The sequence below is a fragment of the Quercus robur genome, chromosome 5 (assembly GCF_932294415.1).
Source record: "Quercus robur chromosome 5, dhQueRobu3.1, whole genome shotgun sequence".
Lineage (NCBI taxonomy): Eukaryota > Viridiplantae > Streptophyta > Magnoliopsida > Fagales > Fagaceae > Quercus > Quercus robur.
Window position 1 is genome coordinate 26450966 of NC_065538.1, and position 72089 is coordinate 26523054.

Consider the following 72089-nt stretch of genomic DNA (forward strand, 5'->3'; position numbering starts at 1 on the left):
TTTTCCTTTTTTTTACCTATAACTCGAGTTCATGGAGCTCGTATTACAAAACGCAACTATAGGCTCATTAAAACGTCACTATAGGCTTCTTAAAACGTCACTATAGGACTTAAACTCGATTTTGAAAAAGTCGAGTTTAAAAAAAGGGGCATTTCCCTAATTAATTTGGGAAAGGGGAAAAATGCTGGATTGTTTTTTTAAAAAGGGCAAAGGCCAATTTTTTTCCTAATGTAAGGTATTGAGAATCTGAGATATGAAATTTGGATGTAGGAGAGAATGTCTAATATATTCTCAATTGTCTATTTATCGTTTAGGAGTAGATCTATCATGCTCCAAACTCAGCTGTATGAGTCAATGACTTGAGAAAAGTTGCACATCAATTGTCTATTTATTGTATAGAAGTAGATGAGATCTATAATGCTCCAAACACAAACTGTTTGAGTCAATCACTTGACAAAAGCAGCGTGCAAGACCGTATTAAAGGATTGTGTTTGTTTTACACAATGTTTTTTTATAACTTGAATACGTGACTTTAAATGACATTTATAAGTCACAGTTACACACATTGTCTAGAACAAGTTTTTACCTTACTAAAAAGAGTCATAATTATCTCCAAAAATTACTGGAGTAAATAATAGCTAATAAAATACCATTAATATTTTTTTCAAAAAAAAAAAAAAAAATACCATTATCATTAGGGATGGCAATGGGGCGGGGTGGGGTCGAAGGATGGGGTCTTCGCCCCCGCCCCGCATGGATTTTTCTTGCCCCATCCCCGCCCCGCCCCACATGATGGGGAAAATTTCTTGCCCCATCCCCGCCCCTTAAGGCCCCGCGAAGCCCCGCCCCACCCCGTAAAACTTTATTTCTTGTTAATTTTCGCTACAACTATTATATTTTTTCAAATAAAATGACATGTTTCAATAATAAAAATATACTTGAACCCAATAAATGTTATAAATTACTAAGTAGTGTGCATTATTTTTTTTGACTTCAAAGATAGAATTATATTGAAAAAAGGGACTGAAGCCCAAAAACTTACAAATAGTGAGGATAGTAGTAGACAGCAGCCCTCCGAAAAATAAAATAAAATAAAGTAACAAATTGTGTCCAAACAAAGAAAAACTATAAGAAGTATTGGTTGTCTTTTTTTCCTACGCATGTTTAAAAATTAGCACACTCAGGTCCTCCCATTTTGTGACTATTTCATAGAGAATGGGACAAAGTCTCAAACCTGTACCTTATAAGTTATAACAGCCAAATGCCCACACACCCACACACACACAATGACACAGACACAAATATTTAGAGTCTCAGACTCAGGCCCAGACCTGTACCACATTAAAAAAAAAATTATGTTCATGATGAAAAGTAAGTTGAGAAAGACGAATGAATCATGAATGAAATCAGTAATTCAATTGTATATAAATTTGTTTTAAATAAAGACAAAAGAAAACGTTAAAATTGGTACCTTATTTCCAACTTTGCTAGAGAGAAAAAAGAGGTAGAGAGCCACGTTAAGTAGAATAAAATAAGCTAATGATATTTTTGTTTAAATAGTAGGGTTTTAGGGTATGAAAAAATTACAATTTAATCCTTATTAATGCGGGGCGGGGTGGGGATAAAAAAGTGTAAACCCATTCCCGCCCCGCCTCGGGGTGCGGGTCTAAAATCTCGCCCCATCCCCGCCCCACCACCTTTGTGGGGCGGGGAAAACTCACACGGGGCGAAGCGGGGAGGGGCGGGTCAAAGCGGGGCGGGGCAAAATTGCCATCCCTAATTATCATTTCTAAGAATAATTCTATAATAAAAAAGAAAAAAAAATATATATATATATACATTGACATAATCCATAGTATGTACCATACTAAAGAATAATAAAGAAAAGTCCTTGGATTCATAGTTGCATTGGATAATGTCAATAAGTTTTACATGAGATAGCAAATTAGAATAGAGTTTTTCAATCTGTAAACTTCAATTCTATTGTGCTGATTTGTTTTCCTTGGAATTGGTAGTTAAGCCGTCACAGTGGTTTTTTCTTTGGAATAATTTTTCCATCGGTTTTCTTAGCGTCACCATATTGCGCGTGCTTTTGGTTCTAGTGTTATTCCTATTAGCACAATATTGTGTTTGATTGCTTTAATCAAAGGCCTTACATAATTGGACTAATTAACTGGATATAATTGGCACAATCGGAGTCTTTGCCCCTCTTCTTGTTTAATAAATAAAAATTAATGGAGTAAATAATAGCTAATAAAATACCATTAACATTTCCAAGAATAATTCTATAATTAAAAAAGAAAATATATATATATATATATATATATATACACGTTGACATGATCTACAATATGTACCATAGTAAAGAATAATAAAGAAAAATCCGTGGATTCAGAGTTGCATTGGATAATGTCAATAAGTTTTAAATGAGATAGCAAATTAGAATAGATTTTTTCAATTTGTAAACTTCAATTCTACTGTGCTTATTTGTTTTCCTTGGAATTGGTAGTTAAGCTGTCGCAGTGGTTTTTCCTTTGGAATAATTTTTCCATTGGTTTTCTCAACGTCACCATATTGCGCATGCTTTTGGTTCTGGTGTTATTCCTATTAGCACAATATTGTGTTTGATTGCTTTAATCAAAGGCCTTACATAATTGGACTAAATAATTAACTAGACATAATTGGCACAATCGGAGTCTCTGCCTCTCTTCTTGTTTAATAAATAAAAATTAATGGAGTAAATAATAGCTAATAAAATACCATTAACATTTCCAAGAATAATTCTATAATAAAAAAAGAAATATATATATATATATATACATTGACATGATCCACAGTATGTACCATAGTAAAGAATAATAAAGAAAAGTCCGTCAGAGTTGCATTGGATAATGTCAATAAGTTTTACATGAGATAGCAAATTAGAACAGAGTTTTTCAATTTGTAAACTTCAATTCTACTGTGCTGATTTGTTTTCCTTGGAATTGGTAGTTAAGCCGTCGCAGTGGTTTTTCCTTTGGAATAATTTTTCCATCGGTTTTCTCAACGTCACCATATTTCGCATGCTTTTGGTTCTGGTGTTTCCTATTAGCACAATATTGTGTTTGATTGCTTTAATCAAAGGCCTTACATAATTGGACTAAATAATTAACTGGACATAATTGGCACAATTGGAGTCTCTACCTCTCTTCTTGTTTAATAAATAAGAATTTATTCAATAAAACGGTGATACAATTGGAACATTTTGCAAACAAGCATCATTAACTATAGATCTTTCGAAATTGACAAATATTATTAAGTGAGAACATATAAGATGGATCCTTAGATTCTATCTGTGATCATAGCTGACATAAACAAGTACTATGTGTATGAATTAAAATCCAAAATCAGACTTGACTTGAGGGAAGGACCAGGGCAAAACCATTGAAATTGATTGTAGTGGTAGAATTCAAAGAGAAGAAATTAACTTTACTGATGTCCAAAAAGCCTATTTCCGTCATTCTTGAGGACTTGAGAAGTAATGATCTTGTATGCTCTTTCTGTGGGATGAAAACTATCCCAAAAAACATAATCATTCACATCTGTACAGATTGCAGACAATGGGTTACATATTGGACCTACCTCTATTATTCCTGTACCACAGCATCCTTTCTCCGCTATCTTAAAGCCTGTATATGTAATATACAGAAAAATTATTATTATTATTATTATTATTATTTTATAAAGAAAATAGCAAAGATCAATTGGTGAAACAGGAGGTTATTTGCTATTTATTTGATTTTCAAAAACAATTACTTAAGTAGTATCATTTGGAACTCGAGTATATGAGAGTCGAGTTCCGAGGGGTAACTCAAGTCTCAATGACTCGAGTTCCATAGAGAAAAACACCTAAATTGAGATTTTTTTTAAAGTTTTTAGTGGAACTTGAATTTCAAAGAGTCAAGTTCTTCACATTGCTAAATAGCCTCATTTGGAACTGGCTTCCAAATACTAGAGTTCCAAATGAAGCTACTTAACAAAATAGTTTCATTTGAGGTTACTCAATGAAATTGTTTGAGAAATTCAAATAAATAGCAAAAGAGGCTAGTGAAATAGGATGCTAGTAATGGTTGATGACAAAGTCATTAAGATAACAACGTATGATTTAAAAAAAAAAAAAAAAAAAAAAAAAACTTCCGTAAAATATTCTTTGGGTTCCTAAAATATAGGTTAAGTTTTAGGAATTTAAAATGTTTACATTTTGTCATTTTGACCATTCATTTCAAATTTCAATGACAAAAATAGAACAAATATAGAGTAGGTTCCATTTTTGTCACTAAAATATGTATTCTATTAAATATATTATTACAAAAAAAATTAATGAGTGTGACAAAGTTTTCCTTTAAACCAATTTTGAATAAACCATTTTTGACACATAATTAGTTTTATAAATTGCCATGTCCAAAATAGTATACATACCATATTTCAAGGACCAAAAAAAAAAAAAAAAAAAAAAAATTGTGACAAAAATTTGTGAGTTACCATTCTTTTCAGGGTGTTCAATGAGATCAAGTAGAGGGTTGTAAATATCAAGATAGACCATTCTGCTATCAGGCATGTCCTTGTTAAGGGAATCCAACAAGGTAGTCAGTTTAGCATTGAACAACATTGCTAGCTGATTGTGGCCTTCTCCACACTGTCTGTGTAATCCTCCAGCAACAGTTCTTTGTGATGGCACACATCCGATTGGCGGAGCTCCGAATACTCCAATCCTTCGTGCTCCTAGTGAATAAAGTTCCTTGAAAACATAACGAGGGACGTCAAGTATTATTATTGTTCTTGTCAGTTTATTTTTAGAAACGTGGGTACTAAAAACTTATGGTTATTATGAGGTCTTGTTCTTCTTGTCAATGTCATTCATTTTTGGTTCTTTGGTAATAGGGATAGGAAAGCAACACTATTGCTACAGTAATGAGCTTGAGTGTGACCAAGAAAGTTGTGTCATTGAAATTTGAAATTTAATTGATAGGATGAAACCTTACCTTCAAGAATTGGGTAGCGTACTTAAGCATAAGGTCAGTGTAGGAAGCAAAATCGTACTTGTATCTTCGTGAAGTAGGTCCAAAATATACATTGGCAATGTCGCAGCTACTCAATGAAATGAGATATAGACTTCTGGTTAAGATGAAGTTTGTCCTGTTTACTCCAACAATTCCTTGAAGCCTCACAATGTATTCTTTCAACATTCCAAGTTGATCGGACATCGACCAGGTTAACTTTGATAAAAAAAAATATATTAAAAAAATGATAAAGAGGGGAAATACATATTACAAACAAACTGTGAGTGCACCCAAAAAAAACAGCAGGAACAAAAGTATTGTGCGTGTACCGCTATTTTGGGTGTCAAGGGATCATATCCTGAGCCACCAGAAGCGAAGCAAACACCTGTAATGAGGTCTTGAGTTTGCAGGTTTGGATCCAAATATGCAGGTAAAAGCTCTTTAATTTCCAATTCCGCTGCTAAAAGTTGAAATGGAATCAAAAAGTGAACTTTGGGCACGGATTAAGGAAATTTATAAAAAGAATGAAAAATTCTATTTTGACTCTTATGTATTCTAAAAGTTCAAGTGCGTTTGGAACAACTTATTTGTAGTAGCTTATTTGTATAATATTTATCAAAATATATAGCTTATTTGTATAAACTTTCAATTTTGTTTTTTAGTGTAAGTCAAAAATATAACTTATATAAAAAGTAGAAAGAAAAAAAAGGGGGGAAAATTACATTTTTTTTCCAGCTTAAACTATACCACATTTTACACTTACCTCCTTAAACTACAAAAATGCACAATCAGCACTCTAAAACCAAAACCTTGTAGTACTTAAACCCTATCACTTTCCCAAAAAAGTTCGACAAAAAACAGTCACATGAGTTGCGCATGACACCAACTGGCATGGAACCCACTAATCCCAGCTAAAATGATTGAAATGCACCCCTCCTCCTGACCATAAAACCCAAAACGAATCCCCACTTTTTTCCTAAAATCTTGTTTGGCTAGAGAGAAAAGAAAATTAATAGAAATATGAATTCAAAAAATAGTGCCACTAAGATGAACAATAATTGTGAGGGGCATTTTGGTCATTCTAGGTAAGCTTAGAGGGTTCTATTTTAGTGGTGTTACTTGAAACTCATATAACTCAAGTGACTCTGGGGTGTTTGGTAGCAGTGTTCAAGTATTGTTCAAAATGATGTGAAAATTGTGATTTAAAAAGTGTTGTGAAAATACATGTTTAAAGTACTCATAATGTAAAAAATGTGTCTGATATCATATTTCAAATAACATATTTTAAAATATGAAAAAAGATAATTGTATTTTGGTATTAGTGTGTATTTTTTTAAAAGTAAAAAATATCTGACATGAAAAGTATAGTTAGTACTATTTTATTTTATGAGCCTGTTCACTCGACCTTTCTTTTTTCCTTCTCTCAGTAGTCAGTGCTCTTTGTCCTTCCGAACCCCAGGTCCTAGCTTCTTTGCTTTTATTTTGTTGTTTCTTTCTTTTGTTTGATCTAAATGTTTGATTTGGTTTGTGTTTTGTGTACGAGGGTTAAACTCAAATGGGTTTTGATTTCGGGGTTTGAGGTTCTAGGGGTGTTTGGTAGTGTATTTTGAACAACAGTTTTTAGTGTTTAAACAATATTACATGTATTTCCAAACACTTTTTCACCTACACGTATTTCTAAAAAATACAAACAACGTTACTAGAACTATTACCCAATGGACCCTATTTCTATGGATTTTGTTTTGTTGGTGGGGTTAAATTCAACTGGGTTTTAGTTAATTTGAAAGAAAAAGACCACCAAAACAGCAAACCCAAATAAATAAATAAAATAAAATAAAAAAAGAATGAAGAAGAAGACCTTCGATCACCAGTGTGGGTCCGTGCAAGAGAGATAGGACAAAAAAGAAAAAAAAGAAAAAGAAAGAAGAAGACAAAAAGTGGGTTTCGTGCAAGAAAGGGAAAAAAAAAGTCATTTAAGAGAGAAGAAAAAGTTGTCTATGTTGTTCACATCAGTGAGTACCACAAATTTTAATATATTTACAATAATGTGGTGAGTAACATTGTTAAGTTTTACCCTATGTTTGGAAGTTCTGAGAGAGACGAGAGTTGAGGGAAGAAGAGTAGTGGAGAGGAGAGTAGAGAAAAATGGTTATCTTTTACGTTATTTGGATGTTTTTAAAATTAAGTAAAGGAGATGGGAGTAATTAGTCTTTTAATTTGTAATTTTGTTAATACGGCAAGGGTAAATTTGATAATTTATTTGGTAAAGCATTTTTATGCTCCACTCTCCCTCCAAATCTTTCTAGATTAGGGGAATTAAAAATAAAGGGTTAGAAGTAGTTCAAACCCCTTCAAATCCCTCTCCCTCACTCTTTAAAAAATATCCAAATATGGTATTTAAATTACTCTCCCTCTCTTTATTCTACTCCCCCTTCCCCCAACATCCAAACATAGCATTAGGGGACAGTTGTGCATTATTTTAGTATATATAAAATAAGATATGGTTTATGATGTGATTTTCCCAAAAATACAAACAAACAAAAAGAAAATAATACCACGAGAGAGAGAGATATCATGAATTAATACCTATCATGTCCGATGGGACCTTGCCGTTGCTGAATCTGCCTGTTGCAACTTTTCCTTTAAAGTCATTCCCATACGGACTGTAATTAGCCCTAGATGGAGTTATTCGATTGTTGTTGTTGCCTGTATCCACTGTCGAATCTCCAAAGACAAAAATTGCAGGATAGGTTTCATTTGGTGGTAGCTTTATGACAGCCGTGGTGTTGTAGAAGAGAACAAGCAAAATGAGATTGAACAATAATATAGAACAAGGATGGGAGTTCACAAAGAGAGAGTGCATTTTTCTTTCTACGCTTGCTTTCTCACAGACTCCACAGTGAAAGGCGTACGGGAGTTTTCCTTTGCATGTGATATAAGTAGTCGGTTGAACTATTGTTTTAATCCTCCACCTAACCTCTGTCTTTGTATTAATTATGTCCCCAGCTCCAACCTCCAAGAGTGAGGGGAAATTGAATGTGACGTGTCTTAATTCATAAAACTAAATAAATAAATAAATAATAATACTAGAGATACAAATTTTTTTACAAATTTTTTTACAAACGGTTGATGTGGTCAGTGGTTATTAGTAAATAAAAAAATGATGGTAATTGTGAGGTTAAATAAAAACCAATAAGAAGTTGGTTACATAAATAGTTTATAAAAATATTGTAAAATATTTTGTGATTGTAACATTACTCATAAATAAATGTGACATGTCTTATATACTTTAAGTATGGTGATTTTAATAATATGATATTAAATCAACAATTTAAATGTTGAATAGTTTTTGGAATTTTAGTTTTTGTTAGTATAAACTAGAAAGTATAGGAGATCGACATAAGTGCTTCTACAGGAAATTTTTTTTTGTATAAAATTTCAATTTATGGTTTCTGCTTCTAATAATTATGTTTTTTATTATCAAACCAAGACACTAATCAGTTTTTGATGCAGGTAAGGATTAAACCTTAAATCTCTTATTCAATTATCAGAGATTTTATCAGTTGAGCTAACTGGAATTCACTATAACAAATATTTTTTTAGTACACTCCGTTTGGATATTTTTCAAAAGGGAATAGTTATTCAACTTAGCATCCTTGAAAGTTTTGGACAAACATTCACTTTTTGAATGACCAAGTTTAATTTTTTTTTTCCTCAAAATTCCCTTTTTTTAGATAACAAAATCTTATATATCTAAATAAAAATACTTCTGGAAGATCTTAATTTTAGGGGAGACCATGAACCCCACCTCATCTATATGTATAGTTCTAACTCTATCCTCCATCTCAACAACCACATCCCATTAGCCAATTGCAAATTAACATATATTATATATGGATTAGGTTTCAAAATAGAGCCCAATGCCAGTCTAATCATAATTAGGTTTCGAAATAGTGTTACTAATCTGTGCGATGCACGGAAAAACTATTGATTCTGAAAAACAAAATCCAACAACGAGTAAATAGGCATTTTGCTAGTTAGTATTTTTTTTTTAAATGAAAAAATATTTAACTTTTATACTTTTTCATAGTTTAAGAGAGTTGTCTAACATTGAAGGTTATTGAGTTGCAAGTGCACAGTTACCGAAACCTACAAAGTAATTTACAATTCTTAAATCAATAAAGCAAAACTCCCAATAGTTATACACACACACACACACACAAAAACTAATATAAACTACAAATATATAAACAAAGATCATGATATGAGGAAAGCACACCAAGTTTCAAATTTGAGTAGCAATATGATTTTTTCGCAATAATAATAATATTGACAATTTAATACATGGAACAATATCAAAATTATAATACCTAATTCCATTATCTTTTATGTTGAATCCAAACAAATAATTAATCAACCAAAAATCATAGCTTTTAATAAGAAAACCAAAAATCACATGAACCTAAATAAAAAGTGTTTAAAGTGAAGAATTAAGATCAACCTCCTGAGATGCAAACACCAAAAACCCGAAGACTTAAAACTTCAAAATTTATAAAATCCCCAAATTCTACTTGAAAACCAAACCAAATTCAACAAATTTATATATATCATACCAAATAAAAATTTTCGTTTCCTAGGTTGGAAGATATATAGGTTGCAGCTTTTGATTTTTCTTTGAAAAAATAGAGATACTTTATCTGCCATGTACAAAAAAAAAAAAACAAAAAGTAGAAATTTCAACCCAAAAGCCAAACCCATGAAAACAATGTCAATATAAATATGGAAATTAACCCAAATACTCAAAAAAAAAAAAATCAATTCTAAACATAACAAAAGAATAAGATAGAAAGAAAATCTCAGACACATATGAAAGCAAATAAAAAATTCGACATAAAAGATAAATTTCATTAATAAGAATATAAACAAATATCCACAAATGTTGAATTAAAATTTTATTAACAATAACAATTGTGGGGCCCAATAATCTGTGGCCCTGGCCCATTTATTCATTAGGGCCCAAGGCCCGAGCCGAGGAAGGTTATAGCCAAGGATAGGTAATACAAGTACAAAATAGTCCTGGTACACATCCGAGGACGATTCAGTCCTCGGCATGTCCGAGATCCCCTTAGAAGGAAGGACAAAAACGGAATATGAACAGTTTGGAAAAAATCTAAAAATATATATCTCAATAGGGAAGGACACGCTGGATAGTTTAACGACCAAGGACAAAGGGAAAGCTGCCCTTACTGCCATTCAATACTCTGCACCTGACAGAGCCATACCCTTCAGCTTTTACAACCACCCCCCAACCACTCTGGGTATAGGTTGATGGGACAAGTATCAGTCTTGGAAAGGTCGATCCTACATGTGGACGTGGGATAAAGGATACAGGCCAGTATAAAAGAAAAAGTAAGGATCCAAAGGAAGGGGCTGGGAAAAATGGCCAAAAACCAGAGCCTCCCAGCCCGCCTCTTGGAGAAAGACTCCAAGGGCGCACACGCTTTAATTATGTATGAACACCATGAAAAACCCACTGTCTTGTGACCAAGGCCTAGCCTTTCAAACCCACGCTCTATAAATGATATTGTTTGGGCCTTTTTACGTGCGAACCCAACGTTATTACGGGTCGTTACAAATCGCGTTCATACAATTGGCGCCGTCTGTGGGAAAGGTTTGTGTGTTGGCACAGGTGGTAGGTCGAGACAATTCCCTTGTCATCTCTAACAGCCGGTCGTAGTGTTCTAGCGTAAAGTTCCACTAAGGGCTATGTTTCTTTACTAGGTGTTGCGCTTCGTAGCGTCAGCAGCACGGATAATTCTAGGGGCTTGGCTGAGTTGCTAATCCCCCTAAATCAAGGTCCCACGCCATAGTCGTACTTATCAGAATCAAGTTTTGGGCAGAACCAAGGTATTGCATGGTCCTCGGACTCAAACCTATGGGGAAACCAACTACTTATCAATATCTATCAAGTTTTGAACAGAACCAAGGTATTGCATGGTCCTCAGACTCAAACCTATGGGGAAACCAACTACTTATCAATATCTATCAAGTTTTGGACAGAACCAAGGTATTGCATGGTCCTCGGACTCAAACCTATGGGGAAACCAATTACTTATAAATATCTATCAAGTTTTGGACAGAACCAAGGTATTGCATGGTCCTCGGACCCAAACCTATGGGGAAACCAACTACTTATCAATATCTATCAAGTTTTGGACAGAACCAAGGTATTGCATGGTCCTCAGACTCAAACCTATGGGGAAACCAACTACTTATAAATATCAAGTTTTGGACAGAACCAATGTATTGCATGGTCCTCGGACTCAAACTTATGGGGAAGCCAACTACTTATCAGAATCAAGTTTTGGACAGAACCAAGGTATTACATGGTCCTCGGACTCAAACCTATGGGGAAACCGATTACTTATCAAAATCAAGTTTTGGACAGAACCAATGTATTGCATGGTCCTCGGACTCAAACCTATGGGGAAACCAACTACTTATAAATATCAAGTTTTGGACAGAATCAAGGTATTGCATGGTCCTCGGACTCAAACTTATGGGGAAACCAACTACTTATCAGAATCAAGTTTTGGACAGAACCAACGTATTGCATGGTCCTTGGACTCAAACTTATGGGGAAACTAACTACTTATTAGAATCAAGTTTTGGACAGAACCAAGGCATTGTATGGTCCTCGAACTCAAACTTATGAGAAAACCAACTACTTATCAAAATCAAGTTTTGGACAGATTCAAGGTATTGCATGGTCCTCGGACTCAAACCTATGGGGAAACCAATTACTTATCAAAATCAGGTTTTGGACAGAGCCAAGGTATTGCATGGTTCTCGGACTCAAACCTATGGAAAGGTCAGCTACTTAATAAGAATTCTAAGTTGCTCAATCCTTGGATCAAGTACCAGAAGAGGTTAAAGCTATGAAAGTTATTAGGAAGATGGTGAAACGCCTTATTACTCGGCAACCTGTAGGGGCTGTTCATGTTTGGGTTATATGTCCTCGGATGATTACTTCCTACACCGCACCAAGCATTCAGCTGTCATCTCGGCTATTTTGGGGTAAGTATTGTTTACTCAGGTCGGCATTATTGTGCCAAACAACTCTATTAAGTTCATAATAATATGTTTTCCTTAGCAAGGGTTTCGACCCTAAGTGTCGTTTGTTCAAGTTGGCATTATTGTGCCGAACAGCTCTCGTAAGTTCAGGATAACGTCTTTTTTCTTGGTAAGGGATTTCGGCCCTAAGTATTGTTTTCTCAGGTCGGCGTTATTATGCCAGACAGCCCTAATAAACTCATCATAATATCTTTTCCTTTCTTCTTAATAAGGATTTCAGCCCTAAGTATCATTTGTTCGATTCAGTATTATTAAGTCGGATAGTTTCAATAAGCACAGAGCAAGATCTTTTTATTAATTGGGATTTTGGCCCTAAGCATCGTTCAGAGTATAGAAATAAAAAAAAAAAGTCGCAAAGTAGTGCGTCCATTTACGACATAACCATTTCAAAAAGATGAGATAGAACATACGAAGTAAAGCAATGATGATTTTTATTAATATAAAGGGGTATTACAGTGTACAAAGAAGGGCTTAAACAAGCCTATATAGAAAACAAGTTACAAAAATAATAAAAAAAAAAAAAAAAAAAACAAAAACAACAAACGAACAGCCAGAAATCTCTTTAAGCTCTGCTCCCAAGTCTTTCCAAATTCTGCCCCATTAGCATCCATATTGAGAGGAGGACCTTCCTTGGTGGGAGAGGAGAAGAAGAGGAAGAAGGAAAAGCACCAGGATGGATCTAGTGGTGGAAAGAAGAAGAAAGAGAGGCAAAAGGAGGCACCAGTGAAGGAAGAGAGGAAGAAGCAGGGATACTTTGTCCCTGCGTCAGTCCTGACTCCTAACATGCTAGTGCCATGTTAGCTATGCTCATAAGAGAGCGGCTGGTACTGATAATGGGTGACCCCAGCTTAATCGCGCCAAAAGTTTGACGTGACGAGCCCCTGCTTCGGATTTTGGCTGAAAGGAGGATGAGAAGTATTTTGAGTCTCTGCCATCCTTGCCCTGACCGAGCCATTTTGAGCTTCATAAGAACATGGTATTTCTGGGAAGGGTATGGTTCCTTCATTACTCACTCCTATCTCGAACGTATCACAATTTAAGGCGTAACTAGCAGATAAAGCAAACTCTGGAGGTGGCTAAGGGTTTCAGATTTCAGAAGGATTAAAAGGGTCTCTGTATAAGAGAAATAACCTCTTGCCTTTCTTCTTATATGAAGGGCAAAACGGGAGGTATTTAATCTGTCCAGATTTCCAAGAAAATCTGTAAACGAGAATATACCCGTTCCACTTCCCCACACCATCAATAACCGTCGAATTTAAATGGTCTCGTAAAGGGAAATCATTAAAGGCGCGTTTTGGATAATCAAATGGCAGGAACGCATTGTGAATGAATTCAGAGGAATGTCTCGTAGCCCGGTATATTTCCTGGGTAGATGAAGGGACACCAACATTAATGAAGGACAGAGTTAAACGAGCCGTAATAAAGGCTTGGTATTACCAAAACCCTCCTCTTTGACCAAGAGGTCGGACAGTAGGATTTTGAGGGGTTATTGTGGGGCCCAATAATCTGTGGCCATGGCCCATTTATTCATTAGGGCCCAAGGCCCGAGCCGAGGAAGGTTATAACCAAGGATAGGTAATACAAGTACAAAATAGTCCTGGGACACATCCGAGGACGATTCAGTCCTCGGCATGTCCGAGATCCCCCTAGAAGGAAGGACAAAAACGGAATAGGAACAGTTTGGAAAAAATCTAAAAATATCTATGTCAATAGGGAAGGACACGCTGGATAGTTTAACGACCAAGGACAAAGAGAAAGCTGCCCTTACTGCCATTCAATACTCTGCACCTGACAGAGCCATACCCTTCAGCTTTTACAACCACCCCCCAACCACTCTGGGTATAGGTTGATGGGACAAGTATCAGTCTTGGAAAGGTCGATCCTACACGTGGACGTGGGATAAAGGATACAGGCCAGTATAAAAGGAAAAGTAAGGATCCAAAGGAAGGGGCTGGGAAAAATGGCAAAAAACCAGAGCCTCCCAGCCTGCCTCCTGGAGAAAGACTCCTAGGGCGCACACGCTTTAATTATGTATGAACACCATGAAAAACCCACTGTCTTGTGACCAAGGCCTAGCCTTTCAAACCCACGCTCTATAAATGATATTGTTTGGGCCTTTTTACGTGCGAACCCAACGTTATTACGGGTCGTTACAAATCGCGTCCGTAAATAATAACAATATAAACAAATCAAAGAAGAAAGTTGAATAAGATTGCTTGCAATTTTTTTTATTTTTTTTTTATTTTTTTATTTTTTTTATTTTTATTATTATTTACTTTTACGTTCCAAATGCTTAGAGAGATTAGAGTGTCCATCGATCTGATTTTTTATGATTTTACTCTAGAACTGAATAGAAAGCTTGCCCTGTCCTGACAAATTGTTGAACATCAATAGTCAAAATTTGAGTTTTGTCAGTTTTGAGGTGCACTTTGGATTTAGACATTCTTTACTACAAATAGTAGCTGACATAGTAGAACCAAATTTAGAAGGAGATACATATAATGTGCCGCAAAATGATTAATGAATGTGAGTCTTTTTTTTTATTTTTTATTTTTTAAGTCCTATCATAATATTTGTTTTTATATAGATTATTAGCGTTTGAGTTTGAGTTTAAATTGGACTCATTAGAGAGATAGAGTTTCGCTCTATGTTAAGTTTTGATTAAACAAATATAATTTTAAAAAAATGGTAATGATAAGTTTGAGTTTAAGTTGGACTTGTTAGAGAAATAGGGTCTCACTCTTTGTTAAGTTTGAACTAAAAAAAAAAATTTATTTAAATATTGCTGATGTGGAAAATTGTTAGAGCTTCAGAGGGAGATAAAGATAATGTGCCGCAAAATGATTAATGAACGTGAGTCTCTTTTTTTTTTTGAGTCCTATCATAATTTTTGTTTTTATGTAGATTATCAGCGTTTGAGTTTGAGTTTAAGTTGGACTTGTTAGAGAGATAAAGTTTCACTTCATGTTAAGTTTTGATTAAACAAAAATAATTTTGTTTAAAAAAATGATAATGATGAGTTTGTGTTTAAGTTGGATTTGTTAGAGAGATAGAGTTTCATTCCTTGTTAAGTTTGAACTAAAAAAAAAAAAAAATTTATTTAAATATTGTGCTAATGTGGAAAATTATGAGAGTTTCAGAGGTTTCGGTTATAATAATAATAATAATAATAATACTACGTAGATAAAAAAACTAACTCTTACCTTAAAAAAAATGGTGTTCTTTTGAGTTAAAAATTCATTCATTCACTCCTCTTGAGTTTGTTTCTCAATGAAAATGATAATTGTCTTATTGTTATAAAATAAGAGATAATATATAAAACTAGCCTCATCACACGCGCTTCACATGTGCAATGAGGCTTTTCATTTTTCATTTTTTATTTTTTTTATAGGATTTTTCTCTACGTGATTTTTTAAAAAGTTATTAGTACATGGGTTTTATACATGGATTAATTTAGGCGTTTTAGTGAGTTCAAAAATTTATGTAAGAATATATGAGTAGAAATCTTGTTATTAGTGTGTGAATGTATATATACACACCAAGCCAAGATTAATCCATGTATAAAACGCCTAGACTTTTGTGGTAGTGCCTACATTAAGAGAAAATTCCTTGATCCATAAACCTAGCCAATCTCTCAGTAGCCCTCCTACACCTGCCTTTCCTGAGTTACCTAGGCACTTCCATCTAGTTTAGGGCCCTGGATTTAAGCTCGTGGCTTTTGTACCTAGGCCGGTTTAAAAAAAAGGTTGGGCTGTGGTTAAGAAGGGCTCGGGTTGGGCCATTGGTAATGGGGAAAGCACCATAATTTGGATTGATAACTGGATTGGTAACTGCTCCCTTAGATCGTTCCTTGTGGGGCCAATTTGCCCTTTAGAATGAGAGGCTTTGTGTGAAAGACCACCTTCTTGGAAATGACTAGGTTAATGTTGACCTTTTCCTTTTCTACATGCCCTCTAATCTTCTCTCAAGGTTGAAAGCCATTTCCATTCACAAATTTGGCCCCCGGGAAGACAAAAAAAATTTGGCTAGACTCCTCGAATGGTGACTTCAATAACAAGTCTGCTTACTCTTTAGCTTTTGAGGACCATCTCCCTATGACTGAGGCCTCTCTCCCCTTCGACAAATAGGTTTGGAAGGCAAACACAGGCCCTAAGATTCAATTCTTCCTCTGGCTCTCTGCTCACAATAGCATTATGGTTAAGGATGTCTTAGCTAACCATGGTATTTGACCTGTCCCCTCTTTGCCCCAGATGTGGGGCTGACCGTGAATCCATTTCCCACCTTTTGCATAAGTGCCGGGTCTCCATCACCTTTTGGAATAGGGTTGGGTATCCCTGATGAGGCCATCTCTTTTTTCTACTTGTCCCTCATGGATTGGATGAAAGTTAACTGCAATTCTAATGCTGCTTCTCAGCACCATATTCCTTGGAAAATCCTTTTTCCTTTTGGTGTTTTGGCTATTTGGCTTCACAAGAACAAGCTGGTCTTCAATCCCCATCTCTTCTCAGCTCAAGATAAGGTTGTAGACACCTGTGTTGCTAAAGCTTACGAGTTTTTTGCTATCTCTGGCACTTCCTCCCTTCCCCGTCCCTTTCACTTTGTGTTGGTTTCTTGGCACATCCCGCCTCCTACCTGGGTAAAATTGAGCACAGAGGGCTTTCTTGGCACATCACTTAATGCATTTGAGGGCTTGAGGTGAAAACTGAAATTGAAGTCTTTTATGTATTTAAATATGACTTTTAAAAAATAAAATATTATTTTGATTATATTATTTTGTTTTAGATGCAAAATTATTACTAATTAACATGAATAAAGTAGAATTTCTTTATTAGAAAGTATTTAGTCACAAAAAGTTTGACAAAAATTTTCATACCTGTTGACGTGGTAGATTGATAGTAGTAAGTAAAAGAGTGATGTTAATGGTAGACTTAGGTGAGAACTAGTTAAAGGTTATCAATTCAACTATTGTGAAAAATATTGTAAATTTTTTATGTATTGCTCTCTTTTTTATTTTTTGAAAAGTGCTACATTCACAATATTTTTTACAACAAATCTTAGGTGTTAAGTTGTTACTGGTTCTAATTTGTACTCCCGACTGAAATTTTTTTTTTTTGTCATCACTTATAGCTAGTAATAACTTGCTACTTAGGATTTACTATAAAAATGTTGTGAAATATATTGTGGACATATCGTTCTCCCTCTCTCTTTTTTCTTGTTTTTTATTTGATAAAAAAAATATTATTTTATTTGTTGGGTAATATTTGGGCTTAATTAATTAAAGAAATAATTATATTGGTTAAAATTTGGGGGCCTTTTTTTTACTTGGGGTCTTTGGCAACCGCACCGATTGCATATATAGTAGAGCCGGCACTCCCCTGGACTTGCTAGGGTTGGTGGGCTTATTTGTGACCACAATGGCTCCTAGATATGTGGTTTTGCTTGAAATGTTGGCTATGCTACTAGTGTTCATGCTGAGCTTTGGGTGTTGAAAGACGACCTTACTTTAGTCACTTCTTTGGGCTTCTCTAATGTGCTTATTGAGCTAGATGCCTTATTGTGCTTTCCTTTTTTAATCATGACTCTGCCATTCACCCCTGTTTAATGAACATTGTCGATGGTTGCAGCTCTTTGTTGCTGCAGATCTCTAACTACAAGATGTCCCACATATTTAGAGAGGAGAATAAATGTGCTGATGCGATGGCTAGATTGGGAGGCTCCTTATCCCTGGATTTTGTTCTTTATTCTAGTACTCCTGATTGTATTAAGCACCTTCTTTCTTTTGATCTTTCTCCGGAGCCTGTCTTCGTGCTGTCCTCGCCCCTGGCTAGGGGTTCAGGTTTGTTCTTGTTTACCGAAAAAAAAGAGTGAGGAATGGGGCTATTGGTGGAGTCCAGGTAATCACTGTAAGGATGTGAGGTCTGACAGTAATTCTAAGTATATTTAGGAATGTGAACTCTAAGAGCATCCACAGCAGTGGAGCTAAAAATTTAGTTTTTTAGCTCCACCAAAAGCTACTTTATCTATTTTACCTATACATATACTGCAGCATACTGCAGCAGTGGATCTATTTTAGCTTTCAACACAATAAAATAATATAAACATTACAATAAAATAATATAACCACTATAATAAAATAATATATCCCACTATAAAAAAAACACATCAACAACACCGACCACAACCATCTCTGGCATTAGTCACCACCACCACCACCACCACCAGCAGTCTACAGCAGGCAAAAAAAAAAAAAAAAAACCCAAATCACCAAGCACTCCGATCGACCACCCACGAGCAAGCACAACAACCACACCCACAACCACCACCAACACCACCACCACCACCACTAGCAGCAAGCAAAAAAAAAAAAAAAAAAAAAAAAAAAAAAAAAAAAAACCCCAAATCACCAAGCACACCTATCGACCACCCACGAGCAAGCACAACACCCACACCCACAACCACCACCACCACCACCACCAGTCCACAGCATGCAAAAAAAAAAAAAAAAAAAAAACCCAAATCACCAAGCACTCCGATCGACCACCCATGAGCAAGCAACACTACCCACGCCCACCACCATAAAACCCACCCGAGCCACCCACTAATGCCGACGAACCCACCGACGCCGATCTACCCACACAACCACCACTACCACCACCAGCGAGACAGAGAGGCGATCGGTGGCTTGGGTTAGAGGTGATCGGTGGCTTGGGTTAGAGGTGATCGGTGGCTTGGGAAGGCTGGGTCAGGCCGGCGGCGGTGAATGAAGGAGCTTGAGAGAGTGACGGTGAGAGAGGAGAGTGATGGTGAGTTTTGAGAGCGGCTTTGGACGGCTGGGTTAGGCCGGCGCGGTGAATGATGGAGCTTGAGAGAGTGACGGTGAGAGAGGAGAGTGACAGAGAGAGGATGAGAGCTTGAGGGAGTTTTGGGAGAGGATGAGAGCTTCAGATGGAGTGACTGAGAGAGAGAGAGAGAGAGAGAGAGAGAGAGAGGCACAGAGTGAGAGAGAAAATGAAATAATATTTTAATCACCGGAATCAATAAAATAATATATTTTTTTTTTAGCTTTCATGAACAGTGCACATCTATTTATAGATGTGCACTGTAGCAGTGGAGCTAAAAAAAATAGATTTAGCTCCACTGCTGTAGCAACCTTTTTGTGTTTGTGGAGCTAAATTTTAGCATTATACCTATATAGCACCACTGCTGTGAGTGCTCTAATGCCATTTGAATTTTGTGATGTGTTAAGTCATGAATCATATTAATTGTTTTCCGTATCTGAAATAAAAATAAAAATAAAAATTTGAACTTGTTGCACACTGGTAAGTATTGGATCCGGATCCTCTCCATTTCCCCTTGAAATGGAGAGGCTCCAGTTCATGGACAGGATCGCTTTGCATTATATCAAGGACCAAAAATGTGCCACGTCATATATTAACCCACTTAACCCAAACCACACTTAACTACACTTAAACTAGAGGCCCTTTAACGCAACCGGACAAACCATAGTTTCTCTCTCACCAAACCCATCTAAACATTTCAAATTCAAGCTCTCTTTCTCACTCTCTTCTCCAAGGTTCTCTCTCGCCCCGCCGTCACGGTACCCCGACTTTTTAACTCAGCTCCTCGCTCACCACACAGATTGAAATCCCTAACCCACGAACTCAGCTCCTTGCTCTCATGGATTCAAGCTCGATCCCTCACCCACGAACTCAGCTCCTCGCTCACCTCACACTGCGGGTTTCCTCTATCTCTCACACGGCTTCTCACATTCACACACACAACCCCGCCGGCGCCGACGAGCAGAGCCGAGCCTAGCTTCGACTTGCCGAGTCGAGCCCAGCCCAGCCCAGCGACGACGCCAATGAGGCTGAGCCCAGCCATCGACTCCTCTCCTCCCATACCCATCGGCTTTCTCTACCGTCGACTTATACCCATCGGCTCACTCTCCCTCACCACAAGATCCTTTCTCCCTCTCTCCCCTTGCCACCCCCATACCCATTCATTTTTCCTCACCATACCCATACCCATACCCATCCCCATTTTGCTTGGTAAGTTATTTATTTGATTTTTTTGTTTTGATTGTTGTGAAATTTTGGGTTTGAATTTGGATACTTAACATTTAGGTTATTTATTTAATTTTCGGTTTTGATTTTTGTGAAATTTGGGTTTGGATTTTGTGGTGTAATATGTAGATAATTTATTTATTTTTTTTTTTATGTACAATTGAGAATCTCAGAGTGATTCAGAAATTGTTGATGCTAAGCCTCTTGTGCTTTCAAGAGGAACATTGCAGACTGCTGATTCAAAGGAACCATTTGCAAGGTTACATCTCTTGCAATTTTGTCATCTATAACACGTAGATACTTCTAGTGATGACATGTACTTTAAGTAGTTTTCATTCTTAACTTATGTGATCTAGATTTCATATAGTAGTTAATCCATTCAGAAACTTATTATGTTGCTATAATTTTGAAGAATCTATTAAATTCTAGTATTACTTTTCTTTTAAGAAATTATGGGAAAGAGCTTATCAGATAATTAAAAATTATGCAATCCGTATGTTTATGGCATGGGGTCTTACTAAAGTGTAGCCAAGTGGTGGCGGAATATTGTATTTCAATAATACTTCCAGTTAGTGGGAATGAATAATTGGAGAGTACATCTGTTCCATGAAAGAATAATCACAATAGCCTGCAAGATCTCTTAGTTGGGATTTTTTTGTTGTTCTAGTATGGTTTTAAAATATGCATAAACTTTAATGATCAAGGAAAACTCTAACTTTTCCTCTACTCCTACATTTTAGTTTACACAAAAATTTTGGCCATTCATTATATTATTGAATTGCAATGTAAATTTAATTTCAAAGCTGAAAGAAGTCAATGGAACACCATTGTTAATTCCTTTTTAAATTCTAAAGTATCATCTTTTATAAATATTTATTTAAGTTTTTAATGGTTGTGCCACTGGGAAAAAACAGCTCATTTTTTCTAATAGACTTTTTCTTTTTCTTTTTTCGTTTCACTTCATTCAGTGAGAGTCTTTTATAAACTATGTGCTAAAATTGCTTGACTCACCCCATCTAAGTTTTTCATATTGTACCATGCTTGGAAACTTACTCAAAGTGAAGACATGCCTCTTGGTTGATAAATCTCTTTAGGCTATTTTTGTGGCTTCAATATTTGGCAAATGGCACATCAGTCATGATCAATGTTACAATATATAACAGCTAAAAGATGGTGGTTTTATAACTTACAAACCTAATGTCCACATTTTTGGGGGGATCCTCCAAAGATGAGGTGGATCTTGTAATGTTTGTAACTTTATATGATTTCAATTGATCTTGTAATGTTTGTATGCATCACATTATTAAATGGGCTTTTGAGTTGATAGGTCAAAATGCTTGTGTGAAGGGGGTTTGAAACATTGAACATTTGGCTTACTGCATATAAAAGCAGAAATATGTGTCATCTAAATTTTTATTATTAAATGGCCTTTTTCATTTTGTTAGTTTCAATAAATACTATAATTTTAAAAACTTTTATTGGACCTCAAGGCTTAGGCTTGATGCAATGTACATGTAGGAACAAGCCTTTTTGAACTCATGTTCTTTTTACACAAAAGTGTTTGGAATTTTGCTTAGCTTCTTACCCAATTCCCTTTCAAATAGAAGGTATGTTTGATAGAAGATATTGCTTTTGTTCTTATGTTGGTTCAGTTTTTCAAATAGAAGGTATGTTTAATAGAAGATAATGCTTTTGTTCTTATGTTAGTTTAGTTTCATGACTAAGTATATGGACCACTTGAAGTTTGTCAGTGTATTTGCTAAAAAAATGTAGAGCTTTTGACTTGATTGTATGGATTTTTAAGAAATTTTTCTTTGTGGATTTTTCTCCCTTTCTGATGTACATTATGCATTTGATTTTTCTTTTTGTAGAAAATGAGTTGGAGCGGCCTAACCTTGAAAAAGGTCTAAAGACGGGTACAAGTGTTGTTTAAGAAATCAAGTGCAAGCTTTATGCGAAGTTCCATGCACTAATTTTTGCCCATTTGTTTAGAAGAAAAGGTTTTGAAGTATCCCATGACTGATTGAAAAAAAATGTATCTTGAATTTAGCAATGCAAAATTCGCTAATTTTCAGTTTAAGTATTGATAGAGATTTGATATAATCTAGCTTGTAGGGCAACTTAGACATTTATTTGCAAAGTTTGTAGCAAATTTTTGATATTTTTTGTAATTGGCTTAGAAGATACTTAAAGATGTTGGTTTTGCGTGTGCATGTATGAATATTTGTTTAGTTAAACAGTGATCATATATGTAATATATTATTAACATTATGAAAATACGTTTAATGAATTTCTATTTTCTGTGTAATTTTTTAGTAGTATCGTTTGAGGATGGCTGGGCCATTTTTAACTCTATATTTCGGCAAATTTTTCATTTCTTCGTAAGGGTAATTCCATATCTTGTAGAGTAATAGTACAAGAGATAGAAACATATGTAGACTTCAATCAAGGTGCGCACGAGTTAGCCCCACATCCTCGCAGGACAGAAAGCTCCCAACTATGGAAGGATGTTACTCCTTTTATTTCTTTGTTAATCCAAACAGGTGTATTGTAGTGCTTAGTCTTTTTGGTTCTACTTCTGCAGATCCTTGTTTGACTGTAACTCTCTTTCTGGTTTTAATGAAAATCAAGCCAACTTTCAAAAAAAAAAAAAAAAAAAGAGATAGAAACATAGACATATGTAACAAGAGTTCTATTGATATATACACTTGATTACAAAGGTCATAATATAATGATAATTTTGCACTACAAGTATCTCCTACTCCTTGACTACACATTCCCGCCATAGTCTACAATTTTTAGTCAAAGACTCACAGCTTGATCACTTTGACTTTTCTCATTATATTCAACTTGCCCCACCCTTTCCTGGTATGATGTCTCTTCATTATATAAGTCCTTTTGATATCAAAACTCTAGAATCTGAAGTTTCACGTCACATGAAATGCAGTCCCATAAAATACCTGACACTTTGACAATCTTTTCCCTTAAGTAATTGATGATTCAAAATAACGCAGAAAGTACACCAAAGATTGATGAAACCTACATGCAATATCCAAAAAATGCCAATCCTGCATATTATAAACTTCACCATTATTTCCAACTGGTGAGCTATGATAATTAAGTAAAACAAAGAGCTTGTATTTTGATGATTGCTCACAACCCAATACCATGTTTTAAGGGGGTAAAAGAAAGAAAATAGTTAACAACAGATTGAAAGCCAAATTGAACATTCACAATATCTTACATCTGAGTGTATGCATCCTCAAGCCAGTATAATTGACCTTATAACTGACAACGCTCTAAGCTTGTAAGGTGAATTAGTGCATTCATGCTTGCTTACTAGATAAAATTGTCAAATTTTTCCTTTTTCTTTACCCCTTAATTGATTAAAAATCAGATTGAGACGCAAACTAAATGAAAAGTTATGATAACATAACAAATTGGAAGATGAGGCAGATAAAAGGAGAGTTTTCCCTAGTATATGCATAAACACTGATGATACTTCCTCCCCTGTAATTATTTTTCATAATAATACAAGGCTAATCGTACTAGGTGCTTGAAAAATCACTCATGCCTTTCTTTTATGTGTCACGCCTTTTTTCTTAACTTATGCAAAGCATATGGAGTATTTTGCAATAATTATTTCTTCACTCATCCTTTTATCTAGTAAGCAAGCATGAATGCACCGTCTCTGACTCTGTCTCTGTCTCTTCCTATTTTCATTTTATTTTAGTTTTCCCTATTTTACTTTCATTTCCCATACACCATTTGATTGATATGCTATAGGAACTAAAATTTCCTAAATCACATTTATCAAACCGTTTACTCATATAATTCCTCACTATCACTGTGTAAAAAAATTAAAATAAAGTAAACCCTTTTCTTCAAATTTCAATACAGCTTTTGACAAATTTTTGTGTAGCCAAGCTGTGAATTTGTGATTCTCGTTTCCTTTAGAGTTCTTGAATTGGAACCCATTGTTTTTATTAGCAAGAAGATTGTGTTTTTCTTTTTTCTTTTGTGGGTTAAAATATTCTGTAATGTTTCTGGGATTGTTGAACTTTGTTTCTGAGACACTAAAAGAGAAGGAAGAAACTTGGGTGTGGTATCAAAAATATAACCCATAAATCCGATTTTGCTTTAAGAACAAATTCAGATAAAAAAAATCCATAAATCCCCCAAAAATCTGAAACACCCCACCAAGATTAAAATCAAAAGCTTCAAAAAAAAAAAAAAAAACCAAATTCAGCACCAACAAATCAATAAAAAAATAGCAGTATCATAGTTTTTTTTCCCTTCATTTTTCCAACAACCAAACAGAGCTTATCAATTAAAAAAAAAAAAAAAACAGAGAGAAACTTACGAGGCAGTGGCTATTCCAGCGGAGCAATTTGATGATGCTGGGCTAAAATCAAAACTGAAAATTAAATAAATAACCTAAATGTTAAGTATCCAAATCCAAACCCAAAATTTCACAATAATCAAAACAAAAAATCAAATAAATAACTTACCAAGCAAAATCGGAATGGGTATGGGTATGGGTATGGTGAGGAAAAATGAATGGGTATGGGGGTGGCAAGGGGAGAAAGGGAGAAAGGATCTTGTGGTGAGGGAGAGTGAGCCGATGGGTATGGGTCGACGGTAGAGAGAGCCGATGGGTATGGGAGGAGAGGAGTCGATGGCTGGGCTTAGCCTCATTGGCGTCGTCGCTGGGCTGGGCTGGGCTCGACTCGGCATGTCGGCGCTAGGCTCGGCTCTTCTCGTCGGCGTCGGCAGGGTTGTGTGTGTGAATGTGAGAGGCCGTGTGAGAGATAGAGGAAACCCGCAGTGTGAGGTGAGCGAGGAGCTGAGTTCGTGGGTGAGGGATCGAGCTTGAATCCATGAGAGCAAGGAGCTGAGTTCGTGGGTTAGGGATTTCAATCTGTGTGGTGAGCGAGGAGCTGAGTTAAAAAGTCGGGGCACCGTGACGGCGGGGTGAGAGAGAACCTTGGAGAAGAGAGTGAGAAAGGGAGCTTGAATCTGAAATGTTCAGATGGGTTTGGTGAGGGAGAAACTGTGGTTTGTCCGGTTGAGTTAAAGAGCCTCTAGTTTAAGTGTAGTTAAGTGTGGTTTGGATTAAGTGGGTTAAGTTATGACATGGCACATTTTTAGCCCTTGATATAATGCAGAGTGATCCTGTCCGTGAACTGGAACCTCTCCATTTCAAGGGGAAATGGAGAGGATCCGGATCCGTAAGTATTGTGGTAAGTATGTTGGATATGGAGGATTCTGGCCCTTTGCCCTTTCTGGGAAACATATTTGGCATAATGCCCCTGTTTCGAAACTATATAGGGGCGTGCCCCTGTTTGGGTACTCGATATCCATAACGGCGAGTTACTTAAGTAACTCGATTATTGAGAAACCGAGTTGAGGGCAGGTTCTTGCCACGCTGTCGTTCCACCTTGGCTTTTGGGCAATAAAATATTCCCACGTTACTGTTTGGAACTCGTTAATTTGGAAATCGAGTTATGTGCGTAATATGAACCAGTTTTTAAATGTAACGTCTCTAAAACTGTTTGGCTTCCTTCCTCTGCAGTCTACAGTCTCTCTCCCTTCCTCAGTCCGATTCTAAGCCACCGCCAGTCTGTTCAGTAGCCACCGTCAGTGGCCACCGTCAGATTCTCCTCTTTCTACCCACACCCAAACCAAACCGTTCAGTAGACCCTTTCCGAAGTTGAAGCGAAACCCATACCCATACCCATACCCATACCCATACCCATACCCATACCCATACCCATACCCACACTTATTCAATCTCACCACAGCCGAAGCTCAACCCAATCTGTCTTCGGAGTTAAAGGATTACAAACGTATTAAGGTAATTTGTAAATGCTGAGTTCAAATTTGTAATTTTTTCCCTTTGCATGTAATCTGATTTGAGTGTGGCTTCCTAAGTTTTTCGCTGTTAGATTGTTGTGTATCTGTATTCATAATTATTGTTGCTGTTTTAGCTTTGTTGGGTTTGGTTTTGAAGTGGGTTTGGTTTTGAAGTGTTTTATGACGCACATCTAGGGCAGAAATTCCTGTAAAATACAGTTAGCATGACAACGGTGTTCATTGTTAGGGGAAATTGGTTTGTAATTCATATAGTTTGAAAGTGTATGAAATCAATCTCTATTTTTTCCAGAAAGTATGTCACAAGTTATGTCATGATTTTGAATTAGGGAAAATTTCTTTTTAATTCAATGCTGAATGATGTTGAATTGAGAAGCTATTGGTTTTACAAGGTTCAAAGTTACTGGCTTTTACAAGCTTCCACTCTGTTTAGTTATTATTATAATAGATATAATGTGTGTATAATGGATATGCACGCATATATCTACCCACAGACCATGGACATCCTAAAACCTTTGCTGCCATTTACTCTGCTTACGGCTGTAACTGTGCCATATTGTTTTTATTCAACATCTAAGTTTTGGTTTGTAATTTTTTTTTTTTTCATGTCATTATCCTTGTAATATCATATGGGAACATATAAACTTACTTACCACATCAGTTGAAAGTCACTTACATTTTGTGTACAGATGCATAATTGATTGTCTTAAGAGACTAGAATTGTCTTAGAAGTTTAAGTACTTTTTTTTATTTTTTATTTTTTTGGTTATTAGTATTCCTAGCCTTTGTAAGAAAGGATTTAGAAGTAGCCTATATAATGAACATTCCAACTTTTTTCAATCGCAATTGCTATCTCGTACCTAAATGTGAGTGCTTAGGAAAGCCTACGTGTGATTGCCCAATGTTTTATCTTTGTTTATTTGATGTTTTTTTTATTGTTTAAATACCAAACAGTCATCAACACAATCAATATGTTATCAAGAATCTAGTTTAGTGTTGAAATTCCTAAAAAGGCTACATCAAATTTGGTATTAAAGCCCGTTGAAGCTCCTGTCTTGTGTCAGATTAGCAGCTTCTGTGGGTTATGTTTGTTGACTAAGTACATCGAATTATTATTATTATCATCTATTACATTTGGGGTTGAAAAGGGAAGTTAGTGGCCTTAGTGGCCTTTTAGGGTCACCCAATCCTTTCATAATAGGTTGGGTTAGGTTAGGGAGCATTGAGATTTGTGGTGGCTTTTGGGAATGGAAATAGTACATCCTCTAGGGTGCTTCTGAAGGACCTAGGGCTTTGTTTATTTATTTATTTTTTTGGTGGTTTGGCCTACTATACTTATTTCCCTAGGGTATTGATTTCTGTGTGTCGGAATTAACTTCTTGTTTCTGCAACACCTTCCTCCTCACAGTCACTTTTTGTTTCCAATTGTGACTTAGAATGTTCATATTTCCGGCCAGATATTGCGAATCACTAATTTCTTTTGCAAGCTTGTTAGGCATTTCATGATTATGTTTGCCTTCGTACTTAATTTTAGGCATTTCTCTGGCAGGAGATTGCTCAACCCATTTTCTGACATTACAACCCACACATGTACATTTGTAGTAGCTTAACCACCTTCTGCCCATATTTACGCCATCTGTACCCATCATCGGAATTGAAAGGATTAGCAACAACAATGGTAGGCTCACTATCCTGGTATTTCTTATCAGAATGAGATGCCTTGATGATTCCATCCTGGAAAATCTTTGATAATACCACCATGCTAGTGTAGGGATTGAGTAGCTGTGAAAAGAAAAATTTTTGTTAGGATAAATTACACTGTTCGATCCTAAACTTTTACTCTGATTACAATGTCCTCCATGCTTTCGAAATTCGTTAATGACTCCCCAATTTTATAACCTTGCTACAATGTCCTGCTGTATGTGTTGGTGTTATATTAACAAAAAAGTGGCGCACGTGCGTGCATCACACTTGACATGTGACCCCACTTAACCAGCTGAGTCAGAAATTTCCATGTCTGTTTGTAAACTGTAAACATTTTGCAATAAGATTATCGATAGCAGTTTTTGATGCAGGAGCATCTAAGCTTGTAAATGTGAAATGCTGCTTTGTAGTTTTTGTAACAGGTTGCTGAATTTCCTTTTTTTTTAACTAGTTAGTTGTTAAGTCTTTTCTAACAGCACAAGATTGAGAGCTCTTTTTTAACCAATTGAATAAGCCAATTGATTAAACAATTAGAAGGCATTACCATGGGTGAATCAGATGAGAACAGTCAAAGATGAAAAATGATAAGAAATTAAAAACGTACGAGTCAGTGATGGGAATGTAATTGGCTTAGTCTATTGGGATGTTTCAGATGATGAAGAGTTCTATCGGGACCTTCCTTAGTCTAAACTTGAATGTACTGTTATTTGATTGCAGTTTTCTTTAAAGACCTTTTAATTTGGGAATTTTAGATGATGAAGAGTTATCTTGGGACCTTCGTTGGTCGATCTAAAGTTGAATTGACTTGACACTTATTTGATTGTTTGTTTTATGTTTTTCACTGTTGGAATGCTTTTAATTAAGTTCTCCCAGAATGAAGACTATTTGGTAAATTCTAGGTCTTCTGGAATGGGCTGGCCTTGGCTGCACCAAAGGCCTTGTCGCCTCACACCTTAGGGCATCGGGCCATATAAGGCCTTGGCACCTTGGCACCTTAAGGTTGCCTTTCGCCTTTAACTACCTTGACCCTATTTCTAGTTGACTTAGGAAAGCCAACTATTGATTTTAAAAAATCTGCTTGATTTGAAGAAAAGAAATGAATTACTAATAACCTAATTTACGACCAAGACTTGACCAATAAAAATATAATTGACTTCTAAGAGAAAAAATAATCGACTTCATAAAAACAAATGAAGGAACAAAACCCAAAAGAGAAGAAAGCAAAGGTCTTGGACTGTTATGGTCACCAATTCAGTGTTCATTTGACACATAACTATGCACACACCATCATTTGATGGTATAGGTCTCACAGTTGTTTAATCCATTTAATAAAGCTCAATATTAATTTGACTATTATTAGTTGCCTCGAAAGCTGTGCTTGTGAGTGAGATGTCCATTGCAGTAGAGTCTAATGGAACCTTTACCTATTTCCATGTTTGTCTCCCCCTTTTTTTGTTGAAAACACACCTCAGTAGCCACTAAGTTACAATGAACCCTTTTCAGTTCTTGCTTTATTAAATAAAATTTCTTTTAGAGTGTGATGTCAAGTATGGGAACAAGCAAAAGCAAAAGGAAGGAAGTTTACACTTCGATTAAAGAAGGGAAATTCTAGTACTCATGGGTGGCAGGGCTTGTTTAGGGCTAATTGGTAATTGGGTACCTTTTAATTTTAGAGCTATGTTTTAGTGTTCTAGAATGGTGTTTTTTGTGGTGCTTAATTGATTGTTTGGTTTGCATTATGCTTTGTTCATTTGTTGGTTTACTTTGTTTGATTTAGACATTGAATCTCAACTTGGTTGGTTGGTTAGGTTGCTTATACAATTTGCAACTATGTGTCTTTTATGTTTATGCCTTGCAGCCATGAACGTTAGGTTGTTTATATTTTAGTGTTTTACTTTAACTCTTCCTTGATATGATTAAATCGATTGAAAATCAGTGTATATAGATGCATGATGTATAATTCAGTTTAGCAATTATATGTTTTCAATTTTCTGTGAAATCTCTCTTTCACTCTGTCTCTCTGTATTTGTTTCTGTGAGTTTGTTGTAGAACATTCAATTACTTGCCTGTGTTTACTTGCAAAAGTCAAGCTTTTCTTCACTATTACTTGCCTGTGTTTACTTGTCTGTGTTTACGTGTCTAACATGATTGCATGCGTGTCAGATATGCAGCAAGTGGGAAATGTGGATCCTGGACCGACGGTTGGTACACAGTTGACGCGGCAGCCGGTTCATCGATCCACGCTGCTTTGGGAGACGCCAGCCGGTCAGGTGTGTAGTTGTACTGAACTTTGAACATGTCGAAATCATTTAATTTTATTTTTGTAGGGTTCTTTGATTCTTAGCAAATAGACGTTGGACATGGTAGAATGTTTTGGTTTACGCAGAATTGTATTTAATCCAAAGAGAAAATGGCATGAAGCATAAATAATCAAGAACATTGTGTGGAGCAGAAATGTTCAAAGTCAGTACATGTCCAAAGTCAGTACATGTCATTTAGAAGCTATAGTAATCAATAAATAATTGAATCCGCTACTATTCTTTTTTCCAAACATGCACACACAATTACGCGTGGCTACACATAAGACAACTAACGACCTTGATTCCTAATTCCCTACTCCATTTGACATAGTGAGGCACTTTGTTCATTCATTTCAAAACATGATGCCCATCACCTTAGTGCTAATTTTAAACAATGTCATTGATGTTGAATTTGATCCTATCTGCTATTGAGGTAGAGCGAATAAGCAATTAACATTGTAACTAACGTTTTGCAAAATGTTCGGGACTAACTAGTTAGCCTACTGTTTCTTGCATATTATTATTATGTAGCATTGTTATAGTTATTTCGTGTGCACTATCCTAAGACAATGCTCTTTCGTGTGTAGGTAGTGCCAGGCGTGCTAAACTGCAGACGCCGAAGTTGCAAGTTACCCGAGCATGGGCTTGACCCACGGATTGCTCGGTACATAACTGAGGCGGGTTTTGAAGGGTTATTCAAGGTCCCAAACTTGGAAGTGGATCATGCGTTGATCACAGCACTAGTTGAGCGTTGGCGTCCGGAGACGCACACATTCCACCTACCGCATGGAGAGATGAGCATCACCTTACAAGATATTGAGGTGATGCTAGGGGTTCCTGTTGATGGGTTGCCAATTACTGGGGCTGTGAAGATGGATTGGCCTACGTTGTGTCTTGAGTTATTGGGTCATCGTCCACCAGACCCGATACCGCATCCCCATGAGAACACCTCTATCCTTGCTGGGGCGAGGCTCAGATTCACGTGGCTGGATGCACTATTTAGTGGGCCCCTAGCTGCGGATGCTACTGATGAGGTGGTGCAGCAACATGCGCGCTATCACATACTCGATCGGTTGGGGACGATTTTGTTTATGGATAAGTCAGCAGACCGGGTGTCGGTGCTGCCTCTACAGTTCCTAAACCCAATCAGCAACGCGAAGAGGTACAGTTGGGGTAGTGGGGCATTAGCCTGGTTGTACAGGCACTTATGCAAGGCATCGGAGTCGAAGGCGAAGCAGATTGGTGGAGCAGTGATGTTGGTGCAGCTGTGGGCGTATTCGAGGTTCCCATTGATATGCCCTGTTATGAGGTTGCCACTACCGCCAGTGGAGGCAGGTCCCCTTGCCAATCGGTATGTTATTTGAGTAGTTTGATACAATTGTCAAGTACTCTTATTTTTTTTCAATAAATGTTTGGTATGATTTGTGGTGCCTACGTATATTTGTAAGACTATGTTGCTTCTATGATTAAAGCATGCTACTTTGCGAAAGACAAATTTCTTCACCTTATGTCAATCATTATATTTGCATTATTATTATTTTGGTTAGTCTGATTCCAATTTAAATTCCAATATCTTACTACATTTAGTTAATATTAGAAATGCTAAAATGTATTGGCAATGCTAAAGCATAGTTGTTTTGGCCAATGTCCTTTTTTGCCTGGTAGTAGTTCTAAATTTGCAAGATAATTAGGGCCATAACCTAGGCAAGAGCCTTGTAGTTTAATTGGCACCTCCTAGTGTTTCCGACGTAGACATCCAGGGTTCAAATCCCCCACTCCAACTATGAAATTATAAAAAAATATAAAATAGAATCAGGGCCATAACTTAACTTTACCCTATGCTTAACTATTTTTATATGGTAAGACAAATAAGTATATATTACATGTATATCACACCTCTAATACAGAAGAAGATAGAAGAGATTAAATCATATACTTTCAACAAATCCCTAAGTCAAGAATCTCTCTATGTCTAGATCTTTCTAATTTTTAGTAAAATAAGTGGTGGAAACCCATAATGATGGTTGGATATCATAGATAACCTTGGGTTTTCACTTCTCAGATGGTTTGGGTTTAATATTCCTCCTTCAAATTTCAATCTAATGTATTTTTGATAATTGTGTTTAGAAATGAAGTATTGGTTTTTTGGTTTTCAAAAATCATTCATCATAGAATATACATAAATTGATATATGAGATGTACATGAGTCAAGAGCTCGTTGGCACTAATTGTAGGACTTGGCTAACCAATATGCATCACGGTGGGTTAGTAAGAGCTTAGAAATTAATTTAAATCCTCTTAGCATTTCCATCGATGATTGTTATTCTTGGCATTCCTTTATCTCAGTCTCTAGATTGGGTGGTAGAATATTTTTCTGCCGTATGTCATTGTTGTTTAGTCTAAAGGTTAAAGACCTCATGAATTATTTGGTATCACTTTTGATGTGTAGCATAAACATTTTATGTGGATTGGTAGTTGCATACATTGCCAAGTAAATGGTTATGAAGGTAATGGAAGTTCTGGTAACTTTGAGATTTTTTTTTTTTTGGGTTGATGGTAACTTTGATATGTTAATGAAGCTATAGGCCTGTTTCAAATCAAAATTGCCTCTATTAGCTTAGGGACTGGCCTCTTGTCCTAAAAGGGTCCATGGTCATGAGATGCTTACTAATGCCATAGGTTCAATCTGCCTTTTGTAGCTTCTAATGCAGCATTTGAGGAGACAACTGCAAATAGATTTTAAACTTTGGTAGAATGAATTCAGTCGAAAGAAATTTTTTTGACTACATTCTTTTGAGAAATAAATTTTGGTATCATGCTAAAACTCTTACTAGAAAGTAATTATACTAAATGAAATTATGTACGGTTATGTCATTGGAGAATTTATATTTTGTCAATAAATAATATAAAATAGTATTCAATGTGACAATTTCTCCAATTTCTCTATAATGATCCACAATTTCTATAATTGCTCTACTACCCAGTGAAGGACAAATACCAGACCAACCCCAACCAAATTATCGAAATCCCAACTTTATCCACCACCGTGAACGACCCATATTCCCTAATCACAAGTTGGTTTTGTGATTGTGGGGTTCCATTGTCGAATCAAAATGTTACAAACGAAAAGGGTAAAGAAAATTCAAGAAATTGAAGATACATTCACATGGAGTTAGTCACCATTTCTATCTAGTTTCCAATATGCTGTCTTCTGTCCAAAGCTGAACCCATTGAGAATACAGTAAATCAAACAGGGCAGGGAGACAATAATTCCCAATCCTGCAATTGCCTAACATAGATAGGGTACTAATGCACTACTTTACCCCTAACATCCAAATAATCACTAACCCTAGCATGTTTGTTAGCTGCAATTTGGAAAGGATCATAAACTAACGTAAACTAACCAATTAAAAGACTTGTTCCCGCACCATGCATCAGGCCATATACCCTCACCATCATGCCATCCCCAATTTGAAATCTAATAAATTTATAGGACTCCCAAAACCTGCTCTTATTCCTTTCCACAGTCCCACTCCGTGTGGAAATTCTACTCCGTCTATAGTCCACTGGGAATCTTGCTCGTATTTAATTCTCAGAAGGCATCTCCACAATTGGTCATTTCCCTGAGTAAAGCACCATATTCACTTATCCAACAATGCAAAGTTGAAGGAGCTTAAATTTTTAAAGCAGACCAGAGCGGCCAGTGGACTACAGACCAGTGAACTGGGACCTAGACTGGTATGGTCCACATTAAAAAACCAGGAAAAAATTGGAAGGGCTCAAAACCAGTCAAACCGCTTCCTGGTTTTGAGCAGTTTGATTAGTTTTGGCCCCTTTTTTAATTACTAAATATTTTTATTCTCTTACAAAAGAAAACCTTGTATATTATTTTTTTGATAAGTAACAATCTAATATATATATATATATATAAATATCATGCATATGTTATGTTTACACATAAGCTAGCCCAACATTAAAAACTAAACAATGTCAGGCCCTTGCAAAAACTAAACAATGTATTCATGTTTGAAATTCTTGATGGAGAGGTATTTATTGAGGAGGAAGTATAGTATCCCCTTTCATTTCAATCTGGGACTTTCAATAAGTCTTTCTTACAAAACAATAAGTCCCTCATTGATTTTGACTTGTTTTTATTTTTATTTTTTTAAACTGGTAAGTTATAGGTGCACCCAATGGGAATCCAAGATTGAAAAGAAAAAAAGATATTACACCATGCTTGTAGTAATAAAGGAGCCACTCTTTTTCTGTCTTTCATTCTAGAGAAGAAAAGTTCCAAATTTAGCATGATATTTTTTATTTTTTATTTTTTTGATATATAACTTTAGAACTTTTTATTAAAGAATAGGCAACCCAAGTACACTGAAAATGTACTACAGTGGCATGAATATTTGCATGATAATTATTTGGAATCTATTATTTGGATGATAACTAATGAGCATTGTTTGAAATTATATGTTTACTAGATGGAAGGGACCGAAGAGCACGACAGAGCATGCGACACATGTGCTAGTTGCGTATCGTGCGTCACTGTCGAGTATACGGGCACACCAGGTATTCTACCGCTTCATGTCACAATTGATACTGTTTGTTCTATCGTGCTTCACGTTGTCCACATATGATCGTCGAGTGATACTGTTTGTTCTAATTGAAGTGCAAAGAATAATATGTTAACTCATAAATCCAGCACTATAAGAAATTCTCCTAATGGTAGAATTACGTTTAATTTTGATTGTGAATCAATGTCTGAGAGTGTAAATTATATATCAGGATTTTCTCAAGTCACCTTCCCTTTTTCCGACAAACAAATCTTTGCCAAAGTTAGAGATAATTAGTGGGGAACCACATTCATGCAGTTCATGATTCATGACCATAAATATAAAATTATTGGAAATTCAATGATACATAAAAAGTAAGCATGCATGCTATAATTGTAGACAGATTACTGATGGCAAGTTATAGCTCGAGCCAATAAAGGAATACGTATACAGATAAGAAAATGTTTTCGATGACATGAAATAACAACTCTATCTAAGAAAGAACTCAAATCATACATAGGTATAAGGTGACAGCCATAATTAATAAGTAATTCTCTCCTTGATCATATTTTCTGATTCAAGCATCATAGCTTTTTATTATGTGGCTGCCACACTGGTAGCACTCTGAGCTTCTCTTATTGTTGGCAGGCATCTTATTGTTGACCATTTATGCAGGTTGTCTGGGAGCCCTACAGCGATGTCCTAGAGTTGTTGCCCCCATATTGCACTGCCGGCCGACAAATATGGAGGGCCAATGTGCCATTGATCTATTTTTGGATAGTAGAGGATCATCATCCGGAACGTGTCTTTCGTCAGTTCGGGATGAAGCAAGTGCCACCGGATATTGTAGATATGTCCGTTCATCTCCACAAAATCTCCCTCCAAGGTAAACTAGATAAGGATTGGGTGCAAGAGCATGCTGTCTACATTGACCGATGGGCCCATAGAGAGGAACATATTGCTGATGCACCGGCATTGGATGGGGACACGACATACCTTGCTGCTTACATGGAGTCGTACCGAAAGACGACGAGACGGTACATTACACGCGACTCGGCGTATTGGGAAATAATGGTAAGGCAACAATTCGATGCTTCTTTTATTGATTGACAATATATGTGTGTTGCTGCATGCATTATGAGAATTTTTTGATGAGTGGAGTCATTGGATCAATATTTTGATATTCATTTTAGAGAACATTTCATTTTAGAGAACATTTTCATATTCATTAGGGTATATTTATTTATTTTTAGGTTTGCCAAATTGTTTTTGAACATGCGGTAATGAGTACCAATTAGTTATGGATACTTTAAAGTACCGTCCCTAGCTAGCTTGGTGTTTTCCTCGGAAAACCCAGTCCATATCTTGCAAAAGTTGATTGAATTACACAGAATTGTAGGATTTTTTTTTTTCATAATGGGCTTCCTAAAAAAGTTCTTGAGAGAAGAGGAAGAAAGTAACCGAATCTTTTTTCCCCCTTCTTTTGGCACCTTAAGGTTGCCTTTCACCTTTAAGTGTAGTAAATTTGTGGAGTGACCATCACACCAAGAGTGTGTAGTGGTAAGTTACTTGGTCATGTTAATTTACTACACTTATATTTGGTCAAATAACAGTGAATCAAAGTTGCATTTTAAATTAGTACTCATGATAGAATTTAATAATTAATCATTGGCTTTTTCCTAGCTAGGAGCTCATTGATGTGGTTGTTGTAATATCACCCCACTTAGTTTTCCATATGAAATTTGCCCTAAAACTGAGATTGTTTGAGGCATGGTATGGTCACAAAAGTAAGCTATTTTAGAAAATATAAGTGGAGCAGTCTCATTGAATTAGTATAACCGGGTTGGGTTTAGCACATCTATGGATTATCATAAATTTGGGTTTGGTCCATAGACAAAGAGAATATGATATTGCAACACGATTGGGATTATGGCCAGCCCTGTTCCTCATAGTTAGGGCCCAACCCATTATTAGTTAATTTACATTTATTTAGGAAAACAAATGTAATAATGATATTGTTTGTACCTCTGATTCTTTAAAAAGACTAGACAAATATTTAAAAAAGGAACTAGCCAAATACTTTATACTGCAAACTTTGTTGCACATTTTATAACATTGGGTTCCATTGCAATGTCTACTTTTACTCCAACCTATTATATATTCTTTTTACGACTTATGTTAGTAGGTCCATAGACTAGAAGGGTTCTCTTCTCTGGTACCCATTTTATACAATTCATATATTGCTCATCAAATAGAAGAAAAGTAATTAAGGGATTCTTTTTCTACAGATTTTGATATCATATAATTAGGTTATGCCAAATTCGTTATATAAAAAATACTAATCAGTGTATGACTCAGCAGTAGGTAGAATACTTAATAATCGCATAACATTGCATGATTTGCACTTTGAAATAAACTAACATAAACCTTTTCATTCACTTTTATAGTCTCATTTTAGTGGGGCAAGCATAAGATGATACAACTCTGAAGACTCAAGCAAATTCAAACTCGCATTTGATCGAACACTATAATTCTTGGTGAAAGACCATCTTATATAGTATCTTACTAAATTATTGACATGACCTTCGCCAATAATATGCAAAGAAAATGTTAATGCTCTCGTCAAACAAGTAAAGCCTTCTCTGGTTCCTTAAGATTGTCTTTTGTCTTGTTTCTTCATCTACTTTTTAAAGACATTGCAATAGTGTGCGATACCTTGGAATATTGTAAAAATGATAATTGCAAGTAGGATTAGCTCTTTCAATATCTTATAGATCGCAATGCTTTTTTCACGGGTATGCATAACCCCAAATTTGGTTCGTGTTAGTTTCATTAAATATTAATAGTATATAATTTCAACCACAACCTATTTGGGGGACAATAAAAATTATATATATATATAAATTATTTGTTAAAAAAAAAATTAAAGATAAAACAGATTTAGTGCTTTGGACTTAAAGGCCTAGTGTTGCACAACACAAAACTAAAGAAAGAAGTTTTAATGGGACTCCTTTATTTCGCAGGTTGAGTCCACTGTGGAATTACTATTGCAATGCGAACCAAACTCCGCAGTGTACAACCACCTGAAGAGGACGCTGGATCTTGTCGGAGAGATGAGCCGAGCGGCATTGGAGAATGCGCGTGCCACGGTGACTGAGGCGAGCACACAGGCCACAGGCCGTGGTGGGGGAGGTCGTGGGTCTAGAGGGCGTGGACACAGTGGAGGTCGTGCATACAGTGGAGGTCGTGGACGTGGTCACGAGGATGACGATGTCTTGGGTAACTTCCAACTCTAATACCTTCAATTCTTACTGACTTTAACTTCTACTACTTTCAGTTGTAATTTATTTAGAGGACATATTATAGTAGCAAAGTATATATTGTTTGGTAACATGTTTTTAGTGTTAATTTTCACTTCCTTCTCATAATTATGGTATAATTAGTAGCGTTACAATGTTCTGCAATTATCATAAAAATTAACCAATGGGAATAAGCACTTTTTTCTTCCAAGCGATATATATATGTATTGAAATGTAAGACATGCAAACTTGTTTCATTCATTCCTTATCAACTACAATCACAATACTATTATCCACTTTTAACATATACACATCAATGCTAATATATTATGCTTATGTATGAAAACAAAAGTCCAGCAAAATCATTTTTTCATCGTATAAAGCACAGAGCACTATGGATGCCAATGTAATTCCTTTTAAAAATATTGCTACGCGACCATGAACATAAAATTAGCATTATATGAGGAAATTCAAAGTTGTGATCACACTATGACGTTCATAAAATTAGAGTTTAAAAAATAGTAATAACAATGATAGTACATGCTCAACTAAACAAAGCTGGACTTTGTATTTCAAAGGTTTTGTTTTATAAATTTTATTATTATAGTTAATTTAATATGCCAATGATGAATTAAAAACAAAGTTTTATTAGATTTTACCAACAAAACAAGGTTTATACGTAACTCGTCTAGGTGGCGTGAGTATTAGTTTTATTGGGAAGGGTTTACACTAGACAATAGTTATTGGATTCTATGAACGACATGCACTAGGTGCGGGTCAAGCGATTACTTACGCATTTGGCCCTTGTCTGATGTTGGGTTTACACTTTACAATAGGGTTTACACCGTATTCACTTCGCCCTTGGTTACACTTCACATTTTGAATCTTCTGTTAGAAACAATGTTTTATTGTTGAAGTTGAAATAATTATTGTATGAAAAAATTGGCTTTTGCCCCTTTCAAAAAAACAATCTAGCATTTTACCGTATTTTCCAAATTAATTAGGAAATGCCCCTCTGTTTAAATTCGATTTTTTGAAAATCAAGTTAAGCTCTATAGTGACGTTTTTTAGGATTTTATAGTGACGTTTTAAGGACCTATAGTGGCGTTTTGTAATCCGATTTCCATGAAGTTCAATTATAGGTAACAAAAAGAGAAAAAAATTGCATGTAACTCGACTTTATGGAGATTGGATTATAAAATGCCACTATAGTTCCTTAAAAACTCATTATAGGATCCTTACAAATGTCACTATAGGGCTTAACTTTGTTTTAGAGAAAATTGAGTTTAAAAAGAGGGGTATTTCCCTAATTAATTTGGGAAAGACGGCAAAATGCTAAATTGTTTTTTTGGAATGGGCATTTGCCCATTTTCTCTAGCTTGGGGCAAAATATGATACTGCCATTGCAAATGGAAAAGCATTCAATCAGAATTCAGAGTAAGAACATTGGACCGGAAATTCAAGCAACCATGAGACTTCATTTTGTATGATTGGTTGTGTGCATGTGAGTGTGTATATGAGAGGTCTCATGCACCCAAATTAAGCGAGTTTAAAGGGTCAAATGCCATTGAATCATATCTACGCTGCAAATAGTAAGACATTTTATGACTCAAAGTGGTTATCTTAATAAATGCAACTGTTTTTCTGCAGATGATGAGGCGTTGGAGGGCGACTGGGGCATGTACATGGATGGTGTCGGGTCATCGCGATGCACGTCTGACGCTGCTGCCCAGCCATCCCACCCCCCTGGCCATGAGAATAGTGCAGAACACACATCCTGTGCCCAAGCTGGCCCTCGGTCCCCACCACCCACTCGGCTGTCTCCCCCATTGTTTGCCGACTCTGCCCACGACGGTGGCTGTATATTTGTACCCACCCCTGGCCGACCGACACCACCTGTAGTTCAAGCTGAGCCCACCCAGGACCCTTCACTTCCTAACCCTGATGAACCGGCTGCACAAATCGAACAGATACAGGGTGAGAATATAGTGCCGGTACATGGGTTGCGAAGATCACTTCGCACTGACATACATCCCCCTGGTTGTGGGACCGGCGACGGTAAATAACATGATTTATGGAAACATGGAAGCTATCCATAGACTGCGCATAATTATAAAACACATATAAAACTCATAAAGGAATTATTACTATGTCATTATATGTCATAGTCTTCTATTTTCATAATGATAAAGTAATTATTTGCATAGCTAGGAAGGCATCTTTCTTAACTGCTACATGTTCATCAGATTGTTCAGATTAACAATCTTCTGCTTAGTTTGCATTATATTTTATTATTTAGGCAGTGCACCTCCATGCTATGTAAACTGTTTATCATTTACCTTAATAGAATGTCACAGGACTTGCATATGATGTTGTGTGCTTTAAGTGATGATCGTACTCAGATCATACATTTTCTGATAATTAAATTAAGCATAGGGAATGTGTGCATTCAAGTAATGTGTGATCCCTTTGAATTTCAGGTAAGACGAGACCGGCGAAGGCAATTGTGAGGAAACGAAAAGATCGTTGAGCCGTTGATGATGTGGAGCTTATGGGGGTAAAACCTTGCCCAATATAGTTGATACATTTTTAATTTATTTTAGTTTTTGAGGTTCAATTTCGAAAATTACAATTCACAACCAAAAAAAAAAAAAAGAGAAAAGAAATGTCCTCATTATTAGTTGGTTGGGATATATGGCATGACTTAGGTGTGCGTAAACGTTAAGGGATTTTTGTATAGTTTAAACTTATATTGTCATTTAGTTGTTGGTTTTTGTTTTTTATTTATTGATTCATATTTGGCATTGAAGTTTTTGCAGGCTTTAGTGGTTCCTACTATTGATATTAAAAGAAACCTGACCACAATTTGTTTTTTTCTTTGTTTTTTGCACAGGAGTTGGTAGACGTGTTATTGTTCGTGTAACAGCTAGCGGATAAAACTTTGAGAACATTTTTTGGACATAAAAGACTGACAGATTTTTGGAGAGCATACATGACAGCAGATTTTTGTAGGCCATATATGTTAACAGCTGATTTTTTGGATATGTTAGACACAGCTTTTGGAACATATTTTGTAAATGAACCTACTTAAGCATGTTTATGGTGTACATGAATATTTGAGTCAGCTTCGAGTTAGGTACCAATTATACCAATTATATTTGCAAAGGGTGGATATTTTCATGTGCAATGGAAAAGTTCAGTTCTAGATTTTTGTATCTATGTATCTGCATATTTGAACAAGGGCAACATTAGACGAATGCAATATAGTGATGATGGATGGAGATCCCACAACTGCAGAAGTTTAATTTATACATTACATTTGTTGAAATTTTCCTTTTATGTGGGTCTCTTTTATAAGCAAAAGACTCTAGTGTAAATTTAGACAGTTGGGATTTGTTCAAGATGAATGCAACGTTAGCTGATGAATTACTAGTTCTTGTTCTTGTTTCTCTAGTACCCATGAGGATTGTTCCTATACCCGTCATACTTTGTGGATTATTTACAACCAATATTCACGCTCTTATTTTTGCAGCTGTAACTGTGGCTTATATAGGTGAATCCATGGAGGGTCATCATTGACTAGTTTGCGTGATTTATTTTTTAAGTTTAACCCTTACGCAAAAAATGTGCGTATCGAGATAATGTAAGGGGTGAGCATAATATATAAAAACTAAATAGATAAATCATATAAATATAAACTATATAAAGTATAGAAGTAATATTGAAATTACAGATTTTAGCTAACGTTCTGGGGCACGGCAACAAACAAAAGGCGAAGTAAAAAAAAGGAAAGAGATCGAGAAGATATTTGTCGTAAAATTCCAGTTCGGTCTATTTATCCCCCCCTAATGAACTACTATCTTTATATTGTTTTGTTCATTTAATTCCAATATTCAATATTATTACATATTCGTAATCATAATCTTACTAATAATCAGGATCGCAATACTTACAGTATTACTCGCTGATACACTTGTCGAGTAAAATTACTCGAATATTACGTAGCCGAGTAAAGAGTAATAAAATTCCTCCTAAGTACACTACCCCGTACTCGATTTCCACGGAATCGAGTACTAATTTAAAACCAAGAAATTCCATCACTCCATTCAATCTTGTCTGCACAACTCGATTGCTGTTGGACTGGTGTGTGATCGGTCAGTTTCCATATAACTCGCTGATGCCCTTGTCGAGTATTATTACTCGAATAATATGAAGCCGAGTAATTCGTAATCACATTCCTGCGTACCATACTAAGAAGTACTCGATTTTCAGGGAAGCGAGTTCCCAGTTAAAACCAAGAAATTCCATCAGTCCATCCAATCTTGTCTGCATAACTCGATTGCTGTTGGATTGGTGTGTGATCGGTCAGTTTTCATATAACTCGCTGATAAACTTCTCGAGTAACATTACTCGAATAAGCTGAAGCCGAGTAATTGTGCCCTAAAATTCCTGCGTACAATGCAATTTAGTACTCGAGTTCCTTGGAAGCGAGTACTAATTTAAAACCAAGAAATTCCATCACTCCATCCAATCTTGTCTGCACAACTCGATTGCTGTTGGATTGGTGTGTGATCGGTCAGTTTCCATGTAACTCGGTGATGATCTTATCGAGTAATGTTACTCGAATAAGCTGAAGCCGAGTAATTGTGATAAGACTCGCTTATGTAGTTATCGAGTACCGTACTGGTTTATTTGATTTCTATATGTCTAGGTACCTTTCCCCCAGAAACTGAACGAACCCTCACGCCTCTCTGAAATTCTGAATCTGAAGACTGCCTCTTCGTTTTCGTCGTCAACCATTACTCTCTGTAATTTTCGCTGAATCTCCTCAAAACTCCAATCGCCCCTCTTTGATGTACACAGTACAGTACAGATAAAATTCTTCAGTATAAAACCAAAACCCTAGTCTGAAAATGTCTCTCAAAGTCGCTATTCCCCTCAAATCCGTAGGCGACCCCTCTGATTTATCTTCTCCTCACAACCGGTATTCCAACCGGTTATTTTTCTTCAGCTTTGAACCACCGAATCCAGTCCAGCAAGGTATGTCCTTTTCAGATGATGAATGTCCATTATAATTTTTGTTTTGTTTAGTTAGAAGTGAAATTGATTCATTAAAGTGTAGTAGATGTCGTTTGCTGTGTTACTCATTATTATCGTAATGTCCATAGATTTGTGTTGTTGATTTTAAAATAATTGGGTCTTGTTGTCTGATTTCTTTTCAAATTTCTTTGTATCTGTCATCTTCAAACAAAATATTTTGAGAATACATCCGTTCGTTTGTGTCCATCATAATGTACATGCAATTTTGTTTAGTTAGTAATGAAATTGCTTCATTAAATTGTAGATTTCGTTTACTGTGTTAATCATCATCATGTCCATTTTTTAGTACTTATAGTAGACTTTGTCATTTTTAATAAGTAAATCGATTTAGAATAGATCATAACAGTTAAATTATATGATGTAAAACAAAAGAAAAGTCTAGAGACACAGAAACCTAAAATTTCACCCTTTTTGTCTTTAGAGGGTGCTAAAGTTATATCAATACTTACAAAAGTAATGTTACAACTTCTCCACAAATTTTGACACGTGTTAAATTGGTAGGTTATTATTGAGTCTCATGTTGTTTAATATTGACATACTTTTATTATCCATATTGAACAATATGCCACGTCATACAATTCTAAAATTTATTATGAATTTTAGTATGTCTACATACTTATTGTATTAGTCCCAGTGTTCTGGGCTCGGGCCTGTGGCCTTTGTCTATGCTTGCACAATAGTTCAGGGTGAGGTATACGTGGGTTAAATTTAGTCCAAATTTGGCCAATTAACCCACTAGTGTCTAATTGTTAAGTAGTAATAGTAGATTGTTTGTTCCTTTTGTTGATTTTAAATTAATTTGTCAGTCCTTACTTTTTCTTACAATTACTGAATTTGTTATCAATAATTTTTCTTTAAATTGGTCTAGATGGAAAGTGATCAGATGATTCGCAGTGACATGACGAAAAAAGGAAAACAGCCTGAGTTAGATGCCCAATTTAATGAAGTGTCTGACCTTCCCGAGCCAAAGAAGGCAAAGACTGAGCTCAAAGTCTACAAGAGGAGGACTTCAGGTGTTTGGCGTGACTTTGAGATGCTTCCGACAAAAGATAAAGAACGGCCTTCATGCAAATGTAAGCAGTGTGGAAAGAAATTTATTGCTGACGGAGCATTTGTTCAGTATAATTTGAAGCGCCATTCGGAGTTATGTCGAAAGAAATTGGAAGTGCCATTGAGCATTCCTGTTTCTACAGGTAATGCATTTTTTATTTATATGTTGGCTATCCAAAGTTATAAGTTTATGATTTAAAAAAAAATTATAATATATATGTCCAAAAGGTTCTGGATTTCCCATAAAGTACAAAAATGTTTACTTTAAATATTAATGATGAGGTGGTGTAGAGAAAAGTTGAAATGGCATTGAAGTTGCTATATGTAGTACAAATTTGAGTTATGAAAATAGAACATGCTGCGCAGAGTGTGCACAATCTTGGCGAGAATTTAAATGGAATAATCTGATGAAAAATTATGCATGATGGTATGGTTGATACCAACGTAATACAAATTATATTCATGCATATTTTTTAGAATCGTTTTTGGATTTTGTTGGCAGACAGTAGACAGTACAAAAAATTTACCAGTCATTGTTTTTTCTTACTACTATGCAAATGACTTATTTGTTTAATTGATTCATTGCTTACATTGCTTCATTACGCACACATTTTAAATTTCAGATTTATATCGTTTATACGTTTTTAATGTTTCATTCAATTCATTTGATGTAGACCTTGTACAGCCACAATTGGAAGAGGTCAGTGAAGATAAAAAGAGCATGGAGATCAATAACGATGAGCACAAGGAAGACAGCTCTTCTAATCGAGTCTCTTAGTGATGTCTGAAGGCTTTTTCATATGGCACTGGATTTTGCCATGAACAATTATTACTATTTGCGACGTAATCATTTTGGGTTTTTATTATCTTAATCTGTTATGTGTTTTAGTTTTTCATATGGAACTGAAAATGGCATCTAATAGGAGAATACTTGGTTATTTATTATGGAACTTTGACATGGTATTGTTGTTTACTTAGTATGGACGGACTGTGGAACATTTTGGAAATATTAATTGTTTTAGTGGAAGAGTTGCCGAAGTATTTGCATTTGTCGTTATTTTGACTTTTTTTTACTTGATTTATGGTTGAATTCTGAATGTACATACATGGGCAACATAACAGGTTATTTGACAATGTGGGAGTGGAATTCAAACGTGTTAAGTGTAATATGTAGTGGAATTATTATGTTTTGAATTTGAAACAACAAAGAACAGGCCGAGATAGTTTTTATTTATTTATTGTTTTTTCAAAATATAACCGTGGTACATATGTTTTTTTTTTTTTATTTATATAAGTTCACTTTTTTCATTACATTGTTTGCTTTCAATTTTTATCAATTTAAGAGTTTAAACCATTTCTTATGAATTAGAGATAAAGATAAGTTTATTACATTAAGGGTATTTCATAATTTTCATTAGTTGTTTAGCGCTTTCCCTGAACATCAGGGGCAATCTTAGAAAATAAAATATTATACAATTTAGTATTTAGTCGAGTTTTTATCATTTTGTACTGAACCTGATGTTTTTTTAAGATTATGTATTAAAATAGTTTAGGGGTTTCTCTTATTTCGAGTCCCCATTTATTAATTAAGTGAATGTCCTTAATGTCTATATTTAAGTTCTGACTATTGAATGAAAGGTAAAAATACATGTCTAACTTGCACCAAAACATTGCCTACAAAATTAGATTACTCTCCTGATGGTATTCAAATTACTTTATTCACTTATCAAAAAAATTTCATTAAAACAAACACGTTTGTTTCAGAATACATCTGCCATGATAATTGATAAAAAAAAAATTATAATAATGTGGTACCAACCGTTGAACACACACATCTGCCGTTATTGAAACAAAAAATAAAAATCAATTACCTTTATTTAAAGAAAAATAAAATTTTGTAATTATCGTAGCACAATTCTTATCTCAATCCAATTATCACAACAATGATGTTTTGAACAATTACAAAAAAAAGAAATAAAAGAAAATAAAATCCAAATAAATTTAAGAAATAAAAACAATAAATAAAAAAACCTTCAAAAAGGTCATCCACTCTTTCTTACCTACGTACAAGTTTAAACTCTCCTCATATAAAACAGAGAAAATAAAATTCAGTTTCATGATCATCAAACAGTTACAGTCTATCAGTTACAATATTATTTGACTTTGTCTATCCTTATCCTCATGTCTCATCTGCAAAAGGTCCTTACAAAAAATGGTCAACATTCTTTGACGCAGAGTCAAATGATCAATTCTGTCGAAGTAAGGAATGAAATGGTCTTTTTCTTCCCAAGTATGTTTAAATTTATTTGGAAATGTACATTTGTATATGTTAAGGTCGAATAACTGCATATTACGTAATGAAACAGTTTGGCAAATGCCCATACATGTTTCATTGCTAGGTGGTGTGCATATCTGGATTTTATGTTCCAATATGGCTCAATGTCATGCTGCAAAATCATAACCGACACGGGGTATATTACATTAGCGTTACGACAACTAACCTATTGCTCGTTATATTCGCAACTTAATTATATACAAGTTTTTTTTTGTTTTTCCTACGCAAAAAAATATATAGATAAAATACTTATTGGCTATCCAAAGCCAAGTACAGTTACCAAAACAACATACCCAATGTTAACAACAATACAAGCAATTACAGGCCAACAGGCTAAGACAAAGTACATAATAAACGTTGAAAAGGGCAACAACAAAGATATTCAACAACACTTTAGCATGTTCAGCACAATTGTGAGCCATAGGGGTCATAAAAACACATATATTTATATATTTAGTATTACTAGATTCATAAATGCCACAAGCAAGAGCCATAGTTTCACCTTCATTTCGTGCTTCCTTGTCGTGCCGAATCATGAACTTCGTCATCCCCCATAACATGGGCTACCACTTCACTTAGCATGTTAGTACTCAAGGTTGCAATCCTCCTTGCATGGTCACGCTCCTCAATAGCAACGTTTAACTGATACCTCAACAATCTGTTCCTAACGTCTCCATCGCAATAGCTAGTTCCTTCGCTTTGAGATGCCATTCCAGAACTTGATGGCGACATGGTAGGAGATGTCCACGATTGGGAAGCACCATACTGCACGTTCCTACCATTACGTTGCATGAACTCCATGTATGCAGATTCTGCTTCCCGTCGATCCTTGTATGACTTGTGTTCAGCGTTCGCGAATCTATGAACTTGTTTACTTGCTTCTGTCCAATTGTCGTATATGCCAGGAGCACGGCCAACGAAAACAACATAGTATCTGCCACCCTAAAAGAGTTCGTACAACAACACTGTATGTTAAAACCTATTGCTCGTTGTGCTGGGGTTAGAACTTACGAAGTTTCGAAACTGAGGTATTAGATAAAAATGTACCATGTTGCTCTACCAATAGGTGCCAGTGGACTGCAGCAACGTTGACGTTTCTTGTTAAAAGATCTGACAAACAGTTGCATCATCAGCATTTGGTTTGTACAGTAGTAAATTATTTAATGAGAAGTACAAAGAAGGTGGGCATGTTACCTCTAGAAGCGAAGGAGGCTTCTCTCCCTGTCTGAATGTTTTCCTCTGCCAAGGTTCCAATCCACCAGGAGAGGAACCTGTCATCTTATATAAAGTGGAATAACTGTTGTACTCGAATGTACAAGTTTCGAGTACAACATGCAACTCGCCTCTGTAAATGGCGAGTATAAACAACTGTCCTAACGACCAGTTTGGTGAAGTAAATAATACTCGGTCTCCTCAGGAACGAGTTTTATTTAACTCCATTTCAGAATCACTGTGCGTTCTGCTGGTAGTTGTAGGTTTTAATAATACTCGGTTTCTCACGAATCGAGTTATATGTAACTCGATTGTTTCAGAAACGAGTTACATTCATGACGTACACGGTTTCCATAATACTCGTCCTCAGTATAATCGAGTTATATGTAACTCGATATAAGTAATGCCGAGTATGTTCCAACCATAACACACCCCCACCCGCCCAACTTTCTGGGACCACTTACCAATTATAGTTCATACTGTCGTTCTGAACTCTGGAGGTGGACCGGTCTGCGCTTGCAACCATTGTGTCACAACTAGTGAGAGGTGCATGTCATCTTACATCAATTAACTATCTACACAAAGCACGCTAATTCATTGCCAGTGCACTTCAAGAAATTGTTCTGTCAACATCTCAGTTGATAGGTCAGTAATTCATATAACACTTTACAGCAACACAAATTTTTTTATTGCTGTTGTGGGTGTTGAATTGGGGTATCTGAACAAACTTATGTAGTACAAAATTTGATAACAGAAATTATTTCAATGTTGTGGGTCTTCAATGCTAAGTATCTGAACATAATAATGTGGTACATGTTGCATGCTAGGAATTATATAACTGATATTTGCAATGCTTTTGCATGCTAGGAATTATTTCAATGCTTATGAATTATCTCCCTTAGACCAACACGAATTTTCTCAATGTTGTTCTTGACAATTTTTTGAATGGGGACATCCTTACAATACTGTTCTTGACAATTTTTGAGAACACAAATAATATGAATGTTGTGGGTCTTCAATAGGGGGTATTTGAACATAATAATGTGGTACAATTTTTGAGAACATAAATTAGTTTCATGTTGTGGGTCTTCAATGGGAGGTATATGACCATAATAATGTGGTCCATATTGCATGGTATGAATTATCTTGCTTATTTGCAATGCTCATGAATTATTTGTTGAACAATAGCCAGCATGAAACCCGACCACATTGTGCAAACATTTTCGTTATCGAAATGAACTCTGATGGAGTAGACGATATAATTATTCAATAGTAATTTTTATCATGTTCAGTACAATTTGCTTAGGTACATAGGGCATGTATAGTTAGCCTATGCTTTGGAAATATTACGCAGCATGATACAATTATTACTATTTGTGGTTTAGGTCCGTTATGAGTCCACATTACTTCTATGTTTACTACGACGGGGAGGCATATATTAATGACTTGCACGGGCTATCATACCGAGGTCCGAACCAAAAGCAAACGCTTATTGAAGTGAAACGTGGGATACCCACGAGAAAACTTAAACGGAAGATAATGTCAACTATGGGGTTAGACAAGGATACCCACGACATCTCCATTGTATTTCGGGCTCCGCAGCAACTAGTAGGTACCCAAGTGTTCTACAATTCAATTCCGTTACAATGCGACAATGATGCAAATATAATGTGGGGAGTGATAAAGCGGGCAGGGCAATTCATAGGTTCTGACTTGTATGTAACTGTCCACACTGTTGGGTTCAATGTCGACGGGGGTTCGCAATATGGCAGTAGAGTTGGAGAGCAAGAATCAATTCCTGTAACCGTTGTGCACCCGTCAGTTACACCCGAGACATCTTTGCCCCACAACTGTCAACCATGGAATGGGGTTGCTATGGACAATACTGAAGACGCCGAAGTGTTAGGGTCTATCCATACCCATGAGGATGAAGGATATACTCACCGAAATGAAGATATCCAAACCTACTTGGACGAGGCAACCGAAATGGATGAGACTCGAGATGTGTATGAGGAGTTCATTGATAACAATGGACCGGTAGAGAATCCAGAATTGTTAGATGAACTACAACCGGAAAATAATCCGAACCCTAACCCCGAATGGTTCACGTCAAACACATGGGATGACATTAATGACCCATCACCTTCCCTGGAAACAGGTCTGCTGAGTTGGAAACCGGGGGACGAACCGAGCAAGGGGATGCTATTCAAGAATAAAGCTGCGGTTCAGCACGCGCTAACCATGTTCTCCGTTGGGCTGAATAAAAAATTTAAGTACATGAAGTCAGACCCCGAGAGACTGGTTGTAACGTGTGTACACGATGCATGTCTGTGGTCAATTCGAGCTATCTACAGCAAAAGGCACAAGCTGTGGATGATCACAACATGTAAGGGTCCCCACACTTGCTCGACACTCCAAGTGGAATATGATGGAAGGATGATGGATTCGAAGTTCATTGCCATCACAATTGAGTCATACGTACGGGAAGACATTTCAAGAACAGTAGCAACCCTGCGTAGTGTTCTTCATGCGAAGCATGGCCATTGGGCGTCTCACTATAAGGTTTGGGATGCAAAACAGAAAGCCGTTGCAGCCATCTACGGTGGTTTCGATGAGTCATACGCAGAATTGCCTCGGTTCCTGGCAGCGTTAAAAGATGCAGATCCAACCACAGTGACACAGTTGAAGTGCGACCACCGTAGTGTGCCGGGAACTTGCACATTTAACTGTGCCTTTTGGGCTTTTGGTCCGTGTATAGAAGGGTTCAAGTATTGTAGGCCGGTGATAAGCATCGATGCAACGCACCTCTATGGCAAGTACAAGGGGAAGTTGTTGATAGCAATGGCAACGGATGCTAACAACGAGGTTTATCCACTGGCGTTTGCCGTTGTTGAGAGTGAGAGCAAGGAGACATGGGGATGGTTCTTGGCATGCCTGAAACGATATGTTACGGACCGGACAAATCTTTGCATCATCTCTGACCGACATTCGGGTATAAAAGCTTGCTTTGATGACACAAGGATGACTTGGTTGCAGCCTCCCCAGGCCCATCACCGGTATTGCCTCCGCCATGTAGTTAGCAATGTGAACACAAAATGGAAAATTCCGGAGTTGAAGAACATGGTATGGAGGGCCGCAAGCGCGAATCAAGTTAGAAAGTTTCAGGCCACACTGGATTTAATTCGCAATGTCAAACCGGCTGCACACAGGTACTTGGAAAATGAAAACAAAGAAAAGTGGACACTTGCACACGACGGAGGGCGTCGATACGGAGCAATGACAACCAACCTATCGGAGTGTTTTAATGGAGTACTGAAAGGTGCACGCAGCTTGCCAATCACGGCAATGGTGAGGTACACCTTCTTCAAAGTGAACTCCTACTTTGACGCTCGTCGTAATCTCGCTCTAGAGCAATTGGAAGCGGGTCAAGAATGGTGCAAGTATGCCATGGACAGGTTCGAAAAACACCAAGCGAAGGCAAAGGACCATATGGTGACACGGATGTGCACACAAGCACAGTTATATCAGGTTGACACACCGGGTAATCCTCTAAGTAATGGGGGCGGACAACACACGCACAGGGTTGATCTTCGGGGTATGACATGCACATGTGGAAAATGGGAAGCATACAAGATGCCGTGTTCACACGTAATAGCAATTTGTGCTAAGTATAAGCACGATGCGCAGCAGTTTATTGATCCTTGCTATAGCGTGAGTCATAGGTTCCATAGCTATGAACCAGTATTCCAACCGTTGAAAGACAGATTAGCATGGCCGGATCCGGAAGAAAGTAGAGTAGTGATGCCCAATCCGCACCTGATCCGGAACAAAGGTCGGCCAAAGTCCACACGAATCCGCAATGAGATGGACGAGAATGATAGGGAGTTGCCGACCTCCCTATGGATCGAGAATGGACCCAAGTCAAGATGTGGGTTGTGTGGCCAAGAGGGGCACAACCGTAGAACATGTCCTACTCGAAATGTGGAGTCAACTAGCAGTGGAGCTGCATCATAGGTAAAGCTCATATATCTCCTACAACGTTTGTCATATATAAATTGCCACTATTAAGAACTTGGAATATTGTTCTCTATTGCCATAGTAAGTATTTGGACTAGTCATGAAACAAACACTGGTGTTCATGCATGTATAGGCAAATGAGGTTGTTCAGTTGTTTTTGTTACACTATTCGTCGTAAGTGTTGTAAATTTTTCCTGTTCTGCCTATGTTGCATGTTAATAACTTATATAAGTCCAGTGTACATAACATTTTATAACTATTTACAGTAGGTACGGCAGCCAAGGTGGATGGGTGCTAACAAAGCTGGATGTTGCGCAGCGAGGATGATCCCTACCTCTTTAATTGGAAGCAACCGAACGTCACCAGTTGAACACAGCCCCATGATGATAAGACAAATGATATTGGTCATGTTAACAGCTTAGAAGTTGATATTAAAATTTGTACTTATGTAGTCATGCACGTTGTTAGTGCCTTTAATGTTATGTACTGATCGGGGTTTTACTAAGCCGGTCAAGCAAACAATTCAGTTAAAAACGAAGTTATTGCAATGGGGTTTCACTAAGCTGTTTTAGTATGATTTCCAACTTCTCCAACTTTGTTGCATTCATATTTATATAGTAGTGGAAATCTCAAAAGCAACAATATAGGAGTGTGTTGCATGCCATGCACTTGTTGCTTCATGAACATTGTAATAAACAGAACATACCTGGTGTAAAAAACTGACTGAGTTGCAACAGGAAAAAACATGCAGGCACAGTTGTAATATGTAGTGGAAGGTTGTTCTGAAAAACTCGATTTTGCTAAAAACGAGTAACAGTAATAACTCGGTAATAAACCACTCGAGTACCACGTACTCGTCTGTGAAAACAAACTGGAAAACACTTTACTCGATCTTACATTAAGCGAGTTCAAGCCTTAACTCGATACTGTGGTCATCGAGGACATTGTATTACTCGCAGTCCATCACAACTCCAGCCAAAGTTGTCTGTAAGAATCGACGCTTACTTGATTGGTGGACGATCGGTCCAAATGAAGTAACTCGACTATACTACAATCGAGTACTAACTGGTGTCGAACAAATATAACCAGGTAGTACTCGCTCTCCGTGAAAGAGAGTATTTTAAATTTAACTCGGTAATTTAGTCATCGAGTACTATATAATAGTACTCGCTTTCCATTAAATCGAGTTACAGATATTACTCGTTTTCAAGGAAAGCGAGTAGACCTGCGTTCCATCACAACTCCAGGGAAAGTTGTCTGTAAGAATCGACGCTTACTTGATTGGTGGACGATCGGTCCAAATTATATAACTCGATTATACTATAATCGAGTACTAACTGGTGTCTAACAATATACTTATTGTTACTACTCGTTCTCCGTGAAAGCGAGTATTTTTAAATTAACTCGATAATGTAGTCATCGAGTACTACGTGGTGACTGTGAAATAGTTTTCACAGTACTCGATCTCCGAGAAATCGAGTTACTTGTATTACTCGCTTTCAAGGAAAGCGAGCAGATCTGCGTTCCATCACAACTCCAGCCAAAGTTGTCTGTAAGAATCGATTCTTACTTGATTGGTGGACGATCGGTCCAAATTATGTAACTCGGTTATTTGTTAAGCGAGTACTATATTACTCGATGTTATCAGTATCGAGTTATGTCGTTCCTCATTTACACAGTTCAGTTAACAGTTGTTTCATAAAAAGAAAAAAAAGGAAAGCTGATGTTGTGTGGACGCACTGGACTCCCACGGTAGCAGCAGTCGATTGCTCTCGATTCCTCAAGCTCGTAAGCGACTTCCCGGGTTCCAAACATCGATCCTCAACTGTAGTATGACTCTTTTACCCTTGCTTCCCATTGAAATTAATTTCAAATCCTGCATTAATCTCCCTGTCAAAGCTGAAATTTCGAACTATGCAAGTGTGGGGATTTTCATGATTTTGGGTGTTGTGGTCTGAAATGGGTCATGGGTTTTTACATATGCATGTTGTTCATACGATTTGTAGCCTTTAATTACATAAACATAGCTGATTTCTACAAGCCCATTCAATTTAGGGTTCATGTGTTAATATGGAATTTGGGGATTTTCATGGGTGTTGGTGTTTTGACATGAGATAGGTAATGGGTTTTTTTGTATGGATGTTGTACACACGTTTTATACACTTTAATTGCAAAGAACGCATGATTTGTGAGAAATGACAAATTAGAGTTCATGTCTTCATATTGGGAATTTCGGGATTTTCACATGTATTGCTTCATTTGATCTGAACTGGTTCATGGGTTGCTGTGTATGCATGTTGCCGATTCAGTTCTCTATCGTTTATATTCAAAATTTTCACATCTTTGTATGCATGTTGGTTCATTCGCCAATCTTGTTCTTTGTGGAATTTGGGGTTTTGTTGAATTGGGTATAATTGCCTGAAATTGACGACATGGTAAGACATTGATGGATGGTAGTGACTGGTTTTACACCCGTTGCACAATGGCCTACACTGTGGGTTTGCATGGTTCTCAAATAACTTGACTGTATGGGTCAATGTTCATGTACGTACAGAAAATATTTCATTTCAATGCATTCATTCATTGACGCTTATTGTGCATCAATATCATGCAGTATTTTTCTCATGCATATGTACATTGTGTTTATGTGTCTCTAACGCAGTTCTAAATATTGGTTTTCTGTTGTGCTTTCATTCCCACTTGTACATCCTAGTTATGGCTCCTAAGAAGTCTAAAACCATTAAAACCAAAGCCAAAAGAGTGTCTGCCTCCTCATCTAAGCCTGCCAAAAGAGTGTCTGCCTCCTCATCTAAGCCTGCCAAAAGAGTGTCTGCCTCCTCATCTAAGCCCGCAATTGTGTTTGATGAAACAACGTTTCATACTCTTACGAAGGCGCAAAGGTTTGAAAATGTAATTCAGTATTGGACAATTTGGCCGGAACGAGAAATCAATCTAGATGAATTACCACTTGCTGTCCATAGGAATTTACAGTGTAGGAACTGGTTGTCTCTATGTAAAGGTTTACAACCCCCTCCAGTTGCACTGATTAGAGAGTTCTATGCCAATCTCGAAATTCGTTCTGATAATGATTTCGCTACTTGGATTCGAGGTCAATACTTTGTCATAACTAAGAATGATATATCCAATGCTCTTGATGTACCTCGTGTTAGAACACCTACTTATCCATACTCATACTCGAACCGTCCTGAAATCTCTGATGTTATGACTCTTCTTTGCGGAAAATCAATGACATTGGGATTTGAGCCAAGAATTAACTCGAGTGACTTAACCGAGCTTAATTATATCTTATTTAGGATAGCGTGTCACAACATCTTCCCCATCTACCATGTCCATACTATTCCTAGAGAGAGGTGTTTCTTTTTGTATGCCCTCGTCACTGATGCGTCCATGTGTTTTGCTTCCCTTTTTTATGAAACGCTTGTTCGGGCGCATAGGAGTAAGAGCAAGAAGCATGGTCTATTCTTCCCAGTTTTCATCTATAGGGTTCTATGCTATGTAGGGGTACAGAATTTTCCTTCCCTAGAGTTGATCCACATCACAGCCCCTATAGGAGCCACCTTTCTCAAACAGCGGACTGCACAAAAGAGGAGTGTTGGACCGAGTGTTGGGTCATCAAAAAGGCCACGAGTACAGTCCACCACTGGAGGCGATCATGCTGAGCAGAGTCCTGTTGATCCTACAGGTACCGTTGCTGACATTAGTGACGATGGGGTACATGCTCACAGCACAGCTGCAGACCCCACCGTTCCTCCTCCCCTATCTCTTCGTGCTATGATGGAGACCATTATGACGAATCAAGCAGCTCATGGATAGCTTTTAGATGGCCTTATTGCTGAGGTTGCTGCGTTGAGAGCAGATTTTTCAGAGTACAGCGGTGCTTTTCCACCTCCACCACCGTCTGACTCTTGATGATTGCCTTTGGCAATACATAACAGACAGGGGAAGTAGGGATTGTAGCGTAGGAGCTTTAGGGTTAATTTGTAGCTTCCATACTTTGTGGACCTTGAAAGTTTTTTTATGTGATTCTCAAGTATTTGTATATTATTATATAACATGATTCAAGGTCCATAAACATGGTTTTAATTTTATGATAATATGACCATATTCAGAATGTGTGATGACTTTTATATTGAATGATCATTTGCTTTCTTTCATTTTTTCCTTCAACTGGAATGTTGATATGCATATTTGAAGAAAAACTACAATCATTGAAATGATAACAGAAAGGAACCTACCTCACGATATGCATTATCGATTAGTTATGCAATGGCTACACCAAAAAAATAGAAAGAGATCATAAAAGTAGATTAAGCACATACTAGCCTCTGAGCACGCACGTGCACAGAGGTTGTTCTAATTTTATGGATAAGGATTAATTTAAAGCATTTACCATAATTTGGGATTACTACATTTTCCAAACAAAAAAAAAGTACGGCATTGTGATTCACCGCACATAATACTCATCACACCCTTTAGGGTTTTTTTTATTTGTTTCATTTTTATTTATTTATTATTTTTTTTTATGATTGGAAAATATAATAATCCAATATTACAATAACTGCTGTAACTGAACCCTTACCCAAAAAATTGAAGAGACTCTGAGCACGCGCGTGCTAAAAGCCTAGTTTATAGTTGAATTTAAAATTCGTAAATTTCCTATGCCGTACTCATACACGTTTATACTTTCTCGATGAACGTTATATACATTTTTTTTCATAATTAATACCTACGTTTCCTGTTTCCGATCACTGATTTGTTTTGTGTTTCCACTTCTCCATCCATATCCTTATATTTAGGGAAAATTTTAAGATTACAGTGGGGAATTCGTGTGACCCCATCCTTATTTAAAAGTTTATGAAAAGAAGGAAAACTACACGTTTTAAAAAATCCCACTTACTACACATCCATAACAAAAGTGAAAAAAGAGTTGAAACCTTAGAAAACATTCTTCACCAACAGAATAAACATTCTTCACCAAGAGGAAGGAAACCATAGGTAGATGAACGAAAGGAGTAATCAAACCTTAGAAATGGTTGGAATTCGTTCTGCATAGCATAAACCAGGAGCAGCTAAATTCTAAGTTTCCTTGCAACTTCCTATGAAATAGGAAATAAACATGCAACATCAATGCTAGGAAAACAAATAAATTATACAATTAAACAATATAATTTTTTCACAACAGCAAACGAAAGCATAGGCAGATGAAAGGAAGAAGTAATCAAACCTTAGGAAGCATTTCCCAGGACCATTAAAAATAACAGTTTCCTTACAACTTGTTATGAAACGGAAAAAAAACATAGAACATCAATCATAGAAAAACAATCAAATTATATAATTACACAACAAAATTTTTTGACAAAAAAGGAACGAAAGTTTAGGCATATTAAACAAACTAGTCGCTAACCCGTGCGATGCACGGGAAAGTTCCTAAAAATGCTAAATATTTTTTTTAATCAAATTAAATGCATTTTTTGTTGGGTTGAGAGAAATTTAACTTAAATGGACATTTTCCCTTTGGATTTTAAGGAATAACTCACACAAAAAGGAACATACAAATTTCAATAGGATTTGAGCTAGTCAACCAAGGTAGGTGTGTGTGTGTATATATATGGACGTTTTCGCTTTGGATTTTAAGGAATAATTCACACAAAAAGGAATATACAAATTTCATTAGGATTTGAGCTGGTCAACCAAGGTAGGTGTGTGTGTGTATAGTGACCAAGATTACATATCACATTTAAAAGAAACACTAACATAAAGTAAAATATATGACATGCACACAAATGATCATAATATTCAAAGAGTTTTGTAAATCAACAACAAAATCTGATTAAATTGCTGGGGGCAGCTTTGCTAACTATATTTTATCAATAAAAAATAACCTTTTTCATAAGACTTGTTTAAGTTGTCATATTAAATATGAGAAAATAGGTGAAGGCATATTGTTGTTGACTCTACACTGTATCACAAAGAGTCTCTCTTGGATTGCTTCATTCTTCTCTCTGCTCTACAACTAAAGCTCCCCCATCATAAGCAACCTGCCTTGCAAAACTATGCAGACAAAAGCAGAATTCTAGAATTTTCATTTCCTACTTTTGCCGCCCTCAACAAAAGTTAAGATTCATGATTTTATCAAAATCTTACATGCCATTATTATTAAAGTTCTCAATATATACACCATTAGCATAGATATAGATTGATTCAAAAGTAGCCTTGTATTAAAAACACCATAATGCAAAAATATCACCAACAAATAATCGTAATATTTGAAGAGAGAAGAACGAAGCAAAATAAAAATAATTAAAATTCACAAAATGAAGAACCAAATATCAAGAACATAGAGGGAGATTGTTGGAAGCAGAATTAACAAACCTAGCATAAATTGTTAAGATTTTAGACTCGATTGGAAAGGAAGTAACTTTAAAAGTTTTAGCTTGCCAAGCTTTCTTACGTTGTTTTATACCTCCTGGAGCAGGGATATCAAGGGAGTTATAGGATGAGCGGATAACAGACCAAACATAAATATTTGCATAGGTATGTATTTCCAATTATAGCAATCCAACATATTTTTATTAAAGCACCCATCTACCAGTAGAGAATCAAACAATCAAGTAACAAAAATCCATACATCAGTAATCAAACCTAGTCTTCAGAAATACAATCAAGTCAGTTCACCCCATCATCACACCCCATTTTTCATATAGCAAAAAGTGTAGCTTCCATGAATATAAGTTATAAAACAGAAATACATGACTTAATGACACATTGAACAGCAAGATGCAGCTTAGTGACCATGGGCCATCATCAAATAGTTTATGCCAATTCAATTATTATTCCAATACATGTACAACAGTTCTCTTGTACGCCCTTTGTCAAATACCTAACAGATATAGCCAAGAAATAGAACTTGATTGATGTACAGGTGCTAAAATAGAGGGACTTTAAAATTTTTTTTTGAATAATGTAATCTAGAAATTAAAAAATTATTGACATATTAGGATAAAAGATATAAAAAAATAAAAATAAAAAGAAAGAAAGAAAGCAAAGAATGAAAAAAAGTACGTATATTTATTTTGATTGATGGTATAATGACTTAAAAAATGAATGAAAATATGTAATTTAATTCAAAGTAAAATTGAATCGATCATTCCCTTAATTATGTTGTGCAAACCTAATCCCTAAATCTAATATACGCTTAAGCCAAAAAATCCAATTTATATAAATATTCCTGATTCCCAACACAACCCTAAATACATGTGAAGAAGAAAAAAAAAAACAAAAATAAGATAATACTTCAGAGTTATACTTTTGGTTAGAAAACATTTTTAAGCTCATTTTCAAGATGAATACCAAACACAGAAAAATGATATGGTTTTCTTGAAAATCACCAATTTCCTAATAATAAACATTTATAATTAAACAAACAGGGCATTATATTCATATGTTGTTCGAGGTTGGACTCCCTCATAGTAGTCCATTATCAAATTTGAATAGATTGGTTCTATTCCCTTAAAGCATTGATAACAATTTTGTACTTAATATTATAACGTATGATATGTAGCTCACAATATATGAATTTGTACGTAAAAGTTATCTACAAGTCAATTAGAAACTGATAAACAATAAAGGACACACAGATGTATAGAACCAAAATGATTTTACCACCTGACAAACATATGCACTTAAGGACACATTGCTTTTGTAACTCAAACAATCAGAGAACCTTCATTAATATCTCCATAAAAAATTTGGCTGGAAAAGCTAGATCCGTTTGATGCAGTTTGAATTGTGTTAGTACTTTTTGTAGCAATCTACCATTTGAGACTTGTTATAAAAATATTGTGAAAATATTATAGATATACCGATATAGCATTTCTCAGAGAGTATTTGCCACAGCATGATGGTATTATGGGTTCCTATATATAATTTGTATGGATATAGTCTTTTAGAAGAAAAGAATGTAAGCAAAAAATGCAACTGCGGCCGATGCGTGCATTCTTATAGTCATAACAAACAAATGATAGCTACGTATATAACTGAGAAAGCCAACCTCTCTTAGCTATTGCTTCAACGCTTCCACAATATTCAGTGTCTAAGAGCGTTTGGATGCCAATGATTGGAAGAATATAGCAATACAGTTGAGATTATGGTGATGGTTAAACACTTGTTTTTGGGAATTCCACTATTTACTGTAATTGTTAAAATTATATAGTAATATTTCTTAATGAAGAAAGAAAATTTTTAGATGCAAAATATGGAGTATAAATGGATTGTACCATTTACATTATTGGCATTTATATTAGCGCTAGTGAATTGTGACAAACCTTCGTTCGATGGAAAAAACCTTCCTTATGGTTTCCGACGTCCATATGTTCGGAATTCCTGTCCTAGCTGCAACACAAAGAAAAGTCGATGCTGTATATTGATGAAGGAAGGCGAAGGAATATGCTGCAACAGGAATGTTAGTCAGAACATCCAGAATACCCAGTTTGGCCGTATGAGTCCGTATGACCGTGCTAGAAAAACTTATATATAAGCCATCGTCTTGGTCAAAAGAGCTTGGGACAGAAACTGTAGATAAGTTTTTATGAGAGAAATATGTGTTCTTATCACCAATTGAATAAAAAGACTGCTTTGTCATCCAAGAATGTTATTTGTTCAAGGATCACAGCTCTGAAAACTTTTTTTTCACTCTTCAATGGTTGATTTATGAGTTTTCTGGGTCTCATTGGAGATAGAGATAGATAGAGATTGGAGTGAGAGAGAAGGAAGGAGGTAGTTGAAGGTTTCACCGTGTGTTTTTTTAGGTTTTTCAAAAACTTGGAGTCGGCTGTGTGTTTTTTAGGTTTTTTAGAAGTTTGGAGTCGGCTTGAAGAGAATTGGGTTTGTATTATTGGGTTTTATCACTTTTATGTATTATTATTAGGTTTTAGAGAAAAAAATAAATTAGAATTTTTGTTTTTTTTTTTAAATGATGCTGATGTGGAAAATTGTGGTGCCAGCAGAGACTTCGGTTTTATATATATATATATAGATGAGTAATCAAACCTTAGGAATGGTTGGAATTGGTTTTGCAGAGCATAAACCAGGACCATTAAAGTTGTAAAGAAAAGTAAAATCGGAATAGATGGAGAACCTCTTCCTATATAAGATACATAAATAGCATTCATTGAAAAATAGGGGAGCTGTATGTTAAGGTCGCGTAATCAGTTGAGTGGGAGAGGAACAATCTTGGGTTTTGATTATTGTAGAAGGAGAGGTGAACCTGAAAATACACGGGTGTGGGGGAAAAAAAATTAATAAAATAGCAGCACAGCTAACTTTCACCTAACTTCTATCAGTAATAGTAGCGTAATTACAATTGATCCCAGTTAAATTTAGACAGATGGAGGAAAATTAGACACCAATTTCATATTTAAATTGGTGTCGTCCCCACAAGAATCTAGACACATGACAATGGTAACAATTATGACCCTCTTCATACAGTGTTTTTCTAGCCTGTATTGACATGACAAGCTCTACTAAATTTTGATTGTAATGCTTGAACCATGAAACTCGGTTATAAATGCACCACAATAATGACTTTCTTTCTACTCCCACTAAATTCGTAGATTGAGTAAGCTATGAGTCGCAGCGTCTCAATGTCAAAGCGTAAAATGCGAAACAAGTTTGGATCTACTTCAACATATGGATCATCAGAAGCTCCAGCAGATCAACAACTACAGACATACACAGACCACTATGGAGGGAAATGGGTCGGAAAGAAGAGAGATTTCATTAATATGCCAATATACACGTACGAGAGTCTTGGAAGCGTCGGACACATCATGGTCGGCAAACCCACAAAACTAAGTACAGATACAACCGCAATAGAGTTCACCGTAGCAGAACCACCATGGTCAACCCTATACGAGAAGAGGTGTGAGTTGGAGGTGTATTGTCGATGGCACGGGTTACGAGTTCCTAAGGCACGCTCAGCCGAGTTACCTAGAGATGAACCTGCCAACATACTTGCGCGTCTTGAACAAGAGAACAATCAAATGCAAAGGCGACTAGACCGTTTTCACGCGATCCAAAAAGCTAGGAAGCATCTAAAGGGGAAGGCGCAAGAGCGAGCCATGAAGTCTATTAATGAAATTACTGCGTTAGATGATGAAAGAGATATTTCAGACTTCTCAGATTCAAGCAATGATGACTTCCAGAAATTTCTACCTACGAACATTAGACGTTGTTGTTAATGTCTACACATTCTGTGCACTACAAAATGTTGTTCTTAACGTCTGACAAATGATGATTATGTACGTTCAACTTTTGCATTACTAAAGATAAGCTATTCATTACTTTTCGCTAAGTTTAAATGAAATCAGTTTATCATTTTTTACCTGCTGTTCTTTGTTGCTACATATGAAAATTTAAACTGAAAATTTCATACATTCTACAATACAGACTCTTCCAAACCACACACACCAACCACTCTTTCACACAAAAACCATATGGTTCCTAAAGCAAGGACTCGCCGAAGTAGAGTAGGGCCCAACTGAGACCATCACCGGTGAGGTGTAAAAACACACCTTTGTTCAAGATAATACTCCCTTCCAACATGCATTCCGTGAAACTGGTACTATATTAAATTGTTATGTCAGTATGTTGCAATGTTTTCAATGGATTAGCTAAGTGTAGTAGGCTGGTAATTCATTCTTTCCCTGTTGTTCTTTGTTGCTACATATGATTCTTGTGCTTTGGTTGGAAAATGTCCTCTGCTTAGAAATGTTGATGTTTCCAATATTCTCTCTGTGTAAATTGAAATGTTACCCACATAACACTCATCACCCAACTTAGATTTATTGCACATTACTTGTAGAAAAATTTAATATATCCAATACATACAGACTCATCCAAACCACACATACTAACCACACATATGATTCAATAATACAAATAATTCATATATATGACACCATCAGTTGCTGTATCATATACCCGAATCCGTGTATCTTACTTCTACAACTGTCCTACTTTATATAATTACATTACATACAGACTCATCCAAATCAGGCCAACCACTCATTCTGTCTTCCTCTTTATGTAGAAGAAAGTTTTTTGTTACTTTCGTAACAAACTTTTGTCTGGCTTCATGTTTTATGGGCAAATCAGCTAAGGGATATGTTTCTATCATCTTCATATAAGTCTATTATTTATAGCTGATGATCTTCCAATTTACAGTTGTTATTGGGTGGATATTGAATCTCAGTGGTAGTCTTATCAAATATAAGAACATGGAAGCTTGATTTTCCTTCACATCTGAAAACTAGAAAATAAACATAACAGATAGAATGGTGTTCAACGAAATCCTGCCAACCATTACAAAACCAAATGTTGTTATCAACAGGGATTCAATCCCACTTGCCAAATACCACCATAGGGAACAATGAGTGCAGCTACCATGGATAGCTTAGCACTGTTTAACCCTGACCACAAGTACCCATCCACACTCACGTGAAAATACAAAGCATCCCTTCAAAGTTTATGCATTGATTTTGGGGGTGAGCTGTCCACCATTTCTACTTATACACTTTGCAGTGCTGCATGTGCTGCTCAACAGTGCGTCACATTGTTGAACCCTATACAGTCATATCACTTACACGCACATGCGCACACAGATATGCATCCTTTCGCAATGCACCGTTTTCAAGGATGCAGAGCATTCCTGAAAAGTTTATGATACATTTAACAAAGCTCGGCATTGTCTCGTCAAGTCATGTCAGACGAGGCACAGGAATGCTGAATAGTCTTCACGTGAACCCTATCTAGTCATATCACCTACACGCTCATCAATACACAAATATGCAGATTTTTGCAATGCACCGTTTTCAATGATGCAGAGCATCCTTGAAAAGTTTATGAAACATTTAATGCAACTCAGCACTGTCTCGTCAAGTCATGTCAGATGAAGCATAGGAATGCTGAATAGTCTTCACGTGAATAAACACACAACCTCCTTTGCAGTACACATCACCTGCCTTCTACTGTACCATAAGCTATATCCATATCAAACAGTTGCCTCAGCGAACCACGTGCACCAACAGGTGCCACTGTATAGCCAAGTCATGTTCGCAGTTAGTATGTGCTCCTCAACACCTCACTAAACAATACAATGACGAGACATATCATCTTTATTCACGTGAATACTTACCCTTACATATAATCACATCCACGTGAATATTTACCCTTGCAAAACTCCTATATAAAGTCCTAGTCCCATTTACATCTACCCTTGCAAAACTCCTATATAAAGTCCCACTCCCATTTACATCTACCCTTGCAAAACATCTACAGATACCGATCATAAGTCACATTTTCCAATGTCAATGCGCAATTGGATGCTACCTCGTTTTCCAGATAACTATAGGAGGGAGAGAGATTTCGACGAGAGGGAATACTATGCCGGACTGCAGCGGGAGTGGGACTTTCGTGTGAACGAGTCCAACGCTCTGCACGATGATCTCGTGCGAATCGGAGCGCCTCTTGTTGATCGTGTCTCACTCACACTATCACGACAAAATATGCATCAATATGAGCGTGCAGTGACAAAAATAAAAAAAGAGAATAATCTGATGATACTGCGTAGGTCCAGGTATCACATGCTACAGCTAGCGGAAGAGCTGGCCGCCGCCACGAACCGGCAACTCACTCCGACGTAACGTAACAATGTCCTCAACTACGAGGACTACCTGTCAGAGTGAATGCCTATGTGGTATGTGTGTTATGTCTAGGTTAAGTCAATAATGTTAGTAGCATTACTGTTCGATATGCAATGCATGCATATTGGTGACATCGTGTAAGTTACTTTAAGTTTTCTGTGTTATGTTGTAGGTGCTTATTGTTATGTTCTAGGTGCTTATTGAAAAACATCAATCATGTGTGGGAATATTTGACTTTTATGCGTTCTGTGGGAATAAAGTAGATTACGAATAATGTGCATGGTCCTCACAATCAATAATAAGGTTTACATAATACAAATGCAACAACAGTGACCCACATACATTTAAAACATAGTTAACAAAAATAGTTAAATAACAAAGTCTAATTACACCACGACACGATTAGTCTTCATCTGACATCTCCACGTCTGACTGATAAATGGGATCAACAAGAAGTGATTGCATGAATTGTGCGTGCTCATACCACCCTCCCTCCACTGACTCTCGAATCTCGACTTGGGTCCGATATCGATTAAGACGTATCTTCATTCGATTATTTTCTTCTCTTATGCGGTTCAATGCTTTACGAAGTTCGTCAATCGTGTCTCTAGGCATCTGCGATGCGAGTCGCCGAGGCACTGGCAACTTAAAACCAGTCAACTCATCATAAAACATTTGTTGTTCACAAAATAACCAATCCCACTCCTGTCTCATGGTATTGTGAACATAAGCACTATTTCGCAGATTTGGATTGATTGGATAGCTAAACTCATCTTCCAATACCCAGCAACGACCCATAGCAGTGAACACATCGTGAGGCCTATAGAGTTGTGGGTTGCCAGAACCAGACATTGACACTGAATACAATAACATCAACTGATCAAGTTAATAGTGTGCATCAATTGTTGGTAAATAATGTAATGCTGCATAAGATGGTACATGACAGTGGCGGAGGTAGGATTTCAATTCAGGGGGGGGCAAGCTTAGAAGTCAATATTAACCCAACAAAAATTATATATATATTCAAAAAAATTATAAAAACAACTATAAGTGTCATACAAAAACTATGTAAACTATATTTACACATTTAAGTTAATACTATAAAATAAATTGTGGAAATAAATATATTTTAAAAATATTTAAAATATAGCAATTTACTTGCAAAGTTGTATACACATCTCACTATCTTTTCTTGATTGTTTTTGAAACTATAGGAAAAGTTCGACTTTCTTTTTATTTTACAAACTAATTAAAATTTTAGTTCATAGCATAAACCCACAATTTAAAACTGAAATGTCAACAAATTGAGGACCAAAAAACAATATAAAAAAATTGTGTACGATATAGGACTATCGATTGACATATAACAAAGACACTACAATGCATTATTATTATGCTAGGCTTAAGTGCATGATAATTAAAAGCTAACAGCTAACAAGTTAAAGCTCTTGGTGTGTGTTATTGTGCCTAACGGAAATTCTTCTAATTATTTTTGCTTCTGTCACGAAACTTTTTCCTTGTTTCCTTTTTTTTTTCCTTACACGGTGTCATTGACTTAGGTAAGCTTGTCATTTTCCCTCTATTTCAGCAGGGCCAGGAAGCTTTTTTCCTGATAGCTTTTTTCCTGATTTGTGTTTTTTTTCTACATCAAGGAGGGTAAAGCATTCTAAATATTCCCTAATAGTAGTACATATGGAATATTTTTGGACAAGTCAAGGGGGGCACTTGCCCCCTCTCCTCCCCCCCCCCCCCCCCCCGACTCCGCCTCCGCCTCCGGTACATGACAAAGACATTCATCAATTTGTGTACTATTACATGCTAAAAATTAAATACTAACACTCAAATTTTACCATAACCATTACACACATAACACGCAATATAACCCAATGTACACACATAACATTTATCACCATTTCTATTGATCCTCGTACGTTTCTTGTAACATCAAACAACACCAAACAACTAATATACCTCTAAAACACCATTCAAGAAAATACACATAACCCTCATTCAAGAAAATACCACAGCATAAGTAATACAAATTATTAAATGAAAATTAAACTCTAACAAAAAAACATACATTATGATTGATAAATTTTTATAGTATCTACAACTATGTTTACCAACACAATAATAAAATTCTCAATGTATTTCAAAGAAGAGAATGAGTTAGGAAAACCTGAGATGATGGAGAGAAAACGCGTGCCCCTGACCGAAAATTCAAAGAATGAGGAGAATATCTGAGAATTATGAGGAGAACTGCATATAGCAGAATAACTCGACTATTAAAGAACCGAGTATTAATAACTCGATTTCCTATTAATCGGGTTAAGCTTCACGTGTGTCCAACTGATGTGAAATGCGTCAGACTAGCATAAAACTCGGTTATATAATAACCGAGTCTGACATTATAACTCGATTATCGGTTATTCGGGTTTTTAGTACTCGTTTTCCAAATTGACGAGTTCCAAGCAGTAACGCGGGAATATTTTATTGCCCAAAAGCCAAGGTGGAACACCAGCGTGGCAAGAACCTGCCTTCAACTCGGTTTCTCAATAATCGAGTTACTTAAGTAACTCGCCGTTATGGATATCGAGTACCCAAACAGGGGCACGCCCCTATATAGTTTCAAAACAGGGGCATTATGCCAAATATGTTTCCCAGAAAGGGCAAAGGGCCAGAATCCTCGTTGGATATGTGAAAAGTTTTGTCAATAAAAGTACCATGTCATTAGCAAGCCCATAATAGTCTAAAGCCCTTAGGAGAGACAAGTGACGAAGGTTAATTAGCGACAACTATTTCGAACGAGATGCATACTTCAAGCACTTGTATTTAAGAAGCACATGTGTGAAGAGCAAGTAGACATGGCAAAATGGGCCAAAATTTTTTGACCCGACCTGAAAAATATTTGACCCGAACACAATTTTTTTGACTTGAAACAAAAACGGGTTGACCCGTGACCCGACCTGTGTTTTTTGCAGGTCAACTGACCTGACCCGAACTTGAACCATTTTTTTAAAACTTTTTTTTTTTGGGTAAAAAAAAAATAGTAAAATTAAGATAATATTGGTTTAATTTTTTATTGTGAGCTTTAAGGAAACAATTGATACATTTCTGCATGCAACTTAATTGAAAGATAAATGGTTGAGTATTCTGTAATGAGTAAAGATTTTTAGATATCAAATAGTAAAGTATATGCCAAGATAATCTAGTTACAATTGAGTTAAAAACATAAATTTAAAATTGTAGACATGTATGAGAAATATTCACAAGTGTGAAAATAGTGAAGCCAAAGTATCAAATTAGAATAAATTATGAATGCTTAGACCTATAATTTTAACAATTTATGTCCAAAATAAACGGTTTTTCAAAATAAACTATGATATTTCCTAGAGTGTGTATTGCTTAACAATGATATGATATTCATAAAAGAGACCATGTATAAATAAGTAAGCAATCAAACTTTAATGTATATCTCAATTGAAATAGAGTGTCAACCACAATTGATAATAGATTATAAAATTAAATTTCAAGATTGTAAATTTTGTTATATGTTTTTATTCTTTATCAATGAGTTGTTCAATAAGTCATTTGTAATTTTGTTTTATATTTTGGAATGTTGATATTGTGTTGAAATAAAACTTATGTAATTGTTTTACTTATTTTTGTGTTATTTTATTTTAGATAGCAATGTTAGGATTTGTATAGTTTTAAAATTATTGAATAAGTTATAATAAGTTTAACTGAGTTCATTCTTGATATAAGTGGTGAATTCAAAATAATGCATTTTACATCAAGTAATTTGTTGCATAACTTTTCAAATGACAAATACATGTTATTTTTTTATTAAAAAAAAAAAAATCATGTGAAAAATATGGGTCAATCCGACCCAACCTGACCCGATCCGCAACCCGATTGACCCGAACTTGTTCTTAACCCGCTTAAAATGACCCGTGACCTGTTTGACTCACAACCCGACTGACTCGACCCGAACCCGCCCCGCCCATTTTGCCATGTCTAAGAGCAAGTGAGAAGAAAATTCCCTCAACCAGTTTTACTTAAGCTAACACATGTGAGTAGCGCGTGATAGAAACAATTATTTCAAGTCAATTATTGAGGGTTTCACAAGCCAGGATTCTCAGGAATAAGAACAATAAAATTGTGACACTTGGTAGCGAATACAATATTAAATTGTTAAAGCCTAAAGTATAAATAGGAGGAAACATTCTCACACAAAGTATGAATACTTAGACACAAAAATACTTAGCATTTTTTTTTCTTTGTATTAGATCGATGTAGGCTTGTAGGCTTATAAGTTATAAGGAACTTTATGATTGCAAGTCTTGTATCCTATTACTTGATTGTAATTGTGAATGCATCATCTCACTTCGAGTATGCTTGGTGATTTAGGCATTACAACTTAGACTTTTAATCCTCATTCCCACCGTTAACTTGTACATTTCACATAAAAGTCCTATTAAGTTAGGCTGTATCAAACCCATTTCCTCTTTCTCAAATTTAGATTAATGCCTTGGAGTGATTTTGAATAACCTCAAGCAATATAAAACTCATTTTCAAAACAATTTCCTTTAGAAAGTCTAGACGATAGTATTTGATTGGTAAATTCTCTTACCGAATCCATATCGCCATTGCAGTGATATGAGCTATTGTCTGGTGGTAGTTGGGTACCCATGTCTGAACATGGAGGTAATTTTTCCTCCTAAAAATAAAGGAATTTCCTCCAATATGTGATGAAAGGAAAAATATTCTTTCACTATTTCACACTCGTTTATATTCACTATTTTACTTACATATCTATAATTGATGTGAGAATTTTCATAGTTGAAAAGTGTCCACATTTTAACACATAAAGTAGGTGTGAAAAAAGAAATGTGAAATGGTAGATATGAGTGAACCAAAACCCATCATGAAAATCACTGACGCCCTACTTAGTTAGGGTGATTTTGGAGAGAGGGGGGGGGGGGGGGGGTGGAAAAGAGGAAGGAAAAATAGGGGGAATTTTGAATAGTTTCCTTACTTGATTGGGTGGGGGAAATAAAGGGATAGAAAACAAAACACCTCGACCCAACATTTTGGGAATTTGCCCATCTTGTACCTGTTAATTAACATGGAGGGAGAAGAAAGATGGTGAATTCTCACATGCTTATTCAAAATGCTAGGGTCCGTGTAAACAAAAACTCTTGCCTCATTAATTTACCCATATGGGTAAATTCCCATCCCAAAACTGGGGAGAAAGAGGGGCTTGGATGAGAATTTATTCATATGCCCCTCTCCTCCCTCCACATTAACTTTTTTTTTTTTCTTAAAAATTAGGGTTTTTTTTTTCTTAAAAATTATTTTCTTTATGTAATAGGAACCAGAGAGTAAATTACACCATTTTCTATCCCTGCATTTTCTTTTCAATCTACAAAAGAATTTTTTACTTTTCACTTTCCATCCCCAATCAAACACACATGAAGGAAAAAAAGAAGATTTATCACTTAATTTTCCATCCCCTCCCCCCCTAGCACCATAATTTTTTATCCTCCTATTTTTCCATTCCCCAACCAATGGAAATCTTAATGATTTTGCTTAGTTCATGGGCTTCTAATTTCAAAGTAAAAGACAAATAAAAACATTCTGTGGCAAAATCTAATTTCAAAGTAGAAGATAAACACAAACATAAACATTATATGATTTCAAGAACTTTACGGTAGAGTTACCCGTAGAAAATCTTAATCATTTTCATGGAAAGAAATTGGATTATTAACTTTAGTAGATATAAAACAAGTGAACCCAAGAATATTAAAGGATAGTAATGCTCAACAAAGAACTACAAATTAAAGCCAAAGAGAATTTGACTATATACATAGTCCTAGTTATGTAGGGAAGACCCAGTGCAAGCCCATGAAAACATCGAGCAATCAATAGGGCAACCCCAACCATCACCCAAGTTCCAAGAATGAATAGGAAGCTAGAAATGATTAAAGTGAATTTTGTTTTCATTGGGATGAAGGCTAAAGAGCCGGCAAGTGCCATTATATAAAAAAAATCAAAACCGCTAGAATACACAGTCTTACATTCTCTTATAATCGTAGAAAATTCACCTACTAAGATCAAGTGTCAATTACATCCATGAATAACTTTTTATTTATAGTAGGGCAATTTTTGTCAAACATAATCAAACTCGGTTTTTTTTTTTTTTTTTTTTTTTTTTTCAAGTAACTTTAATTAGTAATTACTATAGTTTAACTAAAAATGTAATTTATTTTTTCATACATTTTTATTTGAATTTTTTTTATATAGATAAAATGGACTTGGAGGTTAGTGCTCTGGTGTAGTTTCAATTTTACAAAGGACTATGATTCTAAGTCAACCCACTATGTCACCTCAATGGCTACATGAGCAAGTAAATTCTTCTCGAGAGCCATAAATAATCAAATACTACAATTAAATCTCTTCAATTTTTATTTAAATGTAAAATGTGTGATTTGTAAGATGCATTATTAAAATAAAGAGTGGCTAGGAGGAGAGACTGTTTTAGTCAGTTAGGCATACAGGTATAATAAGAATATAACCATGGGCATCTAATTTCAAAGTAGAAAGACAAACACAAATATAAACATAAACATTATGTGGTAAACATAAACATAAATATATAGTAAATGCTTATGTTAAAGTGTAAGACAAACATAAACATAAACATTATATAATTTTAAGAACCATACAGTATAGTTACACTATAAGATCATAATCCTTTTTACGAAAAGAAATTGAATTTATTTTCTCAGTTATAAGAAGTTAAAAATTACTAAATGAACAAAGAATGTGATAATAGTTTTGTGTAAATCCAAACAATTGTAATTCAACAAACCGAAATAATTCTAACGTTAAAAAAATATTCACGACTAGCTCAATAATATTCTCATGTATATTGTCCACCAAAATATGACAAACTTCACGCATCCTTTCTCTCATGCTTATGCACATCCTTTATTTGCTGTTGATGGCTACCTCTGACAACATCAATTTGTAACTATGGCATTTTCAAATTAATTTTAGAAAGTGCAAATTTGACAAAACAAATTAAGGGTCTGTTTGGATACTGCTTATTGCTGAAAACTAAAAACATTGTAGCAAAATAATTTTTAAATGTGTGAATAGTGCCATGAGACTCAGTTTTAAAGAAAAAGTTGCTGAATAGTACTTGTGGGTCTCATGAACAGTGCACAGGACCTACAGGAAAAAACGCTTCTGCTAAAAAACGTGCAAAACGTGCTTCCCAAAAGGAGGCTAAGTAACCAAAGCATTTTGTTATTTAGTATGATAAGTTCAAACTCAGCTGGGTTGTTGTCCGAGCATTCTATATCTCATAAAACTCCTTTAACTGTAAAAATGTAACTACGTAGAAACACCTTGACTTAAATGATTTTTTTTGGATTGAAATAGTTAGTTTTGATACTAAATTTGTTTTGTGGTGCAAGTTTGTTGAGAAATAATTCTGTCCTTAAAAATCAAAGTCTTTAAAAATCAAATTGTATATCTCATCTCAATATGTTCTTTGTTTCTCCTGTATCACATATGGGTAAGTTCTCATGATTTTCATTTGAAAAAACAAAGTAATTATAACATTTTCAAAATCTAATTTTAGAAAGCACAAATTTAGGAAAATAAAGTAATGAAA

General features: G+C 35.9%; 4 protein-coding genes and 2 long non-coding RNA genes across 7 annotated transcripts; 4 read left to right on the forward strand and 2 right to left on the reverse strand.

Annotated features, from left to right (window-relative positions):
• Nucleotides 1-3191: 3191 nt before the first annotated feature.
• LOC126725645 (GDSL esterase/lipase EXL3-like) lies at nt 3192-7941 on the reverse strand. Of its 2 annotated transcripts, none has more exons than XM_050430457.1 (5): nt 7626-7941; nt 5369-5496; nt 5022-5255; nt 4522-4777; nt 3192-3668 (listed from the first exon to the last, which is right to left on the reverse strand). In XM_050430457.1, exons 1-5 carry the CDS (start codon nt 7900-7902, stop codon nt 3469-3471), a joined length of 1095 nt encoding a protein of 364 aa, XP_050286414.1. In that variant the 5' UTR covers nt 7903-7941; the 3' UTR covers nt 3192-3468. The 2 variants fall into 2 exon arrangements, with proteins under 2 accessions (XP_050286414.1, XP_050286413.1); XM_050430456.1 differs by having other exon boundaries at nt 5369-5499.
• Nucleotides 7942-19649: 11708 nt separating this feature from the next.
• On the forward strand, nt 19650-22544 carry LOC126725647 (uncharacterized). Its single transcript, XR_007655530.1, has 3 exons — nt 19650-20221; nt 20410-20495; nt 22108-22544. It is a non-coding gene; the product is annotated as an uncharacterized LOC126725647 (long non-coding RNA).
• A 369-nt stretch (nt 22545-22913) lies between these two features.
• Nucleotides 22914-25282, reverse strand: LOC126725648 (uncharacterized). The gene is made up of 3 exons (XR_007655531.1): nt 24748-25282; nt 24600-24653; nt 22914-23304 (listed from the first exon to the last, which is right to left on the reverse strand). It is a non-coding gene; the product is annotated as an uncharacterized LOC126725648 (long non-coding RNA).
• A 4696-nt stretch (nt 25283-29978) lies between these two features.
• LOC126729048 (serine/threonine-protein phosphatase 7 long form homolog) lies at nt 29979-31624 on the forward strand. Its single transcript, XM_050434794.1, has 2 exons — nt 29979-30084; nt 30702-31624. The coding sequence occupies exons 1-2, from the start codon at nt 29980-29982 to the stop codon at nt 31476-31478; spliced, it is 882 nt and encodes a 293-aa protein (XP_050290751.1). The 5' UTR covers nt 29979; the 3' UTR covers nt 31479-31624.
• Nucleotides 31625-35492: 3868 nt separating this feature from the next.
• Nucleotides 35493-40527, forward strand: LOC126728028 (uncharacterized). The gene is made up of 4 exons (XM_050433910.1): nt 35493-35744; nt 37694-37949; nt 39620-40027; nt 40450-40527. Exons 1-4 carry the CDS (start codon nt 35493-35495, stop codon nt 40497-40499), a joined length of 966 nt encoding a protein of 321 aa, XP_050289867.1. The 3' UTR covers nt 40500-40527.
• An 8687-nt stretch (nt 40528-49214) lies between these two features.
• Nucleotides 49215-51680, forward strand: LOC126728029 (uncharacterized). The gene has a single exon (XM_050433911.1). The coding sequence runs from the start codon at nt 49215-49217 to the stop codon at nt 51678-51680; it is 2466 nt and encodes an 821-aa protein (XP_050289868.1).
• The last annotated feature ends 20409 nt before the right edge of the window (nt 51681-72089 follow it).

Bases quoted from the DNA above. Each gene is read 5' to 3' on its own strand.
- LOC126725645 (XM_050430456.1), bottom strand. From the start codon at position 7,902: ATGCACTCTCTCTTTGTGAACTCCCATCCTTGTTCTATATTATTGTTC. The intron at 5,500-7,625 runs GTATTAATTCAT...TTCAACTTTTAG, and splicing joins GGTCCCATCGGACATGATAG to CAGCGGAATTGGAAATTAAA. The intron at 5,256-5,368 runs GTACACGCACAA...TTTTTATCAAAG, and splicing joins CCTTGACACCCAAAATAGCG to TTAACCTGGTCGATGTCCGA.
- LOC126729048 (XM_050434794.1), top strand. From the start codon at position 29,980: ATGCAGCAAGTGGGAAATGTGGATCCTGGACCGACGGTTGGTACACAG. The intron at 30,085-30,701 runs GTGTGTAGTTGT...TTTCGTGTGTAG, and splicing joins GGGAGACGCCAGCCGGTCAG to GTAGTGCCAGGCGTGCTAAA.
- LOC126728028 (XM_050433910.1), top strand. From the start codon at position 35,493: ATGAAGCAAGTGCCACCGGATATTGTAGATATGTCCGTTCATCTCCAC. The intron at 35,745-37,693 runs GTAAGGCAACAA...TTTATTTCGCAG, and splicing joins CGGCGTATTGGGAAATAATG to GTTGAGTCCACTGTGGAATT. The intron at 37,950-39,619 runs GTAACTTCCAAC...GTTTTTCTGCAG, and splicing joins CGAGGATGACGATGTCTTGG to ATGATGAGGCGTTGGAGGGC.
- LOC126728029 (XM_050433911.1), top strand. From the start codon at position 49,215: ATGGGGTTAGACAAGGATACCCACGACATCTCCATTGTATTTCGGGCT.